Here is a 72,089-nt window from a genome sequence, read left to right on the forward strand (position 1 = left end):
CTTCTCAAAGCCACTTTGGAAAATCTCAAGAGCAGTGGACGTTGGGGCTGGGGATTTAGCTCAGCGGCAAAGCGCCTGCCTGGCAAGCGTAAGGTCGTGAGTTCGGTTCCTGGTACCGGAGAAAAACCAAAAAAAAAAAAAAAAAAGAGCAGTGGACGCAGCGTTGCTGCTGGACCTGCAGATCCCACACTTTGCTCAGTCTGATCCTTGGTATTAAGAGGGACATCGTGAAGCTGGAGATCAAGGAAACAAGGTAGATCAGAAACGCAGAGGCTTTAGAGAAATGCTTTTATGAGAAATGGACAAAGTCTCCAGGATGTTTCAACCTAGGAATGAAAAGCCACAGGAATTATATGACAGCTTCCTTAAAATATTTGGAGATGTATATCCTGTAAAGGGGATTTCATTTATCCTCTGTATTTTAAAAAGATAGATTAGAATAGGAATATGCATAAATATAAGAAATATTTCTAACTGCTATAATTGACCACAAAGGTATTATTTGGTGGCAAATTTCCCTTTTAAAACACATTAAAACAACCAGATAATTCTGTCCTGGGAAGTACACACAGAGCATCAATACTGATTGGGAAGATAGATGAAATAAAACCCAGCATCCTTGCTGAAGCTCCAGTTATTATAATCTATACATTTAGGGATCTAGCACATTTATTAGATGTAACTTTGCTTTGAAGTAAAAGTACTTATAGTCAAATCTGGTGGTTTAAGTAAGGAACCAGACAGAGCCCCAAGGACAAAAATTTTATTCTTTGTTTCACTTTTCTTTAAATGAAGTAAGGCCTTAAACTAATGAACTAATGTTCACATATTGCTTTAAATTGACTCTGAGTAGAAGACCCAAAAATGTTTTTTGTGCTACTTTTATTGACTTTCTTGATGTGTGGTATTTTTAAAATACAAGATCATTTTTACCATAGAGATATTAAACATTTAAAAATTAAGATGAGGATGAAAAAGTTTAGTCTCAGTCTATTATAACTAGTATTATTTGACTTGTCACTTTATATTTTCCTTTCACATGCAGTTTTCTTATAGAATCTGCTATCACTACTCCTGACAACTGTTTTCCTTTTTAAATTTTTTTTATTAGTACATGTTTGCAGTACGTAATGTTTCCATTCATCTTAGGGTGTAGGTACATGTACTTAATATATGATGATTCTTTTTATTTCCCTTCCCCTTCCTTCCCTGCCCCCACCCCCCAGCTCTAGGTCCCCTTCGCACTTGCAAAAAATTATCTCCTATGAGCTATTTTCTTAAAGGTCATTGCAAACATTCATTTAGCAAATACAGAACCATTGCACCCAGGAGAAACACAAGGTTAGGGTCCTATGATGTTTAGAAGTCTTCATCAACTGGTAATAGCATAACATTGTTTAATGTGTGTTTCTGTTTTAAAATACTTTATTTAATATGCACCGTTGACTGATTCATGAACATTGAATCACGGGCAGCAGCACTGTCACTCTTACCTGAACAAAGTTCATTCTACACATTATCAGACATATCACAACCTTTTTGTGCTTAGGAGCACTAGACAAACCTTCAGTGCTGCACTTTGGGACCACATTAGACAATGATATCACCCACAAAAAGCCTCCAAAATGCAAGCGACTTTATATTAGACAGACTGTGAAAAGGACCCTTGTACATTGTTTGAGAGGTGAAACAAGAAAGTAGTACCACCACCTTGGACCTAAGTTGGTAATGTGCATGTGTTTTATTTACTTTTCTCTCTCTCATTGCTGAGGCAAAATACCCAAAGTTAAAGGAGGAAAGGATTGTTTAGGTTGCAGTTTACAGAGGTTTCAGTCCATAATCAGCTGGCCCCAAGGCGGGGCGGCACATGGCACAGGGCAACAGTTCATGGCAGCAGAAGACAGCAAAGGCAACAACGGAGAGGGGGAGAGGGAGGTTGGGGAGAGAGGAGCCTATTTTTGTCCTTTATAGTGTATTCAGTCTACAGGGATTAGGGTGGTGCTAATCCAGCTGCATGATTTACAAATATTTTCTCTATTTTGTAGATGGTCTCTTCATTCTGTTGTCTTTGCTTTTTTTCTGTAGTTTTTGGGTCAAATTCAAGAACTCATTGCTTATACCAGCGTCATGGGTATTTTATGGAGCCTTATCCTCATGTTTTCTTTTAGCAATTTTATACTTTCAAACCATACATTTAAGACTTTCATCCATTTTGTCTTGGCTTTAGGATGTGGTGTGAGATAAGGCTCCAGGACTATTTTACACATGTAGATATCCAGTTTTCCCAACACCATTTATTCAAGGACATGCTTTTGACAACTTTGTCAAATATCATTTGGCTATAAATGTATATATTTATTTGTTATGCTTGCTGTATCCTACGCCTTGGTGTATATGCCAGCATCATGCTGTTTTGACCCCTACTGCTCAAGTGCATATTTTAAAGGTGCTGTATTGTGTTGCCCCCAGCTTTATTATTTTTGCTCAGAATTGCTTCAGCCATCCAGAGACTTTTGCAGTTCCATATGAATTTTAAAATTTTCTATTTTGTGAATTTTAAGATTATATTTTATTTTCTATTTATTTGTGTCTTCCTCAGTATCTTTCATCAATATTTCACTTTTTTGTTTTGTTTTGTTTTGTTTTGTTTTTGTTTGTGATGCTGGTGACTGAGTCCAAGGCTATGCACTTGTTTGACTAGTGAGTCACACCTTTGCCCTCATCAATCAATATTTTAAAGTTTTCATGCAGGAATCTTTTGTCTCCTTGTTTAAATTTATTCTTAATTTTTTGACTATTGTTTTTCTTATAGTTATTTCTTTTGCAGATAGGTTCACTGTTAAAGTATAGAAATGCTAATGACATTGTAAGTTTGGTTTTTGTATCCTGCAACTTTACTGAACTTGTTTCTCAGTTCTAACAGTTCAGTGGTTGAATCTTGAGGGTTTTCCACATATAAAATCTTGTTATCTGCAAAATCAGATAATATATTTCTACTTTTCCAATATGAATGGCTTTTATTCCTTTCTCTTGCCTGGGTACTCTGCCTCAAGCAAATCTTGTACTTTGTTGAGTAGAAATGGCAACAGCCCTCCCTATCTTATGAAATATCTTATGTACTGTCCTGAGTAATTATCTTATCTGCTACTCCACCTGTAAAATTCTTTAGGGGGTACCAGTGCCTTTTACTTTTCCTATCCAAGCTCAACATCCTAGGTATTTAATGGGTATGATCTTCTAAAATCTAAATGAACTATCAGCCTAGCCTGAGATTATACTAAGAGTTGCAGTAATGTAGGAGTTAGTTCTGTCACAACTCTGTCTTACTGTAACATTACACTTCTTTCTCCAAACCGCTGACAAAGCTTTTCTCTCAGAACAGAATTCCCTGTTATCAACCCTCTTTTTATTAAACTTCAGAATTTTTAAAATTCTAATATCATTTTTTTCTAATAACCTACAAATTCCTATTTTGTAAAATGTAAGTCTATTTCATTTACCACTTTATCCATGGTATTTAATCGAATACCTGATCCAAGTAAACCTGTAAAGAAAATTTTGTTGAATTGCTTGTGTTTATAATTAGAACTCATTATTATTATTATTATTACTTTTAATATTTGTACTGTTATATGCTTTTCCTTACACCTTTCATGAGCCTTATATATTATGTCCTACATGCAAACACTTTTCCCTAGAGATATACAAAGATTAATGAACCTACTATGATAAAATATTATATACTATTCAAATGAATAAATACTGGCAATTGATTATTGATGTATTTATTCTCTTTCTCTCTTTTTTTTTTTTTTTTTTTTTTTTGGTACCAGGAATCAAACTCGGGACCTTGTGCTTGCCAGGCAGGCACTTATACCACTGAGCTATATCCCCCCTATTTATTTTCAAGAACTCACATTCAAAAACAAAGCAAAACAAGAACACCTATGCACCTATATCACTGTGTAAAAGACATTTAGATTTTGCTCTTTTCATCCGTCCCTCTCTCCGTGTTTATATAAACTTTTAAAACACATAATGAGAAGAGGCAAAGCTATTTTGTGCACAATATTTAATCTCACACAAGTGTGCAGGTTTGCACTCATTTAACAGATGGGGAGCTGCATATTTATAGAGCTATTGTAATTTGCCTAAGGTCACATAGCTAGGATATGACTGAATTAAAGATTTAAGCTTGAACTAAGATCTCTCCAGGTACAGCACCTAGGCCATGTCACTTCTACCACACAACTCTGATGCTGTCAGGACTTCAGCCTTTGCACTGGGACTTTATGCAAGTTGAGACATTGATGAATATTGTTTAAGACTGCTTTATCTCTTCCTATGATATATTATTAAAGGTTGAATAAATATGCATAGGCTAAAATGTGGAAGCCTTATAAAAATCTAAGCAATATCATCCAAAAATCACCCACATCTTTCAAGAAGCTGCATAAAGCATGAAAGCTCTGATTAAAATCTATTATTTGCAATTCATTACTAAAAGGCAAAATTACGTTTTAGAAGCTCCACTTCATAGGAGTAATTGTCCAAAAGCATTTTAAATCTTATGCTTTTAGCACTTTTGTAAGAATAGGTAGGAAACAGCCTGGTTATGAAATTTTCAGACAGCTCCTCAATTCCATCTATATAAATAGTTAACTGTTTTAAAACAAATGGATCTCACAGGAGGACTGGAATCAAACCGCACCATCCCCTGTTCTCAAATACATTGCACATGCTTTGAACACTTTCTGTTACAACACAACACACAATATTTTCTACAGGCCGCATCGGGATGCTCATTTCTTTCCACTTCCCTCCTGACTTAACCAGGATGCTAATCATTAGAGGCTCGCTCTGCTGCTCCATGATTTGCAATCATTCCCATGGTCAGGGAACCACGTACACACCCTACGTCATTTACGTACAGCTCATAGCTCTGGTCAAGAAAGACACGACACAACTGAGACTTCTTGATGCTTACTGAAGTGGAAAATTTATCCTGTAACATGAGCACACTGTTGACTGGATGATTATCATTATCTTCACCGCCATACTATTCATGTGGAAAATAATGATTGTAAGGGCTAAGGATATAGCTTAGTAGAACAGCACATGCTTAGGCTGGTTAAGACCCTAGGGCTCTACATTCAGTCCCTAGAGTGCACATACACACACACACACACACACACACAGGCACAACAAACAGAAATAATGTCTGTGTAATTATAATATAAGTAACTTGACTAGGACACCTCAACTTGCTGAGATATACACAAGAAACAATTTTAATTTGCTAATAATATCTACCAACTCTGCTCTGTGGACACTCTCTCAATAGGCTAACTTTTGGACATCTGTGTAAGTCCACAATTTTCCAATTATTCATAATAATTGATGCCCTCCTTTTGGTAACAAGGCATTTTCTCCACTTCAAAACTTCAACTTATTTCATGGCCCCTGATGACAAAACTCTAATCTCAAGAGCTTTCCTGAGCACTGAGGTCCCACATGAGACTAGGCTAAAACATCTGGCCCCTACAACTTTCTACAAGCTGTCAGCACCAGGCAGCCCCAGATCATAGGTGTCAACTCAGGGCCTTTTTGCTTTAGCACAGTACTGTCTGCTGTTTATTCTCCTTGGAACAGGATTTTTTTCAAGGGCCAGTTGCATCCCTCCCTCACCCTAGCGGTGTACCAGTGTGCTCCTCCTCAGTGCTTTGTCTCTGCTTCTAATGGCAGAGGAGGGCCAAAGCCCTGCAGGCTCAGCAAACATCTGGCTAATAGAGAAAAATATGTTTACCTGTCTTTGCCACATAGAGGCTTATAATGATAGCCTTCCAACTTCCAAAAGAAAGGAACCAGCCAAAAAAGAACATCCTACTTTCCACCCCCTAAGAAGAAATCCTCTTTTTCACTCCTTGAATTTCACTCTTTGCATTTAGTTTTTGAGTGCTGCCATAACAAATTACAACAAACTTATCTCCTTAGAGCAAAACAAGTGTATTTTCTTATAGTTCTGGAGGCAAAACGTCTGAAATTGGTCTCATCAAGTTGTCAGCCCAGCTGTTTTCTTCCTGAAAAATGTAGGGGAGACTCCAGACCTTGGCTTTCTCAGTTTCTAGAGTCTGTCTATATTATTGACCATGGCCCTCCTTTGGTTAGATCTTGGTTTCCTCAGGCACATCTTTGTCCCTCCTGCCTCTCTCACATAAGAAAATTTTGACTGCATTGGGCCCACTTGGATAACCCAGGATAAACTCCCCTCTCAAGATTCATAAGATATCCCAACCCCAATGTCACTCCTGCCATATGTATTAGTCAGTTTTCCATTGGTTGGAAAAAATACCCCAAACCTGCAAGTGAAAAGAGGAAAGGTTTGTTTTGACTCATTGTTTTGAAGATTAAACCCATGCATGGTTGACCCATGCATGGTTTCTAGCTCCAAGGCAGAAAAGGTACAGTAGAAAAACCTGCTCAACCCGTGGAATCCAGGAAACAGGGTGAAAAAGGAGGAGCTGGGGGCAAGAACATACTTTTCCAGGTCGTGCTGTCAATGATCTACCCCTGCAACCAGGCCTCAGCTCCAAACAGCACATAAACCATCAGTGGATTAATCAACTCATAAGTATTGTACCCCTATGATCTGATAACATTTTTAAAGTCTCACCTCTGAATACATGAAATTTTTGGAGTACATTTTAGATCTAAACTACAATATTTTGTCACTAATATTTTGTTACTTAAAAGCTCATACCCATCTTAGTATGCAAAATACATTTAGATCATCCATAAGAATTGCTGAAGTTTTCACAGTTCCAGTATTGCCTGGAAGTCTCAGTCCAAAGTCTCCTCTGAGATTCAAAACAAACTCTTGCCTGTGAGCCTCTGTGAAAATCAGAAAGCTGAACACTTCCAGTGTTCAACTGCACAACTTAAATGTTCCAATTTCAAAACAGAGTACTGGAGTGACAGAGAGGAGTGAGGCCAAAACAAGACCAAAAGCCAGCAGGGCAGAGATTAAATTCTGTCATTCTGTGTTTAGCATCTGGGGCAGGCCAGTGAGAAGTGAGCTTCAAAGGGGTTGAGGAGCCCCACCCTTATGGCCTTGCTGATTGCAGCCCACATACTCTCTCCCTTTGTCTGGCTCCACTCACTGTCTGCAGCATTTTTTCACACACATTTTAGGTTCCTGGTATCTCTGACTTTTGTGGCCTGCACTGTAGCTTTGGCATCACTCTCAAAGCTGCTACAGACACTCTCTCAGGGGCTTTTAGCTGGGACAATAACTATCACACAGTTTTAGCTGGCCTCCCAGGCCTTTTTGTGAAATCTGTGTAGAAGCCTCCGTGATTTCATAACTCTTATGTTTTTGATGTTTAAAAAAAAAAATTGCATGGCCAATGCCAAAGTCTGACACCAGCTCAAGCAGTATCCTGGCCCCTGAGGACCATGGCTGCAGTGCCCTTTGAGTACCTGGATGGCTGAAGTTGGGTATCCATTTTCTCAGGTATCCTTAAATGAGCAGGGCACCTTGAGACTGTCTTCTTAAAGCAAAGTCTTTCAAAGGAGTTTATATTTTACATCCTCTACACCCTAAAATGGCCATTTCCTGAGATGCCTTCAAGACAGTTGACCCAGTGTAAAGTATTTGGCATTTTTAAAACAGTGCTAATCTTTTCATCAATTACACTTCCCTTGGGCCCAGCTTTACACATGCTTCCTGTTTAACCAAGCTGTTTTTTGTTCCTGATTTTTCACCATAGATCTGACTAAAAGTAATCAGTTGTATCCATGCCATGGATTGAACATTTGGCTACCTTGAAATTTCATCTACCAGATTAGTCTCAGATTATGCACAAAGCATAGGCAATTTTTTATCAGAATGAAGCATGCATGGCCCCTAGTCCAATTTTTAATACAGTGTTCATTCTCAATTGAAACTTTGTGAGCCAGACCTTTACTGTCCACATTTTCTATCCGCTCCCACCAGAATGACACATCTAGGCTGACATCATTTTAGGGCTTTTTCAGTCCGTATCTGCAAACCTTTCCAAAATCTTCCCACAAATTAATTGCAAAAACTTCTCATCACATGGTCAGGTACAATTACAACAAAGCCATCCCCTGGTACTAATTTTCTCTATTGGTTATTTTTCTATCACTTGTACAAAACATCAGACAATAGCAACCTAAAGGAAGAGAGTTTTTGCTGTGTCCTGTGCAGCTCCCGATGTTCCCAGGGTGAAGATGGTGAAAGGATGGAGAAAAAAAGGGACAAGAGTGGGAATACATATGGAGCCCTCTCTCCTGATTGGAAGGAAGGAAGGAAGAAGGATGAAGAGGAGGAGCAGGAAAGAGCTCTGATGGCAGCAGCGCATTTATTTATATACTTGGGAGGTTGAAAATCACATGAAACCTCTCTGCCTAATAGGTTACCCACGTGGTTTGTCTCACGTGTGCTGTATTCTTGACACTAGAGTAGCTTATTTATGTGACTTGCCTCAGGTGCTGTGTTCTTGAGGCTGGCCTTTGATCTCCAGCTTCAGCTGCTCCCCACAAGTTTTAGTTTGGTTCACAATTTTAGAAGGCTCAGTCCACAGACACCTGGCTCCAAAGCAGAAAAGCATGGTAGAAGGGCACAATGGAAGAAAACTGCTAAAACCCAGAAGCCAGGAAACAGAGAGAGAAAGGAGGGATGTGGGGCAAGAATGCACTCCTCCAGGTCATTCTCCCTGTGACCCACTTCTAACCAAGCCCTGCCTTTTAATGCCACACTCAGCTACTGAAGTCATTAATGGATTAATCCACCAACGTGCATAGCATTTCATCATCCAATTGCCTCCCAAAAGTCCCGCCTCTGAACACATGAGGCTTTTGGAGGACATAAACCATAGTAACCATGGAAAACAAGATATTTAGAAGTTCTGAGGGTTAAATATGAACATTCAGAGGCTGAGCAACAACCTGGGAAAGGCGAAAACAGGTATTCCAGCAACACCTCCAACTGAGACACCAGTCAACCTCCAGAACTCTGAGGAAATGTGCCTTTGAGTTATTGCAGCTGTGAAGCTAGTCCAATAAATGCTGAGAACACATTTAAATTGTATCTATAAATCTCTTTCCAAATTACAGATATATAAACAAAATAAATGTTCACACTATTTAATCCCCTAAAGATGTGGGCTATTTACCCAGCAGTAGATAATTAGGACACTCGCATATTTCACATGGCATAGCTATAAGATGGAAAGGATTATCTGGCCCACATCAGATCATATACTGTGGAGAAGGAAGCCTTTATTGTCATGTGATGCTGATATTTAAGAGGCTGTCTGTTGATGAATTTTCAGTTCACTACCTTGACTAGTTTTAATGAGATCTGACAACATCAGCAGGACTTAGTAACATAGAAGTAAGTGACTGGTGATCATGGGAGAGATACTCAGTGAAGAAATGAATGAGGAAGCCAAAGATGACAGCTGAGTATGAAGAAAGAAATCAAGAGCTCCACTGATTTCTCATAATTTGCCTGTGGAGCATAAGAAGAAAAGACAGTGAAATTTTAAGGTTTGGTTTTGTTTGTTTTTGTATACGTTAGTAGGGAAGAATTAGTCTGTTTAAAGCCAAATGGAAAAATCCAGCTGGGAGAGAAGCTAAAGGCAAAAAGAGAAACGGAATACATGTAGAGCTGGGGGAACAGTAATTCATCTTAATTAATCTTAGATGGAAGAAGCAACTTTTTATTTCTATCAGAGAAAGAAAAGGCAGCTGAGTACATATATAAGAGGGTTGTACATCTCATATTAAAATATAAGATTTCTTTTTCCCTGTAAAGTGGGGAGAGACAAGCTTAAATGCTGACTGAGGTAGAGAAGAAGTTTGCAGTCAAGGACTGGAGATGATTTGAGGGACGGTCTTCCTCCCTGGCACAAATCTAAAACCAGGGCACCTGAATCCATCTGAAAGAACTCCAAGTTGTTCCTCCTACCACTGGAAGAAAACCTTCTCCTTCATTCACAGTTGTATGTCAGCTACAAGTCCTTTAAATCCAGTGTGTTGAGACATTCACAGGATACCTAAAGCCCCTTCCCTTCCCACAAACACCCAGGGACTATATCTTTTTAACTTAGAGCAGCAGCCTTCCCCAGCTCTCAGATAATAATGCTTCCCTTAAGTGTCTGCCAGCAGGAAATTACTGATATAGGTAGCTGTATCTGCATTAAGCTATAAAGTCCTTGAAAAACAGACACGGTGTCTTTTTCATTTGGATTCCTAGCATTTAGCAGATTCACAGTTGTCCACTGAAATGTTCATTAGCTGTCTTTAATTCTAAATTGTTAACTCCTTAGATACTAAAATCCATCCCTTGCATAACTGATTGAAATGTGACGATTTTCCATTTCTACAAATAGTGCCAAGGAAGTAGAACACGTATTAATAACAGATAAACTACAGAGATGATTCATCTTCTATCATCCCTTGATGATATAGTCAAAGCCAGACCAACTGTGTGATAACACAGATGAAAAGACAGACTTGAAATTAGAGAGCTCTGATTGGAATCCCAGATTCAAAATTACTATTAGCATGTTTCTTCACATAGCCTACCCTCTACTTCCTTCACACATTTCAGGGTTACTGTGAGGCTACCAAGAGAAAAGATTCATAAAATGTCCAGTATTCAAAAGAGCCTTTATAAATCATAGCTAAGAGTATTCATTCAACAAACATCTATTGACAATCAGTATGACTCTTGGCAGTGTAGACTATTACTAAGAAAGAATTTTCATCTAAGTATTTACTTATCTTTGTCTCAAGAGCCTAACAATTGTGTAAGAAAGGAGAAATGAACGGAAATAAAATGGTTTCTTTAAATCTTAAATTTATTTAATGAAAAACATAATCAAATAATTATGGAAAGAATCACGAATTCTTTTGTTTATACTTGTATAGTAATAAACCAAACCCTTTGCACACTGTATATTTGATTCAAATTTCTTTAGGGCTCTTCTTAAGGAACCACCATCCAGAGGCTTCCAGAAAAAAAGGATTGCTTGAGGTCAGAGCTCTGCAGGTTTAAAACAGTCTCTAGGAGCAGAGGTTATAGCCCCTTGATAGAATAGGTGTTCGGCATCCCCATGGTCTTGGTCCTATCTCCAGCATAAAAAAGACAACCTTTAACATAGACCTGGGGTGTTTTATTCACTAAATTTACTCTGATCTTGCTAGCTTTTCACCACACAGGTTGGTAATGATCTCAAAGATAGATGTAGAAGGTATGAGGTTGTTAAATAAATTTGTATGCTAGAAACAGACAAAAATGAAATGTAACTTTCCTACTAGCTCTCAGTTAACGGAAGTAATTTAGAGTACAGAACTCTTCTAACCAATTCCACTTGGCCTAACACTGAGCATTCTGGAGAGAAGTCTTCGAAAAACAGGTACACGTGGCTAGAAACAATATGCTTATATTGGTTCTAAGCCTCTAAATTGTGGTTTTAAAGTATCATTTCTCACTACAAGGAGGTTTCTGGAAGAGCTGACTATTCTAGACCTAAGACAGGAAATGCACTTAGTAAGCCTGGTGCATCTTACCCTTCCACATAATGAAAAAGTTGTCAAGGTCAATGAGGATCACACCCAAAGGACTCAGAGGCCATACTAAAGAATGCCTCCCTGGCCAAAGGTAAGTCAGCCTGAACTTAATCCAGGATAAGACATGCAGGAGATTGAAGCCTGTAGCTTGTTTAAATTCCAAATTTCACAGTCAGTTTTTTAAAGACCAAGCCAAATGTCAACCTCAAGAGATAACCTCAATGAATCAGCTGTTTCAAAAGCTAGAAAATAATGAAATCAAGAACTTATCATGCATTTCTCATATAAGCTGTGCCACTGGGTAAGCTATAGTAAAAAAGGAAGTATCTCTTTATGACACTATTTGAGGGAAATGACTGCAACTTTCAAAAAGCTAATGGATCCAAGCCACATATATCAATGGTTACTAATGTCACCAAAGGACAGAGAACCAGAAACTGTGCTTTCTGAAGACAGAACGTAAAACCACCTGCAGTCTCATGAGACTGATCAAGCCTTTGGGTTCAGCTGTCAATTTAGGGGCATTTCTAGGACATAAGAAAATATGGAGCCTAAGCAAGGGTATGAAACCAGAAAAACTGAGTCTGTAAGAATCTATCATGTTATAAAATAAGTTGTCAGTAAATGAAAAGGGACAGACAAGGAACCTGTATGGGCACTTGAAAGATATATCAGTTTTTGAAATGGGCAAATCTAAAATACACCATCTAGATATTCCTCTGGGACAATAAAATTATTTTCAAATACTCGCTATAAAAGTCACAATAATGGTTATGTTAGGGGGTGGGAGCAATGGAAGCAAGCCACCAGAGCTGTTGTCACAGGAGAGATTGAGACCATACCTAAGCCCTCCCTGAAGATGAATTTCTTTTTTTTTTTTTTAAGATGAATTTCTTGGACTATCAAGCTACCACCCATGATAAAAACTGCAAAAGGGATTACAATCAAACACACTTGTTCTGAAAAATGAGCATCATTTATTTGTTCATTTATTGATTCACTCATTCATTCATCTATTTAAAAATTGGGGGGATTCTAATGTGTTCTGCATACTGGGAATATAAAGATGAAAGCTCCATTCAATGATATAGACTATGAATCACGAATTATAATACACATACTCCATATACACAAGCAGGCATGAGGGTTTGCGGAAAGGTAGAAAAGTCTTCACTAATCTCAGATGAGGAAAAAGGCCATGGAAGGCATTCTAGAGTAAGTGGTGCTTGGGTTAAGTTTTTTTAAGTGGGTATGAAGTAATCCAGAGACCAAGGGGAAGAATTCCAGATAGGAGAAACATTTGGACAAAAAACTAGTAAGATAAGAGGGACAACAGCACAGTTGAGGATAACTATAGTTCAATCTATGTGAAATCTGGAAAGTGAAGGAAACTTTGGAGTAGGAAAAGCTAAGGTAAATCATTCTTATAGATAGAAATAGGAAAGAGAGGATGGGTGTCCAGAAGAGGGTAGAAACTATTTGATGAATAGTGGATGCACGGGAGAATAAATGGATTTGAGTGGATGGGTGAGACTATCAAGTAAAAAGTTTGAATTTAATCCTAACAGTTAACAGCTATGAGGTTTTAAGCAGAATGATATGAGTAGATTCAAATGTAAGGAAAATTACTTGAGCAAAATGTGTGGAGTGCAGATTGGGATTAGAAGGCCGTGGAGTAAAGCAAAAGTTCAGGTGAAATAAAAATCCCAACTGAATTAAAGCAATGGCAGCAAATAGAAAGGCTGACATTAATGTGAGGCCACTGGTAGAATAAGAGATATGGTCATATTGGTGTGGAGAAGTGCTGAAAAAAGCCTATCTCTTTGCAGGTTACTGCCTTGTGGTGATCATCTGATCTTGAAATTATAAAAGCATGATCTTGAAATTATAAAAGTGAAGTTAAAAAATTTTTTCTTAACCAAACTTTCTTTTTCATTAGCCCACGCTTTGGGATTTTTATCTTTCCCTATAGAATCCAGATCTAACAAGAATCCTGTTGAGTCAGTTTAATTAGAAACCCTCACCCTGAATATGTGATCATTCTTAATACCTGACTCAGTAATCCTCATGTGATGTCTAATAACTTTGGCTTAACTTTCACAGATCCCTGGTAGGTTGGTTTAGCTAGAATTCTCTAATGTTTTCTCTCAATAATTTTCCATCCACTGACCCTTTTGCTCTCAATAATTTTCCATCCACACTGCTTTTTGGCTATGAATTCCTACTTCCTATTGCATTAGAGTTGAACCTGATCTCTCTACCCTATTGAAAAAATTAGTAGCCCCTCCCTTGAATAAAGCATTCCGTAGTGATGTTAAAAAACATCACCAATATTTTTTTCTTTAACAACAGAAGTACCATTATTTTAATCAGGGAGGGAAGGTTGATGTTATTTTTAGAATTCTGCTTTGGAGTGATGTCATTAACATGATCTTGAAATTGTAAAAAGAGTGGGAAGAACATTTAAAATATATTCAGGATCCCATCAGATGACAATTAAACATTTCAGAAGGCAGAGAAAGAAAAAAATCCATCTCATGCAGAGAGGAAAATTGGCTGTAAATCTTGTGAGGGGTTAGTAGATTCATCAGATGTGAGAATGAGGCAATCTAGGGAAACAGATTTCAAAACCACCCCATCTGAAAGCCATACACATCACAGCCTCAGAGTCTGGACTGACAGGTGGTGACATAAAATAAAAAACTGCACCTTGAATATTCACAGCATAAAATCCTACATCCATCCCAAATTCTGTCAGCAGAGAAGTTAATCTCACAAATTGCTTGAGGTGATGACCCCCCAAAACCCCCACAAAAAATTGAATGGAAAATGCAATTGTCAACCTCAGGGATAATAAGTTTCAAAATATGAAATAAAAAAGTCTATAATGTTAGTATTTTTGTATGAAGAGAAAATGTACATATTGAGATATTTTAGATTTGAGTGTTTCTTCTTTAATTTTGTAATTCTAACAGAAAATATGTAAATTATAGTTGATTTGGGCTTGTGTTTTTAAATTAAAATTTTACTAGGTTTATAAAAAATACCAGAATATTTCAGAGAGCATAAGACTCAGCATATCTATAAATTTAATTTATTAGAACTGTAAGAATTGATTAAGTACTTAGGAAGGTTTTGTTAGTGAATCAAATGAAGTACTTTTTTAAGAAATCAAATATAGGTGACATATACGTGTAGTTTAAAATGTTTAAAGATATGTAATTGCTTAAAATAAATATGAATTATTAAAAATTACCATGTTAATATATATGAGATTTGTAGGTTGAACTAAAAATCATATATTGAAGATGTGACCTTTGAATAATCTTTTCTAGGCCCTTAATCTATCTATTTGGGTATCAAAAATAAATCACACTGATACGTGATGGTGGTCTCTGTCATACGGGATTTAGGAAAAAGAGCGGTTAGGCAGATGCCTGACGGGATACGAAGAAGGAGATTATCATAGACATTTTGAGGGCTGGATTATATTCTGAATGTTAATTTTTTAAAAAAATTTTTGTCCATCATATTCCATAAGTCCCAGCAATATAATAATAAACACAACAGGTACGGCCTGTGCATATTATTGGAGAAGACAAACAGTGAGCATAAAAAAATGTAAGTATTGGTAAATGCAGAAGACAGAACTTGAATAGTTTGAAAGGGCAGAGAGTGACAAGGGCACGTTTAAGTTCGGTGGACAAGAGATATTGACCTAAGGAGGTAAAAATTGTAGGGAAACTTCAATTATCCAAAAAGAGCCCATCTTCCTACAGTCAGAGGAAATTGCTTTCGGCTCAGAAAAGAGAGCTAGAGCAAAGGACATGTGGCGGAAATAGTGTCAGTGAGATGGAGGTATGCAAAACTGCTCTCCGCCTGGTACCTAGTGGGAAGGAAGCGGCTAGCAGATGAGGTCAGAGAATATACAAAGGTAATAGTTTATACTTTTAAGAGACCTTTAAAAGAGGCATTAAAATTTGCTGTATGTACAAGTAGATTTATAAACTAAACTTTGAGAAGAAAATGGAATTATGCTAAATAATCCCAGCATATTAAATATTAAATTTTAAAACCATAAATAAGTTCATAATATTATGTCTTTGAGAAAAAAATAACAAATAGACCTTAAGAGCATCAAAAACTCAGATTAGCATATAACTATTTGAAAAATCAAAGTAACATTTAAGAAAAACAAAGGCCAAAAAGATTTCAACTAATTATATTCTGAGATGTTTATAGAAACCACTTGCTGCAAACAGGGAGTGAAAAGTCAAACTCAAATATAAATATTATTGTAAGATATGACAAAATTATGTTTGTTATGTATTCCAAAGAAACCTAGTAAAATTACTCAGAGATAATTATATTTAAAGACTATAAATATGAATATGTAAGAAAATGAAAACCTCACTGTCTTAATGTTGTGTAAATGAAGATTTGGGCCATGGGATAAAATTTTCCACAAGTAATAGTATACAAAGTTCCAAAAGGATGAATCAAAAAACTTAGCGAAGATGGATATATTCAAGAACTACATGGATAGTAGAGACTGACACACAATGCCACAAGCAAGGAGAGTGCTTAAAATTGTTTCATAAACTGTGAAAATCCAAAAAAGAATAATTCTACATTAATAGTTTGTTATCGATGATTATGAATATGTGTAATCCATCAACATGCAAACAAAATTTTAGCTGGGTCATCTGCATCCCTAAAAGTGTACACATTTCAGTTGTTAAAACTTTAAACGTTTATTTCTCTGAAGCTTCTCACTGTTGTGGGTTATAGCTAGATGTCTCCCCAGGGCCTGCTGCTCTCATAGGCAGGACTTTGGGGACCTGACCGGATTACGAGGGTTCATAGCTGACTCGCTGTCAGCAGGCGGTGGGAAGAGGTGGCTCACTGTGATGTGAACCGGAAAGGTGGAGCGCTCTTCCTGACTTCCGTCCAACCCAACCGTTCCTCTGTTGTTCCTCCCATCATACGGCCTTGGAAACAAAGTGAACCTCTTCCTTTAAGTGGAAAGTATTGGGTCTTTTGTCCCAGCCTTGAGAGAAAGTACCTAAAAGACTTGCTGAGTGAGACAATCAAAAAACACTTACAAGTTGCCTTAGATGTGGAAGACAGACTTAAACCCTTGAACTTGGATATGATCGTGTAGGTAGAATGTGCAGTTAGACATTTGTTTACATTTAGCTATGGCATGTTAAGAGGAGAAAGGAGAGGAAGCCAGCAAAGGCAACTAAGAAAGGGTGGCCAGGGAGAGGGCAGGAAAAGTGGAACCACGTGAAACGGTGGAACCCAAAGGAACAGTCGTAGAGGGAAAAGCTAGCAGCCACCTGTGTACAGCACTGAGGAGACAGAAGAGAACAGGAAGCTGATTCTTGGATGCAGCAGCACAGAGATCTCTACAGATCTGCACGGAATGGGCTCTGCATAGGTGGCCAGGTAGGGTAGTACAGAAGCCAGGCTGGCATGAAGAATGGAGCTGAGGTGATTCCACAAACTCGGAAGTGCTGTTGCTCCTGCTACTCAAAGCTGCGCATGCGTCTTCGGCTCCACCAGCCAATTCTGCCACAAGGTCAGCCCTCCTACTGGCCCCCAGTCCTGCAGGAATCCCAGTCCTCCTTTCTGCTTGTCACTCTCCACCACGGTCACCCCGACTTCCTTAGCCTTCTACATCTGTTCAAACCATGCTATCTTTAATTTTTCTTAAAAACAAAACAAAGCAAACTTTAAAAACTCTATCCCCATGATACATTTGCTAATGTAGAGTTTGCTACTAAACTGCAGTAGTGGCTGAGGATTTAGCTCAGAGGCAAAAGCACCTGCCTGGCAAGCGCAAGGTTGTGAGTTTGATTCCTGGTACTGGAAGAAAAACAAAACAAAATAAATAAATAAAATTCTAGAAGTCATTTTTTTTTGTTGTTGTTGTTGTTGTTTTTCTCCGGTACCGGGAACCGAACTCACGACCTTGCACTTGCCAGGCAGGCGCTTTTGCCGCTGAGCTAAATCCCCAGCCCCTAGAAGTCATTTTAAAAAAAGAAAACTGCAGTAGTTTCAGTGGATGTCATGTTTTCTAGATTTAGCTCTCAGTTGAAATATAAATGAAGGTCACTGCAGTCATATACTTTGATATGAAAGGACATCGAAATGCTGAGGAGACAGGAATTTTCTAAAAGCTAAAATGAAAACTGAATAAAGGATAAAAGTCCCAGTGGGGAAAAAAGATGTGATTTTATGTTACTGTTTCACTATTCAAGATGTTGTATAAGTGATATGCAAATGCATTTATTTGAACTACACAAGACTATGCTGTTATTATTAATAGTTACCTTCATAGTTATTATATTCTTCCTAATGACAGTTTTTCACTTAAAGTGACTTTCTGCTAAAGCAGAAGCTGATAGACTAACTTGCTTGATCTAAATCAGAATATTCTCACTTCTAGTTCCACAAAAATTATGGCAATGTCAGGGACTTCTTAGGAAATTTAACTGTTGAGTCAGAAAAGATCACTTACAAGAACTAGGCTATCCTTATCATTTTATGTAGACTCATGTGACACATTTTAATAAATTAATTTAAAGAAATTTAAATTTTTTTCCTGCATTCTTCTTTATTTTGGCCTTTTTGGGTATCTGCTATGGCCTGTCTTTACTCCTATTTTGGGGGGTTTTTTTTTGGTTTTTTTTTTCGGTACCAGAAATCGAACTCATGACCTCACACTTGCCAGGCAGGCGCTGTGCCACTGAGCTAAATTCCCAGTCCCCTATGTACCCCTATTATTCACCCTACTTTAGCAGAAGAGAGACATTTAGTGCAAGACAAGCACCTAGAGACAAGTTTTTCTTGGATTTCAGCCTAAATCACCAGTTCCTTGTGGTGGATTAAAGCAAAATCCCCACCTGGTAATAGAATGTGACTTTGTCTCTCTGTGCGTTTATTCCATTCCATGAGGGGTAGTTATTGTGGGGCTAAATTCCAGTATTCTTTGCTCAGGTGACATCATATGCCAGCAAGTATGATTTTGCCCCCTAAGACCATATTTTTAAATCCATGGATCAGTTTTAAATTTCATCAGTGTCAAGCACATAACTTTGTCATACTGGCTATGTCAGGTAATCATCTAATGAACATAAATTATTGCCATGTGGACTTCCTCAACAAATATTCTTTGTATGGGAATGAAATGTTATCTTTTAGTTTAAAGAGAAAAAAACCAAATAATAATGATACAGTATTTCAAAACTGGATGATAGGCAATTAGCAATGGTTATTATATTGCATATTGTTATCTTCAAAGTAGTTGCTCAGATTACCAGGTACAGGCATGCCAAGTTGATCAAGCAATATAAGAACTAAACGTTCCTTTCAACAAACTAATAGAACTTAGTAGTACAGTTATCTTAGCTATCTTGAAAAGAAGGGAAAATTAAATATTATCTTTAAATATCTTTATTTTTTAAAGGCTCCAAGTGGAGAAGCTAAATCCAGCACTTCCCACTGTTTCTTCTAAGCCACTCTAGGATGAGCAAGATGTAATGAGCAATATTTTGGAATAGCAACTTGGTGGGGTAGACACTTAGGAGGATACTCAAAGGTTCAACAAGAAAAGGCTCATCTCTTACCCCCAAGAGCTTTACATTTCTAAAACACATTGGCAAGCACACATAAAACAAAAAGTGTATTTCAAAGAAGAAGGATATTTTGTCAAGTTGAAAGACAAAGAAGATCAAACGTTTTCTTTAGATGCAAGTTCAAAGCTGGACTGAGAGGCCTGGGTGGCGTTCTTGAGTGAAATACAAGGTAAAATATTTTCTTTAAACTTTCCTTTTATCCAACAGAAAGAGTTTCCAGGCAAATAAAGCTTCAGTGACAGTATTCCTTTTATTTTTATTATGATTGTCCAATAGCATTAAGCACAGCATTTCTTTTTTAAAAACAGGAATACTGTACTTATGACCAAAGATAACTTGATGAGCTCATCGGGTATATGAGACACTCCTGAGCTTGGATGCAGCTTTTGGCATCAGACACTTAAAGCTTAAAACTATATAGATTATGTGAACCCTCTGTTCATTGTACTTTTTCTCTTGGAGGCTAAGAAAAACTGGAATCAAGTAAATGCAGGACCTTTTATATTAAATTTGTAGACTGAGGAGTTCCAGAGAACTGTATGTGAAATAGATACACAGACATAAAGATAGATAGATAGATAGATAGATAGATGATAGGCAGATAGATTTATGTACACATAGTTACATAGGCTTTATATATATATATATATATACATATAACCATGAATATCTCATATGTACTTATAATTATGATGCTACAGTAGTCATTTTCTTGCATAAACCATGTCAAAATTATTTTTACTTCACAACTGCACAAGCTGTTTTAAGAGTCTGCTGCTATTTCTACTCTGGTGTTTACAACTGTGTTGAGTTCATAGGCTTTGTTCAAAATGACCGACCCCTACTTAACAGTATATCTCCTGGCAATCCACAGTTAGCTTTCAGGATGGTTTGAGGTCTTGATATGAAAACAGCCACAGGGCATTTCTTCTGTCCACATGCTCTCTTTTATTTGGGGGCGAGGGGGATACCAGGAATTGAACTCAGGACCTTGCACTTGCCAGGCAGGCACTTATACCACTGAGCTATATCCCCAGCCCTGTCCACACACTCTTATATTAACTCAAGTATGGTATTCTCAGCATCCATCCAGCCCAGGGAAATAACATGATAATGAAACCTTACTTTTCCAGTTTGTGAAATTATTTTGTGGTGAAGTATCACCCATGACTTAGTCCTTTTTAGTCTACAAAAAACTTATAAGCAGCTCTGAATAAAGACAACCAGGAATACAACAGCCACCACGAGTACCAAAAATAATGACTCAACAATTAAAAATTTAAAAAATTGTGACCTGGTGACAGTGTCATAAAAATTATAGAATTTCACGTGTCATCAGTCAGTTTAATTTTCTTCACCAATATAAACCATTAGGAAAAGGGCTAACATTGTGGGAGGCTTCAAATCTGTTCATCCTCTACCCCACTCTCTCTGAAAACTTGCACTGCTACGAATTTCCACACCTCGCTTGTTTCATTAATGAATATTTCACAGTAAACTCTGGAAGTACGTAAGTTTCATTTGGAAATAACTTTTTTATGTAACAGTGTTCGATCCCCTAGTCACAAAACATGCCGAAGTGTTTTAAGATTAAAGTTAACTCTTCTATTGTGAAATAGGAAGAAAATGTTCAAATGGGAAGGGGAACTAGAGAGTAGGGAGAAGAAAGGAAGGAAAGGGAAGGGAAAAAGGAAATTAGAAGAAAAAAATGGAAGCAAAGCTTTTGTAAATAAGGAGGGGAAGGGCTGAAGGGAGGAGAGGGGAAAGGGAGAAAAAGAAGCCACAAGATACACCATGTACAGGTACAAGTTCCTTATGGTGAATGTTATCATTATGTATATCTAAAATGTACTAATAAATTTAATCTCTTTTTTAAAAGAGATTAAAGATTACTCTCTCAGCATTCTATTGCTTCTATAACATTCCTACAAATAGTAGTAGAAATCAACCCTAATTTATTACCTACATTTCTGTGGGTTAGAAACATGACAAAAGCCTCTCTGAGTTAAAATTGAGGTGTTGGCCGGTTTGTATTGCTTTCTAGAGCTCTAGGAGAGAATTTGTTTCCTCGAATTTTCCACTTCTACAGGCTGCTTCCGGTCCCTTGCTGCATATTCAGAGTCCTTCTCACATGGTGTCCCTTCATCCCTCCTCTGTAGCTTCTCCATTCCACCTTTAAGAACTTTTGTAATTATAATCATCACATCCATCTGAATAAGCCCCAAACAATCTTTATTATATACTTTATGTAGTTTTGTATGTATGTATTTTGTGGTATGAGGGATTGATCACAGGATCTTTACATTGAGCTAAAAACCTAGCCTTTTATTATTGTTTGAGAAAGTGTCTCACTAAATTGCCCAGGTTGGGCTCAAACTTGGGTCTTCCTGCCCCAGCTTTGCAGAGCGCTGGGCTTATAGGTGTGTGCCACCACACTCAGCTATTACATTGGATTTTTTTTCTGTCCATCATACCTTAATAAAGCTGTTCACAATTTTATCTTAGGGCTATAGGTAGAAAAATGACTTCCCAGAGATGTCCATGTCCTAATTCCAGGAAACTGAGAACATGTGATTTTATATCATCAAAGTATTAGATGAAATTAAGTTTGCTAACCAGCTCACCTTAAAATAGGAAGATTGGCGAGATGAGTGGCACATACCTGAAAAGCCAGGAGTCAGGGAGACTGGGGCAGGAGGATGCCTGTGTACATGGCCATCCCACAGCATGTTTTTGGCTGACTCTCTGGTTCAGGGCAAGTCTTTTTGCCATAGTAGAGGTTTAAGTACAAATTTGCATTAGCTGCGCCTAAAAGAGCACTGGAGAATGAAGTTGCCTTTGTTTTCCTTATTGACTCAGCAGAATAGTTTATATTACACCCTCCTTACTGACAAGGAGACTTAGGAAAAGAAGCTAATGTTTAAGGAGTGATAATCTGCATTGTTATTTTGTTATTTTTTTTCTCTTTAAAATAAAAAGAAAAATGATAAACCCAGGACTTAGAACAACATTTGACCCTAAAATAAAAAACGAATAGGTAAAATATATACAAACATACCAATGATTTCATGTCAAAACTATCTGTTGCTCCTTTGAAATCAGTTCAGAACATGATTTTTCCAAAGGTGCTGAGAGTACCTTCGAAAATCTTCCTTTATAATTGTACACAGATTTTTTTAAAAGATTGTACATCTTGATTTTTCAAACGTTCCTAAATTTAATTTCTATAAAGCCCAAGAATCATTTATTTGGAGCCAGTGGTGCTAAGCTAAGACCATCCTATCAATTTTGAATTAAAATTATGCTAATGCCTCCAAAATTGAAATATATTCTAAAGAAAATGTCAAATGACATAAGCATCACTAAAAACATATGCAGTACCCAAAGTTATTTCTGACTTTTTAAAAGAACACATTTTAGACTTATTTTTAAAAGAACACATTTTAGACTTATTTTTAAAATATTTTGTGTAGTCTAGTTCATACATAGTTCCCCCTCTCTCTATGGATTTCCTTACATCTTTCCTGTTACACTAGCTTTTACTTCTACCTTTCTGTATCCTAATGTACTGTACCTTTCATAAGCATACATTTATTAGTAACTTTGACCTGCTTTAGCAGTCTCCTTAGAAAGTACTTTATTAAATGTGCAGTCCTGGAGGACAAGTGTATGAAAGCGACATGGTGGTCAGGGGAGGAGAAAAATCTCACGCTGGGTTCCTGAGGAAGAACAACTTGTGTTCCCCCGCCCCACTAGGATCAGACATCCCTACACCAGCCTCCGTATCCTGCACTTCTCCATTTCACAATGACAAACCCAAAGCAACTCCCACTGCATCTCACACCTAACGAAAAGGCCCTGGAAGATGTGGTGAGAAATGCCATCAGGTTGTAACTGCAAATGACAGGAGGTAATGGAAGAAACTCCTGCAGTAGATCCCGAAGTTTGCAGCGGTGGCAGCAGCAGCAAAAGTGCTCTGTTCCGTCCCGTCAGCAGCAGCACAAGCATTATGCTTCTAGGACAGGGAAGCACATTGCCTGGATGACCTTGGGAGCCAAAGCCATGCACTGCCTCTCCTGTGAGATTCAGAGAACTTGTGTGAGTAAAGCAACTTGGGAGCTCAGACAACAGCAAACAATCCCCTACTGACATTGCACCTCTTATTTTCTCTAATAAAATTCAAGCTTTAAGCACTGACATAATACTTTATTTTTTATTCTTTCACCTGTTCTAGTATTCTAGTAGTTTGACAATAAATATGTGGCAAGTGGTAGCTGAATTTTTACCTTGATTTTAGGTAAACATGCTGCTATTTGGATTTACTAATTAGCAAATTGCAGTTAGCATATCATTTTGCCCTTGCACAGAAAGTCATTTTGTCTTTGCTCTTTATCAAAAATGTCTTTGCCTATATATATGCTGTGTTTTACCTCTGATTCTTCACTATGAATGCTTCAATATATGTGATTCATCATTATACTAGGTTTGATTCCACAAAGTGTGATTACTGCTTAATATGTTAAATTTTATGCTTTGAATTGTTCCTATTCAGCCTATAAGTAACCAGAGTCATTCTGGAAGCACAGGTGCGCATGCTTTATGGTCTATTTGCTTTCTGAAGTGGACTAATACATTCTGCACAGCAGAGGCTAATAAGTGACTTATAAAAGGTCACCCTCATATCCTTCATTATAATATTCCAGCGAAGAGTTTAACAAGCCATGATCAAAATGCACAGGAAGAAAATATATTTACCATGTGTTTGTAAGTGTAGGAAATTAGATGCTATATAAGGATATTAAGAGATTTGTCATAGTTGGGCCACGCTGAGCCAAAGTAGCCAACCAAGTCATCCTGTTACGAGGCTCATGCTCATTCAAGGTCAGTCTCTGCAACCCAGAAGCTGCCCGATGGTTCTCACCTCTGCTGGTCTCAGTGGCTTAACCAGTGGCGTGACCCAGCCCTCATCCTCAAGGCTCTACACACTATGTAGGGGTGAGGCATTGGTCATATCCATCCACATCCATTTACAGTCCCAAAAGGGCAAAGAAGCACCTAGGAAGCCCAAGTGAATTGCCTGGAGCCCCCTCAAAATCGTCCTGATCACCATCATGTAAAATTAGCCAGACCTCTTTCTGGCGGAAAGCCACTCCTCCCTACCAAGATAGTGAATTCTCAGCTTGCCTGGTTGTAAAGAACCACAGTTAGCAGAACGGCAGGCAAAGCTTATAATTCAATGAGATACTTATTGGGTCCAGGGAAGAAAGGTGCCGCCAATGAGGACATGGAGTTCTAGTCACCCAGAGCTCACAGCCTTAGGGAAGGAAGCAATGTGTTCCCCAGGGAATCACAGGGTGATGATGGCAGCTCCAGCTTCTTCTCTTAGTCCCATATGTATTAGCTTCCTAGAACTGCAGTTAAAACTTGCTATGAAGTGGGTGGCTTAGAGTATCAAGAAATTTGCTTTTTCACAGTTTGGAGAGTCAAAATGCTGAAATCGCTGTGGGTGTTTCTTCCTTCTGGAGGCTCTAAGGGATAATTTGTTTGTATTTCTTTCCCAGATACTAGTGGCTGCTGGCAATGCTTGGCACTCCTTGGCTTGCAGCAGTATCATTCCCACCTCCTACTCCAAATAAGGGCACATTCTGAGGTTCCAAGCGATGAATTTTGGGGGTGGCATTTCTGGACCTATCACACACGCACCGTGACTGTTGTATTGATTCTTCTACTGTAGCTTGCAACTCCACAAGGCGCCTTATCCCATCACTCACATTTCCAATATAACAAATGTACTGTATGCATCAAGAAGTAAAGTTGCTTCCACTCCTGTTACGGGCGCTGCTCAGAGCAGGCAGCCTTGGGCATCAATTAGTACACAGCCAGAGCACCACCTGCAGGTATGAAGTCCCTGCCTGGATGTATCACTCAAAGACACTCACCGGCCCTTGTGCTTCCTTTTTCAGGGCAAGAGGTGCACGTAGTCATTTGTTTCTCATTCTGGAGGTCCTAAATTGTATGAGTTTAGCATGAAGTTCATAAAGCTTATCCCTTGAAAGTTCATGAGATTTATCTCTTCCCTCTGGAACACATCTAAGCAAGGCGTCAAGGGTTTAGTCCATTGTTTATCCAGCCTCATCATGTTTTACATTATGTAAAAGATCTAAATTCTCTGGATAGAGCAGCATAGTTAAAGAAGGCCTAGGACATATATTCCATGTACTTTTACCATTTGTACCTGGCGTGGCTGTTGCAATCAAAGTTATTGCTCAGTTGAGCTCACAAATGTCTGCAGGAGCTGGAATGGTGAACTAACGTAGACAAACTGAGACCACCACCTCTATTCTTCATAGCCCTTAAAGTGCCAAGTTCTGCCATCATTCTGGTCAGTCCTACCATCACGTCACTCTTGACGGAAGTGAGCAGACAGGAGGGCAGTGCTATAGTTTGGGTCAATGGCCCACGTCTGAGGACACAGTCCCTGGGGGACAAGTGCTATTAGGAGAAGGTGGGACTTTTGAGATCGGGGCTAGTGAGAGGTCTTTACGCCATTGAAGCTATATCCTCAAAGAGGTGCATGGGACCCGAGGCCCTTCATCAGCCCCTTTTGCTTCCTGGTCATCTGAGGAGCAGCTTTGTTCTACCACCCTTTCCTGTCACGATGTGTTTCTTCACCACAGGCCAAAGCCACAAGCCAATCACTCATTGACTGAACCTTCCAAGTGACCCAAAATAAATGTTTTCTCTTGTAAGTTGATTACCTCAGGTTATTTGTTATAGGAACAGAAAAAGGACTAACCTGGGTACTCAGATTCCAAGGCTTCCACTTGGCTTTCCACACACTCAATGAAAGCACCATAAGAACACTGGCCAAATTTCATTACCGAACTTCTCCTTCACTCAAACACGGAAGCAACAAGGGCACAGCTTCTGAGTATCAGTATCAATGCAGACTCTGTCCAGCGGTCCCTGAAATGCCTTACATTCCTCCTTTGCCAAGGATAGCATTATTAAATGGCTGTAGATCCCTTTGGGAAAGCGCTGAAGCATGTCTCGTACAGACGCGGTGGTGTTCCTCCTGACCCCCAGGCATCTCTTCAGTCAGGGGCTCACAGTCTGAGGACTGACTCAGGTTGAGAAACTGAGGAAGGGATGACAAATTTTATTGGGTGTTCACCCTCAGCCTTCATGTCATCCATCCTTGACTTTGTCTTATGGTACAGAAAATAGTATTCCTTTTGACTACCTATTTATTATGGTTCTAAGGGTGCCGTGTTGTATTAACTGCACCCTAGGTCCCCTTGACTATCACTGCCACTTTGATAGCCAGTACACTGTGACCCTCTGACTTCTGGCAATTTACATACTTCCACTTGACCCTTATTTCTGAGTTTCATCACACACTGCCATCTGCAAGCTAAGCTCTGTAGTAGTCTTTCCCTAGCAGCAAGACTGATCCATAGATATCTTAAATTTTAATGGCACTTGTGCCTTGTTATCAGGGTCAAGGCCTTGTTACATGTAGCAGAACTGGCCTCCTGACAGCTGTCCTACACTGTTCAGTGATACCTGTGCCACGTCATCAGTGAATGTATCTACAGCCTTGTTAAATGGTTTCTACTTGGCATTTGCACAGAACATAATCATCTGACATCTAGAAGTGACTATCTATTCTAGCACAGCCACTTCCCTTGGTCGTTTAAGTCTTTCCCTCCACTGTCTGTCATAGCAATCCTGGCTCACACTAGGCTGTTATTTTTTCCATGCTTCTAAAAGCCATCTCCCAGGATCTTCCCCACGGTGTTAAACCCTGTAACTTAGCATAGTTCTTAGTCTATCAATCCAATGACCCAGTGGGGGAACTACCATCAAACTCTTCTAGTTTGATGCTCTAGGTCAGTGGCGGTATGTTGTTTTTAAGACAAAGATGTTAAAGTAGAGGTTGTCCTTTTTCTAAACTAAAACCTTAGTACTCAGGTCTAGCTGCAGCGTTGGCACTTGGCAAGAAGTGGGTTTTGGGTTGCAGTCTGGCACTCAGTCTCTGTAAGGTCTGCCATCACTAGTCTAGATGACATTGACTCCAGCCCCCAGCGTATTCCTCCAACTCTTCCCAGTACATCCTAGCTCAGTCCTGTCATTCCTCTGAGGTACAGTCTGTTGCTTCCGGTATGGGATCTCACTTAGCTTTGCTTAACCTTAATTACTTTAGGCCTAGAGATTATGTTAACTGTAAGGGCCTGGAGGAAAGGCAAGTCCTGAAAGGAGCTGATGCTGCCTAGGCAAAAAAGCCTTTGCAGCATGCAGTTTGGGCACAGGGTGGAGAATGCTTGCCCTCAGACGGGCAGGGCGTCACTGCAGGGCAGGAAGTTCCGGCTAGGGAATAAAACACTTCGGCAGCATCCATCTGATAGATCCATCTCTTTAGGTCTCAGGTTTAGATCTCCCCTGGCTGGCAACTACCTCTGAAATTTGTCCACTTGAGATTATTAAGTCTTGAGGTTGGTCCTCATTTTCTTAACCTCCAGCTGCAAGACATGAAAAGCTTTTTCCCAGACAAAGGCCCTCTGGCTTTCACACCTGGTTTTCCACTGCCTGTTACCGCCCTCAGCTGTTCACGGTGACTCTAGAACAAGAACGGTATCGCACAGCCATTCAAATACTTTCCCTGTATCTATAAAGCCAGCCAGACAATGCTTCTTCTCCCCCCACATGATGCCAATTCAGTTAATGTAAACTGTAACAACTGGAACTTGGGCCGCCAAGGACGACTTCCAGAGAGCCAAGCTTTATGTCTGTCTGTGTAGGCCTCTGCTACCTACTCCCACAATAGGAGAAAGGAAGGAAGAGAGGAAGGAAGGGAGGAAGGGAGGGACGGAGGGATGGAAAGAGGGAGGGAGGAAGGAAATGGCTTATAAAAGTACTGAAATGCAAAATAAATTTTAAAAATGAGAATAAGTAAATACAATGTCAAAAGTACTTAGTGAAATAGTACTAAATTTATTCAAAAAAGAAATTAATACTATTTCTTTTACTGTGTCCCTGAAAAACAACTAGTTGGTCACTTTTGTCAATACACTTAGGCATTAAAAATAAGTACTGTTCAGGACATTCATTACGAAGAAATGAATGGGTCAACTATTAAAAACATGAATGACTTTAACAGCAATATTTAATGAAATTTAGGCTACAACAACATACAACTTTCACTCTGTGGAAAGACATAAAAAAACAGCAAATCACTTTATCCATTACATTTCACAAAATCAAACAATGAATCTATAAGCAACGCTTTTTAATAAAATCGGTAATTTCAAATAAATATATTACCATTCTATTCCTTTGTTCTACATGTATGTATCTAATTGCCAAAACCTACTAAATTACTGAAACCAAGTGTACTTCAATCCATGATGTGTTTGTCTGGACCAATAAAGTCTTACACTGGAAATGCATTTTCTTATGCTAAAAGCTTTTAAAACTGCTCTGCCCTATGCCTTGGCCCAGTGTGGCTTATCTTTCGCACAAGGCCTAGCTAAGGGCACTTTTACATACCCACACATGATTCATCAAGACACATCTCCTGCTACTCTCACAAACGGCCGCCAACACCCAGGCAGTCAGCTCAGCTAGTTTTCCTGTTCCTCAAAGTGAGCATAGCCACTGGCATAGGTCCTTCCTAAATTCAAATTAGTAAACAAATCTGAGGACTCAGCATCTGAATCCTTTCCACCTTCATCTTCTTCCTCTTCATCATCCTCTGCTTCATCCTCCTCCTCCTCCTCATGGTAGCTGGCATCACTATACTTGTCAGATGAAAGGTTCTTCCAATAAGCATCGTACCCAGAAGCTCCGTCGCCCTCTTCAGTTCCAGCCTGCCTGCCGAATTTCAGGGAGCGCGCTACAAAAGACAGGCACACAGCATTTTGTTAATTCCAGTTTTACACTTCGTTTTCTTCTATAATAAATAAAAGCACATGAACTTCACTGACTACTCTCCCATGAAAAGACAGACAATTATTTTCCTAACCTTTATGTGGAATGAATCTATATGCACAAGTAACGAAGATTACAGTGTCATTTTATTGAATGTAAAAAAAATTTAAAAATTACTCTTCATTTCTTCTGCCTCAGTAGTGAAACAAAGTTTGGTGCAGAAGACCAACAAAATCGTCACTCATCTCACCTCAACTGTATCTTTTATTAGATGAAATACTGTCAGTCACTTAGAATTACACTTTCCTTCTGATATGTTTAGAACAGTGAAAGTTCTCCCTAACAAAATGTTAGCTGCATTACTATAATCATGGTTGGAGTAGTCTTACTCCTTCATAAAAAATTCTATAATAACCACAAAAGTTTTCTATAGTACTGATATATTATGTGACAAGCACTGTGTTCAAATACTACACACCTTAAGAGTAACTTCAAAATGAACCTGACTTTTAAGTACTGAAAATTATCACCTATTATTCTGCCCATTAGGGATTTATTCAATTACTTAATAACAAAGCCTAACAAAACAGAAAAGTCCTTTTTACAATCTCAAATTTCAGTATTTCCTGTCATTAACTGGGGTAACTACTAAATATCAAAATAAGTGTTGGTGTTCTTCTTAAGTTAAACTGAAAATTTATACCTACATTACCTTCCAAGGCTTAAGAGAAGACATTGAGCTTCTCAAAAAAAATAAAGAAAAGGGAATTTAAAAATAGAGAATAAAGGTAAATTCTGTCTAAGTATGAAAGCAAATTATTCCTTTGGTATCTTAAAGGCCTTACTTGACATGCTAAGATCCTTTGTCTCCTGCGTTTCATGTCCACATTTAGGGCAAGGAGGTTGTTTTCCTTTTTCCTGTTTAAACACCTTGCTTCTTGTGTGTTCATCACAGAAACAAGCCTATAGAGAAGAAATAAAAATAAAGTAAGTAATTAATTTCTGAAATACTATCATTCAGTATTTCAAGAGAATTTAAAGACACAGTTTTGGTGAGGCCTAGTGATTAAGAATTTTGTTGGGACCAGCCACAGTCCTGATTTTAATTTCTTAAGGAAAGTGGTTTTTGCCAGGACTCTTCTGAACCATGACATGGCACAAGCCAGAGACTACACACAGAATATGATGTGCAGATGCATTTGTCCATGGATAACATTTGCTAATCCACAAGGTCCCTGACGAAACAACAGTGAACAGCGGTTTACCCTCAGAGTGTACAGGACAATGGAGAAACAATTGCAGGACACTAAGCACTGAGAGAGAAATGCAGACGAGGGGCTAACAGGACACAGGATACAAGAAAGGCTTTCCGGGAAACACTGAGTCTTGGCTAAGATCTGAAAGTGAATGCGGGTATAGCAGGGTAAGCAAAAATAAAAGGAGTGTTGCAGCCAAAGGAAGAATCCAGTCACACGTAATGCCTAACGCTTGAGAGCACGAAAACCTTAAACAAACTGAAGGGTGGTAAAACTGGAGCAGAGCTGGGAGAGGAAGGAGACTGCAGAACCTAACACCCAGAGAAATGTTTCTGAGAGTAAGCGAACTGAGAATCTGTGTAATGATGTGTGACCAACAGAAACGCTGAAGACGGCCTAAAGAAACAGAGCACTATGCAAATTTTCACTCCACTCACACTCTTCTGAAAAGGTACACTTCCAAGTTAGTAAGATACACTGCTAACCTTTTGTTCACAATGTTCTCCAGAAACGTCATGTGTCATAAGCACAGACCCAGAACTCCGGACACAGGTGAAGTAGTAGCAACTATACTACAAGCCAACTGGACAACCAAGAAAAGCCACTTACACTTTCTCAACTTCAATTCCAGAATCTCAAAAGTTAAACTGTATAATTTTAGGAGGCCCCGCCTGTTTAATTACAACTATGAAGAAGCCTACTGCATGTGGACAAAAAACAGGGATTTAAAATTAAATCTTAAAAAACAAGACAAGAAGAAAAAAATACAAGCATACCTTACAACGAAGACATGAATGCTGACCAAGCCGATTGCACGAAACACCTGTGGGAGAGGGGTTTGTCTTAAAAACCTATCAGTTATTCAGTTTTCATTTTCTTCTTTTGTTTTTTATTGAATCAAATACACTCAATGAAATTTTAGCCTTACATTCACATTTGCCTGTTGGGGGTCAAAGCTATAAATATACAGAGCTCCTAGACCCCAAATAAAGTATTTTAATTTTTACATTATACATTCTGTGAAACTTTAAGAAAGCCTCAAACATGCTATAGACTTTTAAATGCTGTTTTAATCCTTAAGAATTTTCTACATAAATAGTGCAAGAATTATATATAAATATATAAAATATGTTGTATGCATATCTCAGATCAACGACTTACCAATTTTAAATTTACAGATGAATACAGAAATTATCACTTCATAGCAGAAAGAAAACCAAATTAAAGGAAGTGACTCTAGGAATTTCAGTTCTTTTTTCTATCATGGCAACTACCATTGAATGAAGGCTAAGTGCCAGGTATCCCACACTAGAGCTTTATGTGGATTCTCTTCTCAATTAACCTTTTCAGAAACATTACCCACAAAGATGATAGCATTTTTAACTCAATCAATAACACTGATTCTCAACTTGAATATATGTAAGAACTACATATGCAAATACAGATGCCTGGTACCCACCAGATTTAAAAGATTGTAAAGACAGACTCTCCAAGGACAAGGCCTGGCACCTATGTTTCTTAAAAGCTTCATACGTTATTTCTGATGTATTCTCTTATATACCTATCAATGGAACCAACTATCAAGAACAAACTAGGGATAATATCACTTACTTGAGGGCATTTGGAAATAGAAAAGGGACATGGATAGGGTTTGGGGGTATAACAACTTGAAGGGGAAATGACATGTGAAACTCAGAACCAGGAATGCCCTAAGTCCTATAACGCCTGGTTATAAGCCACAAAACAAAGGACTGATATAACCAACATGCCACTGGCATCCCAGGACTACGTGTTTTCATGAAACAGAAAATAGATACATGAGTCAAATTACTGTCTCATAAGAGACGGCAGGAAAGACCTGATTCCTTCTTCATTAAAGATTTATAATAAACATAATCTCAGGTATAAGGAAAGCTAATTATTTTTTAAAAACTTACATTTAAATGTTTCTGCCTCCAAAACTTGGCAACTGGCTTGATGCTCAAATTGATCATCTTCACAGAGAAAGTTATGGCAAAAAGAACAACTGAATATTCTGCCTCCTAATGGATTGAAACAAACCCACAAATATAAATACGTTAAACTTAAATATGGAAAACTCATCTCTAAAACTGCTCAAAAGAGAGAGCAAGTGATTTCTGAGGTGCCCAGCATTTTGCTTTCTGAGAAAAGCTAAAGTGAAAACAGCTGAAGTACTTGAAATCAAACCATAAAATGATGGATTCCGGAATCCCCTGGCTACTTACACAGTGCTCAAAGAGATCACCTGTCCCTACAACTTTTCTCTTACCTGCTTAGGTCAATGTTAGCACTCAAAATACTGCTGGTACAAATCCCTTTTCCAACTAAACATCATCAAAATAGTACCAGTAGTTACAATGGGTGGCACCCTTAAAATAATCTTAAAAAATAGTATTCAGTATGTTTGAAAGTCAGCCTTTACTTACAGCAAAGCTCACCAGTTGCATTTAATTACTTACCATGGTCCCATACACCTCGTTCACATTCAACACACTCAGCATCAGTAAGAGGGCAGGCGCAGGCATGGGTACTGAGACACTTCCTACCATGGCACACCCAAGCTTCACAGAAGTCACATATTGCACCCTGCAACCAAGGACCAGGAACATCTGATCACTGTCACTTGATCAGCTGCAATTACTGTTTAACCAGTGGCCAACTATCAAAATCCTATACATTTAGTAATTTATCATATCTCAATGCTAGGGGCAACTCCATTAAAGCTCTTACTGTTTAACTCCAAATAGAAGGTTCTGTAAAAAACTACTTCACTGATAGGTATGCACAACATATAAAACTTAGCTATAAACCAAAAGAAAAAAATAATCACAGGGGAAGCTATACCCTTATCCTATAAATTCAGGAGTTGCAAGTATTGCCTTCAAAAGAATTCCAATTCTAAAGAGATTAAGCTTTGTCTATAAAAATTCCTTTAATTAAACTGAATTGTTAACTACTATTTCTGATTCAAGAAAAATTTGTATTTATTTTATTTATAAAATAATCAAATAACTTTTGTCGAATAGCTAAGAAAACACTGACTATCTGCCATCTTTTTTATGCTTTAAATCATGATAACTTATGCTTTAAATCAGTACATTTCTTTGTGGGGAAAAAAAGTAAAACATATGGAACTAAACTACAGGATCAGACTATACAATTCCATGCAAACATAGTAAGAACATGTCTTTCAATAACAAACGGACACCTACAAAACATTAAGGCTAGAAAGAATCTTACAGGAGTAGAGCTACATGATCTTTCCTTTATATTAAGTCCCAGGACTAAATCCAAGTCCTAGATTAGGATTACAACTGAGCTGAAATTTAAATCTTGGCCTCCTGAACCTCAGTTAAGTATTATACTACTCAAAGCTCTGTAAGTGACCCAAAAAGCAGCAAATAGGAAGAATGATTTTTGATCTGTAAAAACGGAGGATCAGTATTGCTAGCAAATCCTCTACCTATTCACGTAAATCAGCCAGATTCTAGCAAGAAAGAGAAAACACTCTTAAATTAGGTAATGTAGAGTTTAAACAGATACTGTACAAAGGAGAGGGCTTCTGAAAAATATCAAGTGATAACACACACCTACACCTGAATGGACAAGGGAAGAGAGGGAGTTTACCAAAACCTAGAAAGACAGACTGTGTTGGGAAGTACTAGACCATAGGGGAAAAAGTCTGCCTCAAGACAGAGAACTGTATGTTCTTAGAAAGTTAGCATATGTAAGATATTTCATTCGATACAAAAATATTATTACTTTCTTCATGGGCTGCAATTTGGATGTGAAACAGAAAAAATCATGTAACAAAATGCAGTAAAACAAGGAATACATATTTAATAGAAAATATACTTTTGTGAAAAAAATTCATCAAATAATGTTTTAACTTAACTAAATTTCCTTAGAAAATCCTGTATATAATGAGACTGTAAGTAAAGTATACATACTTTTTTGAAATGTAATGCTTAAAAGGAAAACATTAATAATCCTACATTCTTTTGGAACTTGGCTGTTAATTTAACCAAAGGCTTAAGTGTTCGTTAAGAAAAGCTTATAAAGTAAATGGTATTTTGTGAAGTCTGATTAAGGTGTACAAGAAAGGTTCCACTGAGAAATGAATTCATGAAACATGAGACAAAGCACAGCTATTTAGAAAAAAAAAAAAAAAAAACAACTGGTCAGATGGAGCTTTTACTTAGCCTTGGAAGCTTATAAACCAAAGGTATAACTGACAAGAAGCTTACCACCATTGCAAGGCCAGTACTATATACACCAGCATGCTTTATGACACAGTCTGAAGACTTCATCATGCACTTTGTCTTTCCTAGCAAAGAAAAAAAGTGCACTCTTAGTCCTACAAAATAGTACAAACAAGTATTCACTAATTTCTCCTGATCTAGCCTAAGCTTCTAAGGAAATACTTTAAATACAAATGAAATCAGTATCTTTTACTGTACATAATTAAAAAGAAAAAAATAAATATAACTGAGAACTCATTATAGGCAGACCCTTTGAAATCAGAAATGTATTAATAAACCTGTTAAAATATGTAACAAATTTACATGCTAATTCATGCTTGTACTAAAAATCAAAAACTGCAGGTTATACTCAGTAAGTCAACAGTAATTTCAGCATTTTAAAATCGTATGAATTTTCTGATGAATCAAAACATTTTAAAAAGTCATACTCTAAAACTGAAGTTTACGTTTTACAATTTATAAGAACAGTCCGGCTTCAAGTTGTCATTTATTTATTGCTACAAAATACAACAAACAACACCAAAAATGATTATGCAACTCTTCTGTTTAAGTTTGTTCATTCGTAAAATTAAAAAACATAGCTCCCAGGTAAACATTTTTCTAAGAATTCTAACAAAATTTTGAAATAGTGCCCAACAGAGCACCAAAAAAAATATAGTATTTCAATTAAAAATTGCAACATACTCACAAAAGCTCTGATCTAACAGAAAATTACCAAGCTGAAACACTGCCAGAAAATCTGTTTATCGGATATTACGTGAAGATTAATGATGACACATTAATCACTCATCTGAGATTTTACAAAGTGGAACGGTAGAGAAAAAGAAGATGATCAATTTTCTAGTACCTTGATTTCCTGAGGCACAAAGTTAGACAACAGGAAATGGGAAGAAAGAGAAACTGGAAATGCAGCAGTAATTACCCCAACTGTTCATGTCTAACACTAAGAACAGTAAACAGAAAATGCACCCAATTATACCACTACGAAATCTAAGCCCAGAGACATTAAAATATGGTAAGACTTGACCTCTAAATCTTGCACAAAATCTAGTTTCTCATTTTACATTTATCTGCCCTGTGCAAAATAAGGATGTAAAAGCAGATAGATCAGTGTTCCATGGAGGCCAGTTTTCTCTTTTCCATTAACTGCAGAATAAAAAAGATGTATGATTGAAAGCTAGAAATACACTAGAAATATTCAGGGATGCAGGGCTAAACATTGGCTACCATGATTATATTGCAGCATGATTATACTTAAGACACACAGAAATACGAGCATCCCAAATTGTTCCACCTGAAACTACCATCCCCAAAATAAAGGGAATATTTATTCAAGTAAAAATTTGAGAGGTAAATTTGGAGTAAATAAAGTTAAACAGATTTCCTTATTGAAGATCTCCAGAGCTTTTAACATATAAATATGTAATCTCCTAGATGGAATGAGAGGATGAAACCTGCAGCACTACTTCCATATATATATTTTTCAAAAACTACCTACTAGTATCTCAAGTAGCGGGTAGTAGGTTATTTGGGAAACACCATTTATTTCTACTTTAAATCATCATTTCAGGGTAAAAGTTTCTACCTATACTTGGAAACTGGATGCATGACACAGAACTCTACTTCTGTCATTCAGGAAAACATCTGAGGAAACTGAAGAATCACACAGTAATACTAAACAGAAAAAGAACTCACCATAAAATCAAAACTAGGTTATATTGGAATAAAATGGTTCTTAGTGGTCTAACAGACTACATCAGAAGGTAGTATTTTCCAATGCCTAGCAGGCAAAATTAGAAGGAACCAAAGCTTATTTTACTTTTCCATTTACAAAGGGCTTTTTTTGAGCTTTTTTTTTTTTTTTTTTGGTAGCAGGAACCAAACTCAGAGCCTCACCCTTGCTATGCAGGCGCTGCATTACTAAGCTACATCCCCAGCCAATAGGAGGAACTGAAATTTAGAAAAGTTTAAAAGATACTGATAAGACTAAGGTGGTATCATTAAAGACTCAGAACCACCAAATGTTAGCCTAAAGTTTGCTTTTTTTAGTATTTAAAACAACTTGTTAGCAATCTGTATCTGTATTTTACCGTATTTTCTAGTATTACATCTAAGAAGCAAAACTAAAATCTGATGTTTTCTGATAGCTCAAATAACATCTGATGTTATTTCACCAGTGGAAAGACATAATACTACTGTAAATAATAACGAATCCACAGGTTCAAACTGATTAACTGCCAAACACTGGCTGAAAGAAAAGGCATGTGTTTTTATATACTTACCACACTGTGCACAGATTGGTAACTTCTGTACAGCATTACAAAAATAACAAAATGCTCTATTCTTCTGCCGCCTTGTCATGTAAAATAAAAATTTTAAATAAGGTAAATGTAAAATAAAAGACCAGAGGGGCAATTTTATTATTTGAAGATAGAAAAAAAAACAAAATTTACCTCTGACACTTATCACATTCCTATAAAAAATGAAAATGTATCATTAACTTTTCTGTTGAATATAGTTTTCTCCGTTAAAATTTAAATAGTACCATTTCCACCCACATATTAAATCTTCTACATATATTTAAACAATAAAGGCGTACTCTAGCCATATCACACTAGAAAAAGTGGCATCACAAAAGAGACTAAATAGAGTGGTGTTTTTTTTCCCCATTTTTTAAAGAAGTCAAATGCTACAGAATGAATATAAGAAACAGTGAACACAAAAGATCACAGAATACCTACATTTAAACATAGCTTTAAAAGCTCCCCACAGCTGAACCCCCAGCACTTTTCAAATCTTGTGGTCTATTCTCCTCGAAGTAAATCACCACTGGTCAGCCTTTCCCCAAGTACATCCCAAGCTCTCTCTTCTCCACACTTTTCCTTCTTCCAATACTTTTCTTTGAAACTCTACCTAATGGAAGGTCTAGTGACAATCCCACCTTCTCTGTGAGCTGCATCCCTACACACACTGTTTTATCACCTCTTAGTCGTAATAAATGTATTGTGCTTTTATTGAAATACTTATCAATATCTACTCTCATTATACACATTTATATATGCCCATCCCTTACTGTTTTCTGACCGGCCCTCCTCTTCTCATGAAATGACCTTGACAACCAGAACATTCCTCACTGTCACATCTATGCTATGTAATCCTGCCCTTTCCCTTCCATAAGTGTTAGTGCTGGGATGAACACTGGCTCATGACAGACATAGCAGTTTCTCCTTTCTGAGCTCAACAACATATAAAGGGATACATGTATGTAAGCTACAAGTAACTAGGAAGCAAAGCAAATGAACAACTGAGAAAAGAGAATAAGCAAAAATGAATGAAAGGCAAAGGATGGAACTACAAGTTGGGATACAACTGACCCAATGTATGACAAGCTGCGACCAAACTATATAATGAATGGTTAAATTTTAAAACTGTACTATATAGTAAGAGACACACTGCCATAATCTCCTTCAAAGTATTTTCCTTCCTCAACACACTTATCCTGATGTTCTTGCCACTTTCTGAAGCAGTTCTTGAAGTCCTCCTTAAAGAGTGTTCTAAGGAGATGTGATCAATAACACTATGAATGCTGCTGCTGAGTGCCATCCAACAGAAAGGAAGGCTCAAAAAATCAGTTCTTCATCCACCTTATTCAGCAGAACTGCACCATATGACTTCAGACTGTTCCTCAAAGTCAAAATGATCATGAAAGATAAATGTTTTTAATCAATTCAGGACACTGAAGCAGCCATGAGAGCACAACTAAAGACACAAAAAAAGGCTTCCAGAACTGGTTCAGAAATGGGCAAGAATGATGGGATAAGTATGTTCAAAGCACAGAGCAGTATTTTGCAGGAGATTAATAGCAATGTCTCTATTACTGTAACTAATTTGTTTTTAAATGTAAGCATTCAATTATACCTCATAGCTACATCCCCCCTTTTCTAGCTACTTGCATTAATCCATTACCCATTCAATAAACTATTTTTCCTTACACTTATTTAAGTTGGATTTCTGTCATTTATAAACAAATAACTGAACTGTAAGCTTGTAGAAACAGGAACACCAGGTCATTCAGCTATAAATCACCATAGCACCTAAAAGAGTACCCGGCACAGAGTAGATGCACGATAAATATTTGCTAAATTTAGGCACGTAAAGCATTTCCCATAAGTTTGAGGAAGCTAAAGCAGAATAAGTGAAGAGGAAATTATGGAAAGAGCAAAAGTGAAAATATGGAGAGATGAGAATAAAGATAACATAACAATCATTGGTTTTTTCACAAATTTCACCAACGCAGCCAGAAATGATCAAGATTAACTCATTAAGCACAGGCATAAAAGGTAATAGGACAGGTAGCCAAAAGATATGTCAACAAGTTGGGTAGCTCAAAAAAGAATTGCTAAAGGAAAATGATGAAAACCCAAGACAAGCTGAGTTAAAGTATGTAAGGGTCGACACAGTGGTAAATATCATAGTTCCTATTATCCATTCTTGTTCAGTATCAGTTTACCACAAATATGGGAGATAATTTGCTAGCTTTTATAAATAATATACAATCAAAAGTGACTGCTACTCATATTAGAGAAACAAAGAACACGCTTCCAACACAGGTTCTGGATTAAATAATGTAATATATGCAAAAACACTGTACTCACTGAACTTTTTTCAGGTGTATTTCAGATAAAATACATACACAATCTTAAATATTAGTTGATATTTTAAAAGAAAGCTGTTACCATTGAAGCATTACATGGGTGTTTAGCTAGATCTACAGTGCTTCTTGATGCTCTTAGTTGTTTTTCACGTTCCCTACGGTTCTCAGCCTTCTTTCTGGCACCAGTCTTTTTTTTAGGCATTTTCCGCTCTTTCTAAACAACAAAAAAAGAAAACAGGAAAGATGTAACTGCCGGTTTTCGTTTACTATTTTAATGAACTAAATGAAAAACGGAATAAAAGGGCTGGGGGTTTAGCTCAGCGGCACAGCGCCTGCCTGGCAAGCACAAAGTCGTGAGTTCGATTCCCAGTACCGGAAAAACAATTAAAAAATAAAAAATAAAAAAACAGAATAACAAAATATTCTTACTGTCCTTGAATTTCAATACTGTCTAACATTTTTATGGTTAAGCAAGCTGTAAACCTTTACAAACCATTATGCATACATTAATCCAAATAAAGCAAAGATCTTTAAAATTAAGACACATATTTTTACTACCGAACAATTCTTTAAAAATGTAAACATAAACAGAAATTATCCTAAAACCCGAAGTAGCAGTATTCTTTCACTAAGAAAAAAAGGTTCTCTGATGCACCTTGCTTAAAAATAAAAATCAGTAAGTATGTATCATCAAGAAATCATCTAAAAATGCATTTTTACTCAGTTGAAATTGCTTTCTAAGGATATATATTCAGATAGCCTAATTCTCCCAAAACACTGAGTAAAACAAGTCTAGTCACTGCCAAGTAATATCTAAATATAGCATCATAATTGCGTCAAATGTCACCATTAATTACAAACTCAAAACATTCTCTCAGTAAAGGTATGAAAAACACTACAGTTGCCTTGATTCTGAAAGCTGCTCTTCCTACAGGCAGTGAGCATATAGTTTTAACAGGGTTCATATGTAATGTACAGGAGCACATACATTTACTGTATATTTAAAAGGACTTTAAAACTTGCTTTCATCCCTCCACTGAAAGAACTTCAACATATAGAAGAGCAAGCCTTTTCTAAATTGAAGCTTTCTGAAATGCACTGTCTGATCAAAACCCAAGGCGCAGGCAGGATGGTATGGATTGAAAAATACACAGAGACCAGTCTTAAGAGTTAACTGGTGGTTACTTAAGTAGCGTCCAAGACACTCGGGCACCTTTCCAGTAGTAAGACGAAAAATCCAGAGGGTGCGCTGCCCTGGCCAACAGTGCTCAGAAAATAATCACAGGGTGACCGAGTGGTGACATTCTCTACGTCCCCAAGGGTGTCTTTTGAACTCACTGACAACTGAGCCTCATTTTCTTTTCCTCCAACTTGTTATGGTCACTTAAAAGAGTAAAATCCTTTCCTCTGCCTTCCAGGGAGAGTTTCAAACACAGGGAAAGGCTCAGGGTCACAGGTTCAGAGGTCAGGCCCGAAGTCGGGGGACCCCGTAGGAGGCGGGGACGCCCCAAGGGACAGGCGGAGCGCCACGCGGCTCCCGGCTGCGGCGCGGGGCACTGTACCTCGCGCGCTCACCAACTTGGGGCGGCCGGGCTCACGCGGGGTCCAGGAGCTGAGAATGGCGCGGCGCAGGCAGTCAACCCCTCGCAGGGACTAGGACTCCGGAAAGCGTACCGCCACCCCGAACGACAGACAGCGCAGGTTTCCGACACTGGGAGAAGACCCGGATGTCCTCCTACGTCAGCAGCTCCCTTACGGCACACGTAGACCGGAAACGCCGGAGCAGCCCCGCCCACTTCTGTTCGCTCCGCCCAGCTCCCGCCCTTCCCTGAGGGTTGGGAGACTCATTGAGGAGGAAACCTGTGAGACAAAGACAATGTGAGGGCAGGCGGGAGAGCACTGGGAAGGGAAGGACCCAAGCCCTCGGCAGTTTTATTTTTTTAAGAAAAATTGAAAGAATCCAAAAGGAAGAAAAAAATGTTAAAGAGAATTTGCCCAAACAGTTGGAAACCATTCCACTATCTAAATCTTACATGCTTTACATCACAAGCTGGCCTTCAATTGCCTGATTAAGTTTGGAACCTCCCTCCTCTGTTTCCTATTTCTGCTGTACCCTTGGGGTTCCATCCCTTTGTGAATAAATTCCTCCACGTTCTGAGCCTCTTGTGTGTGGTCTCCCTGCCCACAGCTCAAACCTGACTGCCCTATCCTTGAAAGACTGCTTGCTTTAAGTTTCACTAAAGGGAGGGTTTCTGTTTTCACCCAGCCCATGACCTCTTGGTGAGGAAGACAGTGCCAAGGTCCACCGTTATCACACCCAGGCAATCAGTACTCCTTTCCGTCTGGCTACGCCACTTTTTATCCTTCATCGCTGCTATTTTATACTCGTCCCTTATTAATGGAAAACTCACATCACTTTAACCTCTGCCGTCATATAATCACCTTAACAGATAAGTAGAGGATCCATCCTCCTAAATCCTTGATTTCTTCGTCTCCTGCAGCCATTACCTCCACTACACTCTAGGAATCTACTTTCCTGACTAAACCTCGGGTCTTGTTGAGGTTTAAAAGTCAAAATTCAACTGCCTATTTTGCCAACTCTCTCACACAATTTTCCCTCCTAATGGAGACTTCAAATTTCTTGACCACTCTATTTTCTTTTGATCATCTCTCTGCTTCCTTCCTGTCTTTTTTAGCTGCTTTATAAAACATAGTTCATTACTTCACAATTTGCCATGTTTTCTTTCTAACTAAACCAACTGGAATATATCCAATTCTGAGAATTCAACAGCTTTTCTTTTTTTTTTTTTTTTCTCCTATTCTGAATTTTGAAGAGAGAGAGAGAGAAGAAAAAAAGAAAAGAAAAAGAAAATTGGGGTGGGGTGGAGCAGGGGGAGGGGAGGGGAGGGAAAGAGAGGAAAAAAAGACACACAATTATGATTCTACTTTCGATTCATAATCACCAGATCAACAGCTTCTCAGAATTGTCCTCCAATCCTCCTACATTTTCTAAATTGATTCTATCATTTGGATTTGTCACATGGCTTTATCAAATATTCCTTTCTTCAACCTTCCACCACTACTTCTATCAATTTTAACACATATTACCACTTCCTATTTCACAGAGAAAAATAGAATAATATTAATAACAACTAACATATAACAATTTTTTGCTCTTGGACTGCTATTTTACATGTGTAGTATTAACTCCCAATTTTACACAGAGGAAACACACGCAGAGACACAATTATACTTGCCCCAAGATTACACAGATAATGTGGGCTATATCTATTAATATTTACTCTGTAAGAAATTTAAATTGATAAAATTTTAAAATATTTCTTAATTCATTAAATATCTTCCTGATAAATCCCTTACATGTTAATACAGTAGTGCTTATTTGAAACAGAACAGTATTTTCTCAGACATAAACTTAGAAGCATGAAACTATTTTATAATTTTCCAAATCTCTTTAATGTAATGCTTATAGAAGGGAGGTGGATTCCTGTATCTGTCACATCATATAATATTTTGATATTCCCTTTTACTCAAGGTACAGTTTCCCAGAGAAAGTACAAAAGACCCTCTCAGAAAGAACCAGGAAAATCATTAGCATGTACACTTTTCATGGTATCCCAGTGCTTTCCTCCTTTGGACCTGGGCTTTGCTATGATAGTCTACAGATTCAAAAGCTGGCTCAGACCTAGAAACTAGGCAAATATTTTTGACCCATTATTGCAACATCGTTCTCAGCATCCTAACCATACCTTCCTTTAATTTCTTTTAATTGTACCAGTTGAGTGATATCTTCATTTGCTGCCTATTGATTCTGTCCCTGGGAACACCACATTCTGTTCCTGGGAACACCACATTCTGTTATGTATCTCTTAACCTTCTCAGGGCCGGGCCCCTCTCCCTTGTTTCCATGCAGCTCTTGTTGATCATGATATCTACTAGGTTGTGTTGTAACTTGACCCTATCCGTAGATCTAGTGGCTAAGACAGCTGGGAGCAGACCTTGCCAGTGGTACAGTTTATATTACAAAGAGAAGACTTCTGCTGCTTTTCAAGCAAAAGGGAGCACTAGCCATTAATCAGGAATACTGGGTCACATGTAGGTGGAGAGGGTTCAAGAGAATCTGGAAATTGAAGACTCTGAGGTACCCCCACCCAGCCAGCTCAATCAGAGTCTCTTTCTTTCTGATGTAGCACTATGACTTTGGCATAGCTAATGTGCAGGGGTTTGTGGTTAATCTCCTTTGGAACTCTGCCACGCTTATGATTAAAGTGCCAGGCCTGTCCCTCAGCTGTTTCTGCCATTGCACACAGGATAAAAGCCTCTCTAGATGCTATCAAAAAGACCTTCTCAATTATCTTCTTAGATTTTAATAGCCAATTAACCACTCAGCATTTTGCTATTTCCAAAAATCAATTTTACTTAGCAACAGTCAATGCTTCTGTCCTTAAGGTCACTGTTTCCCTCATATTTCTCAAATGCCTGATGCATCGCACCCACTAGAATATTACTTTCCATTAAAAAATCAACATGGTTCATTACTGATCAAAGTTTTAACGACTGCAGTTACCTTCTGCCAAGGTCTCTCTGTCTTACACCTATCACCAATGAGGAGGTCCTGCCAGTCAGTCAAGTGGCTATGACTCAAGTCATAAATCCCATTTCAGTGTCTACTTTCTTAGGCCAGTTCTAGAAATGACTGTCTTAGGTTGACTTCACCAGCCAGTGCATTCTAAGTCAGAGATGAGGATAAAAAGTATATTAGAGAATGTTTTAGGAGCACCAGCTATTGAAGGGATGGTACCAGTATTGGATAGAGTGAAAAGTTGGTCTGCAGTATATTCTACATAAAGGCCTTGGTTTGAATCCAAGGTGTCTTTTCAGAGTCATTTTGAGTTGGAGACACTTGTATCATTCACTCAGGCTGTAGGATACCAAAAGAATGGGTTGTGACCTTGACCTAATCTACTTGTGAAAGCTAGCAGTCAAATGATGTCACCTTTTTTCTCCCCCAGCAACTGAGGAATTAACTCCATCATCCACAGAAAATTATGGTAAAAGAAGTATTCAAACACAAGGAATCCTGTCATTCAGAGCTACTCATTGAAAGAATTCCAAAAGGTGTGCTTCAGGAAGATAAAAATTCAATCAGAAGGAAGGAAAGAATAGAGAAAGCAGTAAGGCATAATCAATTCATTTAATGTATAGGATAAATCTAAAACATTTTTTATATATAAAACATTATACAATATATATCATATATAGGTAAGTAATTTTTATGGAAACTATACAGAACTGAAATAGTCTATAAATCCAATACAATTCAAATCAGACCCTGACAGAGATTTTTTTTAACAGAATTTAATCAATCTTAAAATTCATACGGGCAAGAGCCACCAAAAACCCAGATCATTTTAAACACAAGCAGAAGATGAGTACCTTTATTTTAAAGCTCTACCATAATTCATCAGCTGCCAAAATAAAAGTAACTGGATAGAAAGCTTAGCTACAGGTTCAAAAACATTCGGGTAAGTTGTGTAGGACATATTTGTATCAATGAGATATATTACTTAAGAAGTGAGTCAAATTCTTTTGGTTACTCATATGGAAGAAAATAAAACTAGGTACCTATTTGAAAGCATAGATAAAATAAATTTCAGATGAATTAAAGATCCTAATATATAAAGCAATAATATAAAACTAGTACAAGAAAATACCTTTTGTCTTGAGATAATTCCTAGACACAAAGAGGAAAAAACTAAAGAAAATAACAAGTTTAACTAAAAAGTTAAAACTTCATTGTAACAGAAGACATCCTAAATGTAAAAAGGGCAAATCAAAAGTGCAAAAGATGAGTTTAACTGATAACAGATTTATACACAGAATAAATGAAAAACTACCATTCAGTTTAAAAAACTGAAAACAATCTAAGATATTTAGACAAAAGCCATAAATGAAAAATTTTATAGAATTGGAACTCTAATAACCCAAATCAATACCAAAATGAGCCACCCTTTAATGCCCATCAGAGTAGCTGACATTTCAAAGGTTTAATATGTTGGGTAGAGGTAGAGAAGCAATTTTTAATCAATTCTGAGTATAAAATGTTAAACCCGTTCTGGAAAGGCAGTTGGCAATGTTGAATATTGGTAAATATGTGCACATCCAAAGATTCTGAAATCCTTTTCTAGGTCTCTACCAAATGAAACTGTTTACAAATACCCCATCATATCATAGCACAGTTTAATAACAACAAATTTTTAACAGTGTCTATTTCAATAGAGAAAATTAAATCACAAGCTACTTACACAGCAATTAAGATTCATGAACTTACAAGTTCAGTACCAACCAAGGTAATCCCAAAATATTATATTTGATGAAAGAAAAATCAAGCTGAAATACTATACATGTAAAATTTCAAAGGAAAAATCCTGTCATATATACTGTTTATGGACACATAAGGCATACATAAAAGTATCAAAATATGCCTGGTCTTAGTTCTGTTGGAGTGAAAGGAAGACACAGATGCTGTGGGGCTTTAACTATACTTTTAGTTGACAGAACAGCACTAATTGAAAAACATATGTAATAGCTCAACCTCCACCAGAATGGCCAACACTAAAAAGATTAACAGTGCCAAGTGTTGTTAAGATGTAGGGCCACTTGTTTGGGGAAACATATCCAGTTTGGGAGGTATAAATTAGGACTATCTCTTTAAAAATTATTTAAAATCATGTATTGAAAGATACATATAAAAGAGGTATGTATGTATGTATATATTTTATAGGATAGATGGTTAGAGAGAGAGAGAGGTCTTTAAATGTATGCCTGAATTTACTAAAATATAGGTAAGAGAATTACAGCAGCACTATTTACAATAGCCCCTGGACTCCTGACAATCCAATCCCCTTAAAAGGAGAATGGATAAATGCATCATGATATGGTCATATAACAAAATATTGTACACCAACAAGAATGGAAAAACTACAACCTCATATAACAATATAGACAAATCTTTCAAACATATCAAGTAAAAGAAACTTGCAGAAAAAGAAGGATCAATAATTCCATTTCAAAAATAGTCAAAGCTAATCAAGCAAAAAAGGCAGGACAGTGGTTACCTTTTAGAGAAGGAAGTAACCAGAAAGTATCACCAACATCTTCCCAGAGCACCAAAAAAGTTCTTTATAATAACTGTGTTCAATCTATGACCATTTATTAATCTACAAGCTTATGCTTTATGTAATTTACATATTATATTTTGTTACACGTTTTAAAGAGTACTGACTAATAGTAGAGGCAGAAAGTCTGGATGAAAGACTTAAAAGAAGTTTATCATATCGATTCTTCCTAAACACTTACTTTCTGTGGCAAAAATAGAAAATGCTATCTATAGGGCACACAGACAGAAGCAAGACAAGTGCATCTGTTGCCAGAGGTAACTCTTAGTGGCATCCACCCCCGCCATCCTTTCACTGTTTTCCTTTGGTAAGAAGGTAAAGTCCCTATTCATTTATCTTCCTGGAAATTATTTATTGCATTCGCATGACAGGCATTTCTCACATGTATTGTTTTTGAAGCAAAAAGACTTTCTCATGTCTTATCTTTGACTCAAGAATTCAAGTCCAGGCATACTTTCAACCCATTTGCTGCACGTATATGGGCTGGGCCAGACAGGTGGGGAACTCTGTATTGCAGGACTCTTTAACTATTTAAGGGCCTTTCAAGACAGGTATGGTGGCACACTCCTGTAATCCCAGCACTCAGGAAGCTGAGACAGGAGGATTGCTGCGAGTTTGAGGCCAGTCTGGGCAATATAGTAAGACTCAGCCTCAAGAAGAAGTGGGGGTTTGGGGTGGACTTTCATTAGTACGCCTTGTAAGAAATTAATGTTTGTTGAATTGTGCAAATAAAAACTCATTTTCTAATGTGGCATATACATATGTGAAATACAACTGTTCCTTTAAAAAGAAAGAAATCCTGTCCTATGTTACAACACAGGGGAGCTTTGAAGACATTTTGCTAAAGGAAATAAGCCAGCTAAACAATGACAAATACTGCACGACTCACTTTACACGTATATATCTAAATAGTCAAACTCACGGAACAGATAGTAGATCGTACCTGCAGGAGCAGCAGGAGGGTGGGGAACTGCTAATCAAGGGGTGCAAAGTTTCAGCAATATGAGATGAATACATTCTCGAGATCTGCTGCACATCATGGGTATAGTCGGTAATAGTGTACTGTGCACTTAAAAAGCTAAGCAAGTCAGTGCTCACTCCATAATGTTGTAAAATAAAAAATTTAATTCATTTTCCAGCTCATAAAATTACTTTCCAAATCCAGACATCTATATTACACATCTTTTATGCATCCCACTCTCCTTAGGATCGGATAGGAAATACTTGCGGTTAACAAAACAATTGCATGACAATTGTTCTTTTAAAGCATCACATTTTCAGTTAGACTGACAAATAGTCCTTTTAGAAATGTGTGTGCATTATGGAAAAGCTTTAATACTATTTATGACTGACTGGCAATTTACTTCTCCATTTTGTTTGTTCATCCCACCCTCTTATCCCCTGGCTTTAAGTAAAGCTTTAAAATTTTCCTTTGACTAATTAGCTTTGAAGAAGAGGCAGAATTTCTAAGTATCTAACACCTGTATTGTCCTTTGTAGTTTACTAAGATTTTCATATTTATTATTATATGCAAAATAAAAACTCTGTTGTCTTGTAGACATTATATTCACTTCACAAAATCGAATCCATCACCTTTCCCCAAGAACAGATGTCTCTTCCTAGGCATCTTAACTCACTGAATATAAGACGGAGTTCCATCTGTTTAAGCCAGAAATCTGGGAGTCAGTTCAGTCACTCTCACCTCTCTGAACCATCTCTTTAATCACTAGGACTTTATAATATAACCTCCAAATTGTCTGTCAAGCATATTCCTTCAACTTCTAGATCTCTATTTCTGGCAAGATGGCTGGAGAAACTGCATAAGAACAGAGCACACAGAATTCTCAACAAAATATAACAAAGTAAACAAGTTCAAAAGTTCTTCCAGCGTTTGACTAAACTGGCAGGAAAATAACAAAAGTTGAGAACAGAAGAGATGAGAAAATGGAAATCAACAGCAAACAAGCTGTGGAGCTAACATTTGGCTAGAACCATCTGAAAATCCACAGTGACCAAGAACTTGGATTCTAGTTAGTGACTTACACAGATGACTCAGATCCTGTGACCAAGGCTAAAGGGAAATGGGGTTAAAGGCTCTTATGTAGAACTGAGACCCACAAAAAGAGCAGCATCCCTACTATAAAAACAAGTTTAAAAAATAATCTTGCCACAAATAAATCAGTAGAGATATTTTCCTTTGTCACTTTGATCTCTTAGTGGAGTGGAAAAAAATAAAAACCAAGAACATTCATAAAGGTTGAAATCCCTGATATCTGTTACTAAGTCCCTTCTTCCCAGGTTTATTGAGAATAATAAGTGTGATAATATGCGTAGGACACTTAGTTCAGTGCCTGGCATGTGGGAGAGATTAAGTGCTAAGCTTCTTCCTTTGCTACCTGGCTCTCAGAGATTCACAGCCTCCTGGTTTAGCCCCTACTCATATCTCAGTCCCGCATCTCTGGTCATTCAGTCATTTCCAGTGGGCTTTTTGGATTATTTAGTGAGGCATTGTCTCTGTAGTACTTGTGACTCTGGAAGCACTGAAGTGTGATATTTAAATCAGATAAGGATTTGAAGGTTATGCTGTGAGGGCTTGACTCAGAGTGGGGAAAACATCTGCTATGTTTTAGTTTCCTCTCCTATTAATTTCTTCTTTTCCTCTCCTATTAATTTCCTCTTCTATTAATTTCTTTCACTTTAGGAATGGTCACTATTACAACTGAGTATGGAACTTGAGGGGAGAATGAGCTGTTAAAATTGATTAAAATATTAACAATAAAGATTATATGGCAAAGTCAAACTGCCCTATCTTCCAAACCTAAAAAGCTTTTTACTATTAATTTTCACTGCAGAATGATTTTTATTCAGTCCAGCCATCCAGATGACAATAGTTACCAGATGTCCAACAAAAACATTAGATAAATTCAAATAAACGAAAGTGGTTAAAAGGATAGTCAATTCTTTTACTTTCCTACTTGAAAACTAGTAGAATAAAAATAGATAGATAACCTTCTTTGCCTTGTAAACAGAGTCAGTATGATAAAAACTGAAGTATGTTAATGATTGTGTACTTGGGAAAAAAGGCATTACTATATATAGAGTCAGATTATTTTTTATTGGGAGTGTGAAATATAATCATCATGATAAATATCTCATATAAGATAAGTTGATCTAAATTAGGTTCACTTTTTGAAGAGTTAAATTTTAATGTCAATAAGGATTTCTTGAACTAATAAACATGACTTTATCTAATCCCCAGCTACCTCTGTAACTAACTATAATGGAGCAAAACACTCTAAATTACCAAACATACAACATAAATGCAATTTTATTGTGATTTTTTTTAAAGCCCGATGCCTAAAGATGTTAAGATTACAATTAAAATTAACATCAAAATCCATTACCCAAAATATAGTTTGGGAGCTACATTCAACTGAAATCCTAAATAAACATGAATCCAACAGGGTACTCTAGTTCATTTTTCTCTCATGTCAGGAGGAGTCCAGGACACATAGAGGGATTCAAGAACTTTGTTACAGAAATGTTTGGGATTCTTTTGGCCTTGCTCACAAAGATAATCTTTACCAAAGAAAGTTTTTTAGGCAGAAAAAACTTGAGAAAGGAAAAGGGAATAAAGAGTTTGACAAGAAACGAGTCAGTCCCTGTGGACACTCTTCCACGAATGCGCAGGCACAGGACTCTAGCTTCAGACAACGACCAGAACTGAGTCACTTGAGCGTACCTCGGTGCCAGAGGACTAGCACAGGAAGCTGTTTAGCTGGACACTTTGAACCACTGAATAAAAAAAGGGTTCCATTATTAAGAAAGAAATTGTTAATGGGTAGGAAACTCTCATCTTGGCCACACCTTGATTTTTGATATCCCATAAGACAGGAAGTTTGAAGCCATAAGAATGGCTTTTTAAAAACAATGGCTCCAAATAGAAAACAATTGTTTTTAAAAGTTCTTTCCAGTACAAAACAGTTGGATCCTGCACAAAACATTATTTCTAATGAGAAGGCTAGGACGGCCTCGCAGGAAGTACAATCTCCTACTACCACTGCCCTCCCTCGGAACTGCAACTGGTGTGTTAAACGTAAGCGGCCCTTAACAGTCGGGGTCTGAGGGCAAAATCAGGGTCAGCATGAGTAACAGAACAGTGTCTTGCTCCAGAACCAGTGCAAGAACTCAGTCAAAGGTTCAAGGTCCAATCTGGGACGTGATAGTCAGATAGGTGGTCCCAGGTCATGATGTTAGCTGACTCCAAAGAAACAAATGTGAGTACTCACTGCAAGAAAGAATTGTCCATTTAAGTTTCCAGACCATCCACAGATTAAAATCAGCCAAGCCCGAAGTCTCAATAAAAAATTATCAAGTATACGCAGAAGTGACCTAATACTAAAACACAACAAAAAACTTGAAATGTGATTAATCACATTAGTAGCTTAAAGGCAAGAAAATAGACCTTCATCTCATTTGTATCAGAAAAATATTTTACACATAACTCAGATATGATCCTAGACACACCTTACAAGTTTAAAATTCTGTTACCCTATCTAATATCTTTTCTGCAAATAATTTTGGCTTCTCTGTGTAGACAATTATATCATCTATAAGTAATGACCGTTTTCTTATATAGTATTTCCTTTTCTTTTGTTGTTGATCTGGGTAAGACTTTCCTGTGATAGTCAGCAGAGGGCATTCTTGTCTTCCCTGATTAAAAATGATCTTTATCATATTGCCATTAAAATGATGTTTGAAATTATAGGTTTTAATAGATAGCTTCCTCTTTTTAAAAACAGAATGGGCAAAGGATACGAATGCCGATTCACAGACAACAAAATATACATTGTGAATAAATATATGAAATTATTTTTAGCCTTGTTAATACTTAAGTAACCTCTCATCGATTTAAACAGTCTAGAGAAAATACTGCACATGTGAGATGAGATCAGAAAATATGGTGTTTAACTTTTTTTGGAATGATTACATTAAAAGACACATTGCCACTGATCACCCTCAAAATACCCCCTTCCTTCAAACACATTTATCCTATCATTTACCCCACCACTTTCTGAATTGGTTCTGGAGGCCCTTTTCATGAGTGTTTTAGCTGTACTATCATGGCTCCCTCGAAGTCCTGAATCAATTCAAAACACTTGCCTTTCATGGTCATTTTGTCTTTGGGGAAGAGCCAGAAATTCTACGGTACCAGATCTGGTAAATAAGGTGGGTGAGGACATACTAGAATGTTTTTAGGAGGCCTACCTTTCTGTTGGATGACACTCAGCTGCAGCATTCACTGTATTTTTTGTCACATTTCATAAAAACACTCACATAAGAAGACTTCCAAAACTGCTTCAGAAAGTGCCAAGAATGATAAGGTAAGTGTGTTAGACGTGAGGGGGAGTAGTTTGAGGAGGATTAATGGCAGTGTATCTTTTATTGTAATAATTTTTAACTTAAACATTCACCATACATTTAGATCATCCCTTATATGTAGCAGGACATTATGCAAGAATATTCAAAATATCACAATAGAAAAATATAGCCAAACAGCTCAAAAGTTCAACAGAAGAATAATTAATAAATTTATTTATTTACCCACTAAAATGTCACATGGTAGTGAAAATGTATGAATTATAATGCTATGCAAAGTTGTGGATAAATTTCAGAAATACAATTAATGTGTACATGTATTACTTTACAAGTAACAAATATTAAATATTTTTTAAAGACAAATGTGTATGATTGCCTCTATGTCTCTAAGTACTTCCCTAACCCGATTTGACATGGCCTTGAACTGCATATTTGTGTTCATTTGCCAAGAATGCAAAACACATCACCTGGGCCACTTCTTAGGGTTATGTTTGCAAGAAGCAACTTTGAGGATTGAGGTACCATCCCTCACCAGACACAAAGCAGGTTTTCTTTCACTTGCTGAAAAAACCAAAATAGTAAACTTCTCCAACTCAGTGTTCTTTGATTGTAATAATCGGCTTATGATTATTGGCTAATAATTAGAAGGCTTGTGATGTAAGCCTTCTAAGCATAGTATTTACCTTGGCCTTCCATACTGCTGCTATAAGATTTGAGAATCAAAGGGAACCAATATGACCATGTTGACACTCTGACCACTGTTGTACCATGAGTACTAATGTTCTTTGTCCCTGATCCAAGAATCCTTATGTCTTCCACCAGCATCAGTGAAATAGTAACATGACAACTTAGCAGCTCTCAGGTAGGATAAATCCCAAACTTTTCATTGACCTTGACGGTAAGCTAGGAGACTAGAGAGACTTCAGAAAAATATGGCCCTGTTCAGTAACCAACTAGCTGTATTGATTTGTATTATTGGTGAGCTCTGGAAACTACCCATTCTTTTGTATGCAAAAGAAGAGAATCAAAGCAGATAATTTCTAACATTCCATGATCCTGTATTATGTGAGCGTAGAAAAAAATAGGCTGAGACTGAGAGGGATGGCACTCATGAAGATGAAATGTGGCTAGTAAGGAAGCATTCAAACTCTTTTATGATTTCACTTTGTAAATTCTGAACCTTAAAACAGTAAGTGCTTTGGTGGATAGTATCGCTATCCTCTTCCTGCACACATTTTTTTTCCTTAATTTGTATGTGGGCATTGACGCAATGAAAACAATAAGATTATGAAATGTGCCGGCCACCCGGGGCCTTTTCCCTCCCCCGCACTTTTCTATGCAGTGCAAGGGCTGGAAGCTGCCTCTGGATTAGATTCCACCGGAAGAGAAGGAGATGTGAGCTTTGGAAACCAGAGCAGACCCAGAGGCCATTCCTATTCCTCCAGCAATGAAAGGCAAGCTTCAGGCTCAAGCAGAAGGCAGAAATGAAGTTTCACCCATGGCTTCCAGACATTCTTCTGAGAATCACTGATTTTCATGCTACATATAACTTACGTAGGCAGAGAGGTTTTTTTTATCATCCCTTCACCTTTGGTGTTTGCTGAGAAATGAGTTGTTGATTTTGGTTCCTTCATTCCTTGTTTTTGTTTTTGAAGTTTTTAATACCTCATGTTAAATCCTTCCAGCTTGAAGTTCCTTTTGATGGTTTCTTTTCTCCTGACTAAACCCTTCTGAAGGAAAAGTTGAGGATAATTATCCTCAGTAAGTTTTATTTTTCCCCTCTTTGTCAAATTTTAACGCTACAAATAGACTCTTAAAATCCATGTCCGTAAGTATTAGTTTTCTATTGCTCCCATAGGAAATTATTATAACACAGCACAAAAAATTTTTTATCTCACATATTCTGTAGGTCAGCAATGTGGGTTAGTTTACTGTATTCCAGGTTTCCCAAAGGCAAAATTAAGATGTTATTCCTTTTTTTTTTTTTTACATGTCACAACCAAACATTTATTACACTGTTTAAGAAGGAAAGCAAAGTAATAGCATGCAATGGAATTACCTTGGTGAACTCCCACCATATTGTCTAGTGAAACTCTGTATTATCTCTAATGTTTTATCTAACAATATTTTCTTGTTCTCTTTAACGGTTTGAACAACCTTCCATTCTTACATCTGGTAATCTGAGCAACATAGTTGAGGACAGTGATTTGTAATAGAACAACCACTGTTAATTCGTATTATTTTGTCTTGAAACCCTGTATCACTTTAAATGTTCTTGCTTTGGTTTGTTTATGTTTGTGATACTGGTATGCTGCTATTGTTCTATTTTTTTGTTTGTTTGTGTCTCATTTACTATTCTCTAAAATAGAAAAAAATTTAAAATAAAAAAAGAAAGCAAGCAAGAACAGTGCTATTTTAGAAGCTATGTTTTTAATGTGATGTATGTTCATGAACTTTCCAGAAAGTATTTTAGAATATACAACTTCTCCAGAAGAAAATAGTCAGCTAATGATAACAGATAACTTTCAATGTAAGTACAAAGTTACAAGACGTTAACATTAAAGTTATCATTGCACTATGTACAGAAATTTGGGGGCTTCCTCTACAGTAGAATCCTGTATAGTAAAATTGTTACTCTTAAACCGGTCATTCAGTAACATGTCTGTAATTTTCCAGTAGATCTTGGGAGCTTTATTCCAGCTGTTCACGTTGCATGCTTGTTTCTGTTTGGCACATCCGGTTTGTCAGTTCTTCTGGCCTGAGACATTTTCTCATCTTAGCAAGTCCTCTGCATTTTCTTAATTGGGCTAACCAGTCTCCTCTTAATATGCATGCCATAGCTTCTGTTTTGTTCGGGAATACTCATGTCAGTCACTAGCAGTCGAAGACCTCCTTCCCCTCCCAGTGTGCTTCTTATGTATTTTGAACATTTGTTGTGCTTCTCTTGCCATATCATCTCTGAATTCTTGCATTAGATTTTCCAAGGAAAAAAGGCAAATCTTGATGAAGTGTTACAAGCCCAAAATCTCTTAACTTTTGGACAGATCTTCCGCGGTCATAGCAAGAGCTAAAGGAGATACAATGTAGCATCTATGAAGTGTTTCAAGAAAATAAGTACCATGGCCTTAACTTCAAAACCGAGTCAGTATCAGCATCTGACTTATACATGGCCAGGTTTTGTCTGGGTACACTTGGCAATGATGGACTGTCAAGAAGCCTACAGTGGCAGAGTGTAGCTGTGACTTTATTATACTTCTGAAGCACTAGAAAGTAATGCCATCTTTCTTCATCCATGTTAATGAAGCCAGCAGTTTCAATAAAGCACAACAGAAAGGCCTGATGCCTTTCATCGTATTCTCTACACATCATGGCAGCCTTATATATCTAAAAATTAAAGTTTTCTCCTGTTGGACCAAGAGCCAAGTATGCATGAAGTAAGGTTTGGAATGGCTTGAAATCAATTTCTTTTTCCAGCAAAGAATGAAGGTCATTTGTGTTTGTGCAAAATCCAGGTGAAATGATTTGTCTGGTTTTCTACCTCCACATAATCTAAGTTCTTGTCAACTTTGGAAGACTATTCAGCATGGAACAAGGTTGACAGAATATCAATAACACAGTACAACAGGACCTTTAGGCCTCTGGAACCAAAAGCAGATTCATCAGCCCCCAAGTATCCATGGATATATTCAGGAAAGTTCTGATGTCATTCTCAAGATCTTCAGGAAGATGAAATAATTTTAGTTCAATTGCTGTGTTGGTGTTACCTTCGCACTCTGCTAGTTTCTTCCCTCCTGTGATCTTGTATTCTACTGAAAATTTCTCCATAGCACCAAATCCCACCATTCCCAACCTGTCAGCACTGGAGGCTAAGGAAGGATGAATCAACCCGCTCCCTCCCAGGCCAGAAGTGTAGGTCTGCTTTCCTTATTGGGGCAATGGGAAAGAATCTTCTTCCAAGCTCATAGAGGCTGTTGGCTCAATTCCATGCCTTATGGTGGCAGGACTGAGGTTCTTGCTTCCGTGCTGCCACCTCTAATTGGTTCTTGCTCTCAGATGCTGCCCACATTCCTTCTCCTGGTTTCCCTTTGGCTCCTTGCAGCAATAGAACACTCATGGGGTGAAGTCTCTCCCACATTTTCATCTGCCTGATGCTTTCCTCTGCTACAGCTCACTGATTCCAGACAAAGTTCCCTGTTTTTAAAGGTTTGTGCAGGGGCTGGGATTTAGCTCAGTGGCACAGCACCTTCCTGGCAAGCGCAAGGTCATGAGTTCGATTCCCCGTACCAGAAAAAAAAAAAAAAAAAAAATTGTGCAATTAGTTTAGGTTCGCCCTAACAATCTAGGGTGACTTCCCTCCTTTAATTTACCTTTAATTACATCTGAGAAGCAACATACTCATACCTCTCTGGAATAAGGCAATCACAGTATGGGGCAGGCTCTGCCTACCAGAGATTGTCCATAAAATTTTGAATTTATTTGGGTTTCATCAATATATTTTACTTTTTCTTCACATGACATCCTCATTTGAAACCTTCATGACATACCCTTGAGTATGGTGATGCCTTTTAACCTGGTTTCAGGACATCCCTTACAGTAGGAGTAAGAAAAAGGAAGGTAGGAGGAGCTATCAGTGTGAGCAAAGCACCAACAGCAAGGCAGACCCCAGCATGACCTTAGAGAGCAAGGCTACACAGTGATCATGAGTGGATTCAGAAAAAGTGGGCCATTTTATAGAGGTCACCATAGTCATTTCACTTTAAAGATGTGACATCCACTTTGTCCTCTATCAGGCATATTAATTCTTGTTCATTGGGCACTTTCTCTTCCAATGCACACTCACAAAATTGGGAAATACAGAAGTTTCTTAAAGTCAGTTGCAGCCACAAACCTCTCCTAAGATGGAAAGAAACTCTCCTAACATGGGGTTGTTCTTTCAGACTTAGAATTTAAGATGATATTTGGCAAGATATGAAGATATAGCCAACTCTCTTCAAATAAGCAAATTATGTGTCTAGTTTTTTAGTAGAATGAGGTTTATTCCCTTATATTTGGCCCCTAGGAAGAAACATTTCTCATTGTAATGAATCCTCCCTCACACAAACCCAGAGAAATATTTGGGCTTTGATGTGGAACAAAAATATGCATTAGAAGAATGACTGGATCTTTTGTCCTGCCTCCGTAAATCCATCATTTATTTCAATAATGGAAACTATTTTTCCCCTCTAACTTTTTCTTTCCAGATTCCATTCTCATTCTTTTTGTTTCCTTTGTCATCTATGAAGCATAATACAGAAAGGAAAAAATGAGATTTTCAGAGATAAATAATGGCCTGGAAAAAAATCTGTTTTATCACCTCAGATCCTCAGGTTTCCGTACACTACAGACAAAAAATGGGATATGAAAAACATGTTGCAAGCTTTGTATGCGAGCAGCCTCTATACTTTTACTAGTCACTTAGGGTACAACAGGGACTACAACAACTCAAAATGACTTAATATGATTTCTTAACACTTGAGGTTTATATTATAAAATAAATGTGGTGAATTTCAATTCCACTTACTGGTGAAAACACATGCATCAAATCTGTCCTCCTGTTGATATTCCAGTGTTGTGTCAGATGACCTTTAAAAAGCATGTCAATATTTATTTGATGTGAAATCATTTTATTTTAAGATTGCTTATCCCAAATGGGTTAACCGCGCTCAGCAAAAGACCTCCAGGCATGCACTTACAGGAATATATCAGATGACCTTGCCAAAATTTTACACCGTAAAATGGCCCTGCATTTTGCTTATATGAAAAGACTCCTTTAAAATAATAAATACTCTTTGCTTGCAGTCATGGGAGGTTAGAATGCCCGTATCTCTGACCCGAAAAGCATTTATTAGTATTCTACTGGAGACTGCGGACCAACCCAGTGAGTGTAAAATTTTTCTGAAATCCATAATAATAATCTTCACATTTCTATTGAAATTTACCATTTAGTAATGACTTTATATTATCTTATTTGACAAGGAGTATATCAAGGCTACACTGTGAGTCCCATGAACTGCTTCTACCACTGCTACTGACAGTCACCTCAGTTTTTCTCCTTTAAAATCTCTTTCCACCCTCAGGGAGTAAAATGGATCAATTTAAATGCCTTTTACAGGTGGAAAAAGAAGAGAGGGGATGCAGAATATCTGCACTTACTGTCTGCAAGTATATAGTTTTGTAGTTATATGATTGTATATTAAGTACTAGAGATGCAAAAGTAAACAAAGAATTTTATCTTTCATTCTAAAAGCAATAAGAAGCCCATGACAGCATTTGGAACAAGATGAAAGAATTATCATAACTTTTTCACAAAAATCTTTCTGAGTGCAGTATGAAAAATGCCATCCTCTCTGAATCCTCATGTCCAGTACACTACGACACCTTATGCTGTCAGTAATAACTACTGAACATCTGGGCTTTTTCCTGCTCTCAGGGCTCCCACCTAAGCTCAGGCTCCTGCCTATTCTCAAAGGAGATATTCTGGCTAACTGCTCTGCCTACTGCTAATCACATCCACCTAGATCCCTCCTCTACCTGCAGCAAAACTCTAAGTCTTCAGAATTGCAGCTGCCAATATTGATTCTCTATTTCAAATTGATGCCTTAATTTACAGAATGAGGTCTAAATTCCTTAACACACCAGAATGTTTCACAGTTTAAGAGCCAGGTTTTTCCCCACAGTGCGCTGTCTCCCTTCCTGAGGGCCACACTTCCCACAGTGCTGCCTTAGCTTGAGTTTCTCTTCTACTTCCTCTCACCTGCTTTTCTGCTATGTACCATTCCTCCCTTCAAAATTGCTCATAGAATTGTTACCCTCTGGGAAGTTCAAGAGAAAAACTACAGTCAGGTGACCTCCACAAGCAGAGGCTCCTCATCCACAGATTCAACCAACCTCACACTAAAAACATTTGGGGAAAAACTGTGCCTGTATTGAATGTGTAAAAATCTTATGTCTTGTTACTAGTCCCTAGATGATATATTATGACAAATATTTACATTGTACCAGGTATTATAAGTAATCTAGAGATGATTTAAAGTATACAGGAGGATTGCGTGGGTTATATGCAAATACTATGTCATTTTATATAAGGGACTGGAATATCTATGGATTCGGGTGCTGTCTTAGTCATTTTCCCATTGCTAAGATGTAAGACTAATGCCCACAAATTAAAAGGAACAAAGATTTATTTTGGCTCACGGTTTCAGTCCATGGTCACCAGGCACCAAGGCAGAACTAGGACAGCAGAGGAGCATGGCCCCAGGGATCGAACTCCAGCAAAGACCCACCTCCTGGCACGTTCAGCTACTGACCTCATTAATGGGTGAATCCACTGGTGAGTATAAAGCTCCCATGGTCCCATCACCTTCTAAACACATCAGACTTGGGGCCCATGTAGACCTGAACTAGAACAAGTGCCCTTGGGGTCCTTGAACAAATTTCCTATGCTTACTCAGGAACAAATGTACTTTTTCCTCAGGAATGAATACATAGAGCATATTTCTACTGCTTTCATAATTAAACGCCAATTTGCTGCGGTGCCCAAAGCTATAAGTTTCCATTTTTCAATGCCATTTTCTCTGACCATATCAAACAGATTAATAGCAAAAGCAAAGTAAAACATTACCCTGCAAATGTTTTAATTAGCAAAAATATAAGAAAAAGGCCATGAAAGTTTTAGAATAATTGATAACTACCTTCCCTGATCCTTTGTGAGTCTGAATAAATTGAGTTGAATCAATCCTTTTCTAACCAAATCTTGAAGGAGGAAGTAATGGTTAGTAGGCCACATTAATTCCTAGACAAATGCACAGAATAAGTCAAAACCACACATTTTATTATGATAGTGAATATTTTTTCTACATCAATATCCCATGATTCCTTCTATTAAAAAATTCCTGAAGACATATACAATTCAGTGGCCAGTCAAAATATAGAGTCCACCAAAAAAAAGGATACATATTTTACTATTTTACCATACTAATGAAGGCAATGGAAGGTAGTTATCAATTATTCTAAAACTTTCAGGGTCTTTTTCTTGTATTTTTGCTAATTAAAACATTTGCAGGGTAATGTTTTACTTTGCTTTTGCTATTAATCTGTTTGATATGGTCAGAGAAAATGGCATTGAAAAATGGAAACTTACAGCTTTGGGCACAACAGCAAATTGGCTTTTAATTATGAAAGCAGTAGAAGTATGCTGGAAGCTAATGGCCACCATTTTGAGCACCTCTTGCAATTGTAGAGCCCAAAGGTAACTTGTGTTAATCTCATAATACCGCAATAAATTTAGGATTAAAATGTTGATACAAGGTTTTCTTTTTCTGATGTATAGATTTTTGGCAGATACTGTACTGTATATCATGAAACAAAACTGGAAATAAATATTTCAGCGTTTTCACAAGAAAACAGTCCATGAGTTCTATTTTTAAATGAATGTCAAAGTGCATTCTCTTAAGTATCTATTGCCAGAGTATTCCATTTTTGTGACATAGTTTTCAGTTACTGTGTAAAAAATTATAAATTTCATAGTGAAATGACTCATAAGGACCTTTGAAATTATTTTTCCATCACTCTATAGTTAACAACTTTCAGAGCTGTTTCTTGTTAAGACTAATATTAATGAAACTAATTTTCTTATATAACTTACACATCGATTTCCAAAGTATTCTCATACAAAATTCCAAAAGTCTTGTAAATATTTACAGAATATTTTAAATAAGAGTACAATCTTCACTTCCCCAGAAAGACTAATTTGAAAAATAACCTTTGCATATTACCTGGTGTGAAGTTTTTACACAAAAGTTTTCCTTTAAACTTACACCTAGGAAAACATTGATGAAAGTATATTTAAGAATATATAATATATGTTACACATATGTTACACATTACATATTCTTAAATATGTACTAGGATATGTACTAGGATTTTGACCCTACTCTGGTTAAAGATAAGTATTATGGCTGGCAATGTGGCTCAATGGTAGAGCACTTGCCTAGCATGGGGTCCAGAAAAAAAAAAAAACAGTCAAAAACAATTCACATATTTTAGTGGACTCTTGGCTATTTTTATATTAACACAGGAAATTTTCCTGTATCTCTTTGTAAATAACAGCCTTGCACCTCTGACCTTACTTGATCAGGACTCAGTTTCCTAACAGCCGTAGAACAGCACATGACCCAAACAGCTAGCATCAAAGCTTTTCTTAGCATTCTAAAGAGGAAAACAAACACAAGATTAATTCTGTTTACTGGGATATCTTAGTTTATTGTGGCTGCTGTAAAAATACCTTATACTGAGTAATGTTCAGACAACAGAAATTTCTTTCTCGTAGTTTTGAAGGGTTAGAAGTCCATGAGTAGATTCAACATCTGGTGAGAGCTTGTTGGTCATATATTTCTTGCCATGTTCTCATGTGGCTCAAGGGGCAAGCAAGCTACTTCAGACTTTTTTGCAATAGCACTAATCCCATTCATGAGGCATAAGCCTGACAACCTAATCATCAATCAGAGGCCCCACCTCTTAATACTATCATGGTGGGGATTAATTTCCAACATACGAATTTTAACAAGACACCAACATTAAGACCGTATCATGGGTTTTGTAGGATCTGGCTCTTCGTTGCTAACCACCATCCAGACTATAAGGAAAGAACCTGTCTGCAGAAACTGAGAAACAGTGAGGGCATAAGAAAAAAGCAGAAAAGAAAGAAGCTTGTTGCTGAATGGAGCCCTTGATTTCAGAAGCCTCAAGGCTTAGCTGCAGATCTATAGCCATTTTCTTACTTTCATGGGGGAACTGGGGAAGTGGTACCTCCAGGGGAAAAAAAGAGAAGCAAAGCATGGTGGTACACACCTGGGATCAAAAGTTTGAGCCCAGCCTGGGTAACTTAGAGACTTAGAAAGACCCTGTCTCAAAAACTTGAAATTGTGAAAAATGGCTGGAGACATAGCTTAGTACAGAGGCCTGGGTTAGGTCACCAGCACTACAGAAGAAAAAAAAAAACAACAGAAAGGAAAGACGGAAGAGAAAGAGAGAAAGGTGACATGATCAGATCTTTGTAAACACTTGAGAATGGATGGCTTTCTAGCAAACACATCAATGAGATTCATAAAAGGAGACTCTTCATCTATATGATGTCCTTAGAAGGATATACTGGGTCTGTGTAGACTCACTTGTACCAAACAAATATGGAATCCATGAATTTATGGAACACGACTCCCAGAAAAAACTCAGATAAACTATGTAACTATTTGGGTACAGTTTTAGTTACTTTTCTCATTGCTAAGACCAAATACCTGACACCCGAAGTTAAAGGAAGAAAGGCTTCTTTAGCTCACAGTTTGTAGAAGTTTCAGTCCATAGTCAGCTGGTTTCCAGGCAGGGTGGCATGGCAGAGGAGAATCAAAGAGGAGAAACAGCTTACGGCACTCAGAGGCAGCAAAGCAGTTTAGAAGCACCAAGGGACAAGCAGTGACCCTCTTTCTGTCCCTTATAGTCCATCCAGACTACCCGCCCTTAGGGCAGACACTCACACCGAGGGTGGGACACCATTAAGTCTACCCAGAACTATGCCAAACCAGTCAGTGGTCTAATTTAGTAATCACACACACTTGATCTCAGCACCACACATTCTATATCCAGCCATCTCTGAAAAGCCCCACCAATGACCACATAAGGCTTTGTGGGGAGCATCTAGCCATAACACGTACAATGCAGAGATGTTTCATAACTAAATACCATTCCTTTGTGAGGAATGTAACCACATGCTTTACTTATATAAATCATATATCAGTCCCAACCATGGTGCATAAAATGTGCACGCACCTGTAATTGCTTGTCTCTTTGACATTATTGGGAAAATTTGACAGAGTAAGGTATCTAGCTTGTGCAAGCCTGGTATGATAACCTGATCTGTTGTATTATCTCAATTTCTTACAACTTTTTCTTAAATCCTTTGGATTCTGCTTAATCTAGGTAAAATTGGTTTCTTTGTTTGCAGCGGACTGAGTCCTGACTAGTACAATAGATCTGAACTGGGAGGAATTCCCCAATCATAGGTGACCCTGGAAGTTTTCACTGTCTCCTTTGTTCAACTTCTTATAGGAGAAGTGATAAATCAGAATGGAAAACAAAGGAGTTTCTGCAAATCTTGCTCTCTCACTATTTGTAGATTTATCTTGATGCCTTTGTACTACCATGTGTGTTACTTTTAGTCTTTCTTTTCACAGATTTTTGCATAAGAGCTTGTGATATCCCAGGCCTGGTGGCGCCGCCTATAATCCCAGCATTCTGGGAGGCTGAGGCAGGAGGTTTGTAAATTTGAGCCCAACATGGGCAACTTAATGACTTGTTGAGAACCTGCGTCAATTTTTTTTTTTTCAAATGAAGAAATTAACAGAAACTTTTAAAGGACTGGGAATGTAGCTCAATTTGAAAATGTGAAGAAACTGAATTCAATCCCAAGTACCAGAAAAAGAAAGAGAAAAAAAGCCATTGATGGACTAAATGTTTATATCCTCTGAAAATTCATACATTGAAATCTTAATCCCATTGTCAGAACATTAAAAGATAGAGCCTTGGAGGCCAAAGGTAATACAGGCAGACCTTCTATGAATGGTTTTCATGTCCTTATAATAAAGACCCTAAAGAGCTCTCACCCTCTTCCACTATGTGAGAACCCCGTCTGTAACCTCACTACAATCCAACCAGGGTTGTCCCAGTCACTTCCCTGTTGCTGGGACACCATACCAGACACCTTCAGTTTAGAGGACAAAAGGTTTATTTTGACTCATGTTTTTAGTCTACAATTGGCCGGTTCCCCGGGAGGAAGGCACAGCAGAGGCCCTGCGCAGAGGAAACTGCTTGTGTCGTGGTGGCAAGGAAGCAGTACATGAAAAGAGAAAGTGAAGAAGGAGACTCATACTTCCGGGTCATGCCTGGTGACCCACCACCCAAAAGCAAGTCAACTACAGAGCCCCAGCAATGCAACCACCTGCCAAATCCTTACCAATGAGCACATGAGGCTCTTGAGGGACATCTACATAGAAAACAGATCACTAGGACTCTGATCTTGGATTTCCAACCTCTGGCACTGTGAGAAATAAATTTCTGTTATTTAGAAGTTATCCAGTATGTGGTACATTTTTACAACAGCACAAACTGAGTAAGACAGAGCCTTTTAAGGAAAGTAATGTTTTTAAAATTCATTTTCTCTGCTCATCCTTTTACACTTCAAATGATTGGCCTAGATTTATGTTTTTGTTTTTTGGGGGGTTTTTTTGTTTGTTTTTTTCTGGTACCGGGAATTGAACTCACAACCTCATGCTTGCCAGGCAGGCGCTGTGCCGCTGAGCTAAATCCCCAGCCCCGATTGGCCTAGATTTATGGATTTAGCACTTTGAATATCAAAATCTATATGGATGGATAGATAAATAGAGAGTAGATACTTGTGTTTATCCATTATTAGTTTGAGGGCATTAAACCCAAAAATCAGCTTATTTTTCCTTATTTATAATTTTGAGCAAGATACTGGAAGGTAGAAACTATTTTTTCCTCCACTTTTACATATATATACATTAAAATTTATTCTGTTATACAGTTGTGACAAAAACATGGTCCCACTTACCACCACAATCATAATATAGAACACTATCTGAAACTTTCCCTTATTCTGACTCTTGAGTCAGCCCCTGTCCATCTCCACAGTCTGCAAACATTGACCTATTCTCTGTCCTTTAGTTTTGCTTTCCCTAGAATTAGAATGTTTCATAAATGAGATCAACATGTCATAGCTCTTTGGGTCTAACTTCTTTCATTTAGTAAAATGCATTTGAGATTTGTCCACCTTATGGAGCTTAGCAATGGTACATTTCTATTGTTTAGCAATATGGAGGTGACAGTTTATTCACTCCCTGGTTGAAGGACATTTGGTTATTCCTCAGCTTTTGGAGATTATGAATCTACAGTATAAACATCCATGTAAAGTCTTTTATGCAATGTAAATTTTCACTTTCTTGGATAAAAACTAGATTGTTGGGTCACATGGTAAGTTCATACTTAACTTGATAAGAAAGAGACTTTTCCCAAATGTTTGTACAATTTTACAACCTCACCAGTAATATATCAAAGTTCTAGTTTTTCTGGATGATGTCTAGCTGTCAGTACTGCCAAATTTTTAAAATATACTTTAGCCATCCCAATAGATTTGTTGTATTTCATGCTATAATTTGCATTTCTCCAAATGATCAGTGATGATGAGTACTTTTCATGCATTAACTCCCTATCATATCTTCTTTGGTGAAGAGTCTATCCAAATATTTTGCTTACTTTTTTTATTGTTGAGTTTTGAGAGTTGATTGTCACTTTTGCATGGAAGAATCTTAGTAAAAAATGATTTATATTTTTTTAACAGTCTGTAACTTCTCTTTTCATCCTTTTTTTTGGGGGGGGGTTATTGTACTGGGGATTGAATCTAGGGCTTTTGCACTTAGCTCTCTCACAGTCCTTTTTCATTTTTTATTTTGAGATCTGGTCTCTCTGCTTCACTAAGAGCCTAGGCAGGTTTTCTAACTTGTGATCCTCCTGCCTCAGCCTCCCAGAGTGCTGGGATTACAAGGATGCACCACCATGCTTGGTTTTCATACTCTTAAAAGCTTTTAACTCTGATAAATTCTAATTTATCTCTTTTTTTCCTTCTCTTGATTAAGCTTTTGATGATGTGAAACCCTACGTTTTGTTAAGCTACTTCATTGCTTCACTTTAACCTTATCTGATAAAATTTAGCTTAGAGGCAGAAAGAAGTGTGTTTGAGATGCCTTTAGCCCAAATAGAGCAAGAAAACTTCTGTTAGCTCTTTACACCTTTTAAAAATCCCTGCACTCATCTTCTGTGATTCTGGTCTTAATGTTAGAAGCCTTTCAGACATATATTTCTGTTCACATGTCACACCCTGAACATAACATTACCTGTGCTTACCATTTTTTGTTTTTATCATCTACTTCCTCTTCCACACCCTTAAACTCCTAAAAACCAGGTGCATGGATCCAGCTTGACCTGACTACACCCATCTGCAGGCATGAGTGGCCACAGGGGGGTTTCCCTGCATACTTCCCCCCAAACTATAAACAAATAAAAGCTTAGTGTGCTAAGTGGAGCTTTCCTAACAGACCCTGACACGATCGTACTAGGCAGATGCCCGAGATTGTTGATATTAGCTTGAGATAAATCCGATACACTTTGGCTCTGATGGAAATCACTTTTGTCCTGCTTATGACATGAGCCCCCTCCCTGTAGCGTAAATCATGGACTAGTCTGACTCTTCCTTCAGTCTAGGGGCATCTTCCACCTATCGTGGCTGGTTCTCTTACACCAGATTTTCCCACAGCAGCAGAGAGGGGGCATTCATTCTCTGTTTCAGTCCAGTGTCCAACACACAACAAATACACAGTAATACTTTATGTAACTGAATGAATCTTACCTCATGTGAACAGGGCAGACAAACTGAAAGCATGTGTGTGAACACACTAGAAGCAGGCATAACTAAAACAATCTGTGTTTATCCCTCTTGATCTATGGAAGAGACAATGGAGAGGAGCAGATTAATGTCCTCTAAGATTCTAGTGAAAATAAACAAACCTGACTGCTTTGCCAATTAATTCAATAAATATTTCATGAAGCACTTACTGTTTGGGACTCTGCTTGCTCAGATCATTTCTAAATATTTACTCTCTTGTCTTTAGAAAACACACATTTAAAAAGATTTGACAAAGGAAAGAAACCTTTTAGCTTAATTTTCTTTGTTATTCTGAAAACAGTTTGTCCAACAATATAATCAATTACAAATACAAAATGTTAAGAATTTAAAAATCACTGCACCAGTTGTCTTTTACACTTTATATTCTCTGAGACTACTTATTGAAATACTAAAATGACAAATTATAAAAAAGGAGAAAATGGAAATATTCAAAAACAAACTAGCATGTATAAAACTACATTTATTATTATATAGATTCAAAACAAATTATATCTTTTGCTAAAACCAAATAAAAGTATTCAAATTTGGATTGCAATTCTGCTATTACGAATTGTGCTACTATAAACATGGGTGCGCATATATCGCTGTGGTATGGTGCTTTTAATTCTGCTGGGAATGGATTGCAATTGGGAATGGACTAATATTTTGAAGCTTTTGTGTTGCAATTTTGAATGCACTATAATTTTTAACAAAAAAATTTTAGTGTGATGTCAGTACAACAAACAAAACCTATAACTCAGATTTTTAAAGAAGGCACAAATGCATAAATGAAAAAAGTATTAAAGCATTTTGTCTTTGGGACAAAGCTTCATTCAGCTTTTCATATTGGATACTGCTCCAGAGAAGATTCATTCGTGCTAATGTTGGTAACTAAATATTAACAAAACCAAGTTAATCCTGGCACAGAGATCAGTGGATCATCACCATCTAATTCATCAGGACATTTTGGTTTTTCTGCTCACCTCTGTGGTACTAGTTCCGAAAACAGAGTCTGAGAGAGAAGCAGTCAAAGGAATTCATCACTTGGGCTGAGATAGGGTAGAGCGTGGTCACACCCATTGGAAAGGTCAGTGTTTGAAATTAATGGAAATGTCAAAATGCTTCTCAAAGGCCAAAGCCAGGACAGCTGCAGTTCATCAACAAGTCATCCATACAAAGCTAAATACACTGGGACAGTGTAACAGTTCCTAGAACTGACAGCATTAAGAGTAGTAACAACAACAAACTCAATTCTTTCTAACTTTGTATTTCTACCAAAAGCCTTTCTATATTGAGAAGGACTGTATTGGAAGTCCATGAAGCAGTTTTTGGGACCAAACACGAGCCTAAAGAGCTGGGCTTGCAAATAACAAAATCCATGTCAATTCTGAGCACCTAGGGAGCAGGAACTGACCACTCGTGACGCTGCGTGATCAGATCCAGCAATATTTGCCTCGTTCTTCTCAAGAAACAAAGTCCTGAACACCTTTGGGTCTTTCACCCTACTTTCTTTGCTATAAGAAGACAGGGACACTTGATCAAGTGTTCCTCCAAATCTCCTCCAATGGAGGTCAAGTAAACCTCCTGCAGGAGATCAGGGTTTTGTTAGCAGAAGCAAGAGCAGAGATTGTTACAAGGTAGAAACACCTGCCTGTCCACACACGTCCATGTTTCCTATATGTCACATTCACATCTACACTGATCATGTCCAACCATCCAGACAAGTGGGAAATTTTGCCTGTTATCTCTTTGGGTTTCTTCATGCACAAGCATTTTGTTACATTTTCAAGTCTTTATTCATCAACGAAGCCCGGCGAGGGGCACTTTGACTTTATTCTGTTGTCCACCTGGATTACTTGCAGAAGCTCATAGTCTTTGTCCAGGTATCCTCTTTGTGCAGCCTCTTTATCACATCTTCCCTCAGCTTTGCATGTGGAAACTGCAGGAGATGCCTATGACTTCAGCTTCCCAGCCCCCACACGTGGCCAGTCCCTGCTGGAGCCTCATGTCTGTGACTCTGGTCTCCGCTGGTTAAACCCTCAGATTGGGAACTCCATCACGCGTCAATAATATCCCTTCATAATTCCACATTTTTCTTTCCTTGTGTTCTTATAAACTATCCTGCTCCCCCCGACACACACAAACTCATTTAATCTTTCCACCAATTTTACAATCCTTCTAATTGTTGAGTGGGTTTAATTTTGCAACAAAGAAAGGACATTTTGCAGACTACTGATGCTTTGCACCCTGGCACTTTCCATCCCTCCAATCTTTCCTCCACCCCCAGTGGTCCCTGAAGCTAGGGGCAGAGGTCAAGGGTCAGTTTCTGTGGGGACAGGAGAGGAAGAAAGAGAGAGGGAGGTTGTAAGGGACATTGAAGAAAAAAGATAACAGGGAGAAAGCCACATAAATTAATATCTGAACAGATCATCTCATCACACCAAGATCAAGGACTAGCATCACTAGATGGAAAATGCCCTGTTCTTATTCCGGGGATAGCACTGGGAAGTCCAGCAGGGACCTTTTACATAATTACAAGGGTGGCACGGGGATTCATTTAAAGGGGCAGGAACTACACCAGGGTTCCTACGGGAGAACTGAATATTCTTCCTGGTAGCCTGTGAAGGAACTGCTTCTCTTTTCAGTTTTATGAGGCATTTAAGCTTTTATGTTTGTGGGGAGACCTATGCGTGTACCTGTATGTACACGTACGTGCACGCATGTATGCATGTGTGTGTCTAGAGAGGAGCTATGTAGGAGAAAAAGGATTTATTATTCCTATATTCTATATTTTCATTTTGAAGGTCTGCTTTCAGCTTGCATAAGAGTACCTACATTATTACAGCTATACCACACACCAGATACTGCTCTGAATGAATTAGCTCATGTAATCATTTGAATTAGCTCATTTAATCTTCCTGGCCACCCTGTGAGGTCAATACCACTGTTATCCCCGTGGAGAACTGAGGCACACATCCAAGTTGTGGCACAGCTGGGATTTGAACTCAAGCCGTCTGGCTCCAGAGACACTGCTGAGGCAATGTACCTCCAGGTGAATTGTGTGGAGTTTAAATCCTCACGCCTCTGCTTTTCCACTCTACCCAGGGTACACGTCAGTTTTTTGATTCATCCTATTCATACTGAGTACCTTTATGTGTGAGATTCTCTTCATACAATGCCAGAACGCCAGGCAGAGAATAACACCCTCTCCTTGCCCTGAAAGAGCTGGCAATTATAGTGGGGTGATAGGCGGTCTTATAGCATTGTTTTTGTCATACAGACCCAAAAAGGGTCTGTGATTTCCCATTTATAATTATACTAAAATTTAATATTATTATGGAAAACACCTGCCATTATTTAGGTAAGAATTCTATGTGGCTCAATATAAAATGTGAAAATGATATTGGTTACTAAGATGTAGCTCTTGCCATGAGTCGCATGTCTGTAATCCCACATATGTCATCCCAGCACTTTGGGAGACTAAGGCAGGAGGATCACAAATTCAAGCCCTATCTGAGCAGTGTAGCAATTTAGCAACACTTTCAAGATCAAAAATACAGACAGCCGGGTGATGTAGCTCAGTGAGACGGCTCTGTGTTCAATCCCTAATCCCACAAACAAAAAAACAAAGAAATAAGTAAATAAAGAAAATTTAATTTTCTGTGAATATATTATACATTGCATTAAAATGTAATGTTTAAATAACTAAAACCATATTTATAGTCATATAGGTATAAAGTTTCAGATTCTTTTCCATCAACTATAATATGCTTATAAAAATTCAGCTACGGTTCAGTATTCTGTATTTAATACTGCGTTTCCAACAACCTCCATCATAATGGTTGGAGTGCAGCAAAACTCCTATAGAAAGGCACGAATGCCAGCGATGGGTACCTGCCAAATCTTCCATCAGCAGTTGCTGTTCACCATCCATAGCCATTCAACACAAGGCCAGTGTGTAGTTCAGAGTGTACAATATGTGGTTTCAAATGGCATGTCCAAATGTGAGTCAGCCAGTTTTGTAAAACCATGTGCTGATGGGAATCGGATTGACAATGCTCCATGGCTTTTTATAGCCTACACAGATGTAGCCATTCTTCCTCAGTGCCCATTCTAATTTATCTAAGAACAAGTTTAGAATAAAATAATCCTCCTTATCCTGTAACAAGGAAGCAAAACAGAAGTGGGAGACTGGATGGCCAGCTTGCGTTTATCCACAAGTAGGGAATTCGCTGGCCCTTCCTCACTGAATCATCCCCCAGGGCACAGCATCTCTGCACCCTTCTGGAAGAGTTGCGTCTGTCAGGCTCACTGTCCATACCTCGCTCTGACACCCTGCTTTGTTATACCACACTTGGTGGCTTCAGCAGTGACTGCTGCTGTAACCGCCACACTGTGACAGGTAGAGGCAGAAGGGAGCCAGGGAGGAGGCTTTTGCCACAGGTAGAATCCCCGAAAAGTAAAATGGGCCTAATGTCCAAGCATCATGAAAACAGGAATGTTGTATTTCTGGGCACCATGACCCCAGGGTCCAGAATTGTATCTGACCCTTAATAATTGCCACACAAATCATCGCTAAAGGCATGAAAGAAGAGACAAAAATTGAAACATCAGCTGAAAGGTCAAGAGCTGCTGCTGATTGGTGGAGAATGTAATACAGAGATGCTGGGATGATATGGAGCAGGTTAAGCTCAGGAGAGCGTGCAAAAGAATTGACATAGAATAACCTGAGGTAGGGAACAGAAGAAATCAACTCTAGCAAAAACCAAGGTATGTGTCATTTATCCATTCAACAGTTACTGAATGCTTACTATGTGCCAGGTGGTCTTTCCATTTCTAAGCTAGAGTATCAAATAAAGTGATGAAACTCCCTATCCTCATCCTTAGCTTACTTTATCTAATGGAGAGGCAATAAATAAGACACAAGAATATGAGCTACATACATTAGATAGTGGTAGGTACCAAGAAAAAAACTAATAGCAGAGAAGCCTGATGTAAAACATGAAAGCAGCAGGTGGCCAAGGCAGTACTCCCAAGAAGCCTGCATTCTAAGCTAGAACTTGAACACTTCAGATGTGCTCCTTGCAGTGGCCTGGCAAGAGCCTTCCAGCCAGGGAAGGTGATTTGTGCAAAGGCCCTGGGGTGAAATCTCACCTAGTGCTGGATAAACAGCAAGTGGCAAGCATACTATTCCAGAAGAGATGAACAGTAAAGAAGTAGAGAACAGGATCTGGAAGATAAGGGACTCTGGAGTATTAGGTCAGACTGGTGATGGAGAGCTATACCACAGATATACCACCGAAATCTATTAGATGATAGAGGGACTTTGGCTTTTGCTCTTCATGGGGTGGAAGCTAACTCACATGCCATTCTCCCATCTCTAAGCAACACCTTCTCCTCTATGTGCCTCTGTTACAGCCTCACAGGGATTTTTCTCCAGGCCCCTAGTTAAACTTGTCCCCAGCACCATCATTGTCAGCCACTTTATCTCCACCTGGCTCTTCACCTCCAGAGCACGCACCATGGATTCACATTGTGTACGTAGCTGTATGTATCTGTCCCTCCACTGGGCCAGCACCTCCAGGGGTAGAAACTGCTG

At 37.9% G+C, this 72,089-nt stretch overlaps 1 protein-coding gene and 1 pseudogene across 3 annotated transcripts; both read right to left on the reverse strand.

Moving 5' to 3' along the window:
* Positions 1–28,222: 28,222 nt before the first annotated feature.
* Znf330 (zinc finger protein 330) lies at positions 28,223–41,120 on the reverse strand. Of its 3 annotated transcripts, none has more exons than XM_013522921.1 (10): positions 41,042–41,120; positions 39,450–39,581; positions 37,167–37,186; positions 36,996–37,066; positions 34,699–34,778; positions 32,911–33,037; positions 32,368–32,472; positions 31,207–31,253; positions 30,020–30,137; positions 28,223–29,139 (listed from the first exon to the last, which is right to left on the reverse strand). In XM_013522921.1, exons 2-10 carry the CDS (start codon positions 39,567–39,569, stop codon positions 28,868–28,870), a joined length of 960 nt encoding a protein of 319 aa, XP_013378375.1. In that variant the 5' UTR covers positions 39,570–39,581; positions 41,042–41,120; the 3' UTR covers positions 28,223–28,867. The 3 variants fall into 3 exon arrangements, with proteins under 3 accessions (XP_013378375.1, XP_005400919.1, XP_005400921.1); XM_005400862.2 differs by having other exon boundaries at positions 28,393–29,139; positions 40,943–41,113; XM_005400864.2 differs by having other exon boundaries at positions 28,393–29,139; positions 40,930–41,113.
* Positions 41,121–54,588: 13,468 nt separating this feature from the next.
* LOC102021752 lies at positions 54,589–55,785 on the reverse strand (annotated as a pseudogene).
* Between the last annotated feature and the right edge of the window lie 16,304 nt (positions 55,786–72,089).

This window comes from Chinchilla lanigera, unplaced genomic scaffold (assembly GCF_000276665.1).
Source record: "Chinchilla lanigera isolate Chin_1 unplaced genomic scaffold, ChiLan1.0 scaffold00070, whole genome shotgun sequence".
NCBI classification, from domain to species: Eukaryota; Metazoa; Chordata; class Mammalia; order Rodentia; family Chinchillidae; genus Chinchilla; species Chinchilla lanigera.

Coding starts and splice junctions, on each gene's coding strand:
- Znf330 (XM_013522921.1), bottom strand. CDS start 39,569: ATGCCTAAAAAAAAGACTGGTGCCAGAAAGAAGGCTGAGAACCGTAGG. Junction 33,038..34,698: donor GTACTGGCCTTGCAATGGTG/GTAAGCTTCTTG, acceptor CCTTGGTTGCAG/GGTGCAATATGTGACTTCTG. Junction 32,473..32,910: donor ACGAGGTGTATGGGACCATG/GTAAGTAATTAA, acceptor TCAATCCATTAG/GAGGCAGAATATTCAGTTGT.